Raw genomic sequence first — 72,089 nt, 5'->3', positions numbered from 1 at the left:
TGTGGGGACTCGTGGACAACTTTTGCTCACAGAGAATGGTGGATATTTGGAACCAGCTGCCAGAGGAGGCAGTTCAGGCTGGAGATAATAAACCTTAAAAATAGATTTGGACAGGTACATGGATAGGAAAGGTTTAAAGGGATATGGTATAAATGTGGACAAATAGGACTATTGAAGATGGGACATCTTGGTCGGCATGGACATGTTGGGCCGAAGGATTCCATGCTGTATGACTCTCTCCTTTAAACTCATCTCCACCCACCATAAAGCAATGCCCTCTGATATTTGATTTTTGCATCCGGGGGAAATATTCAGACTGTCTCCCCGATCTGTGCCCCTTACTATTATCTTATTTTATCAGGTCTCCTCGCAACCTTTGTTATTCCCGTGGAAACAATCAATATGTCCGATCTCTCCTTGTACCTAATAGACCTAAATCTAGTCATCATCCTCTCCAAGCTCTCCACGTGCGTCCTGTAATGGGGCAACAGGTACTGCACACTATACACCAAGCGCAGTCAAACCAAAATGAAGCTGCTGTGCTGCTCTAATGTACTGCTGGTGATGGGAGGATGAGGCTGTTAGATTAGTGCAATCAGAACTGGGAACATACATATCTGTAAACTAAAGTAAACGCCATTTTAACCCAAGAAAGAAGAGTAAGACAGTCATAATTGCAGAAGATTCTATAGATAGGGGTACATACTGGGATAGTGGTACCTGTAATTGAGGCTCCAGGGCATTTAGTTGGGTCCTTGGTGACAATGTCAAATACATAATTGATTGCTAATTGATTCTGAAAGTAAAGGCAAAACATAGGTGGGGTCAATACACTAAGAACGCCAGTAGAAAAAGGGAAGTTCTTGAAATAGACTTTAGGTTACCGGGAAATATTATATTAAAAAAAATAATGACCTCAAAGATTATAACCTTCAGATTACATCTAGGCAATACACTATTAAGTATATAGATTATAATATAAAGGACATGCATGAGTAAATGGATACATTGATCTATGAGTCTTTGGAGCCTTTAGTGGAATAGGTGGGAAAAACGCAATACTTTTGCAATGGGTTTATTAGTGCTACGGGGAGATGTTATACAAGCTCAGTAAGAAAATGGGAACAGTGAAGGGAATTCAGCATTGGGGAAAGGGAAACAGCAGGGAGTATGTGTAATAGTATTCAGCAAAATAACTGGGAAAGAAGGTAAAAAAGTGAAAGATTCAAAACAAAAATATCAAAACCATAACATTAAACATACTGCTTCTGAATTCACGATAAAGTATCTGAATGCCCAGAACATTCACAATGAAGTAAATGGATGTATGACTCATTTGGTGATCAAATTCACACATAGTGATTAGAATCCATCGTATTGTATTCGCAATTCTGCAGAGGAAACACAACAGTGCTTTCCTATCAGCATGCTTACTACGATTCTACCAGAGAGAGAGGGAGAGCGCGCTTTAATAAGCATGTGGGCGGAGCCACATTATGAGGGACACTAAACTACATCCTCCCGCTTGAAGAATGAAAAGCAAATGTAAAGCTAATGAGTACTACTAAGAATTAAATAGAACGTATAGAAACATAGAAACATTGAAAATAGGTGCAGGAGTATGTCATTCGGCCCTTCGAGCCTGCACCGTCGTTCAATATGATCATGGCAGATCATCCAACTCGTTATCCTGCCTTCTCTCCATACCTCCTGATCCCTTTAGCCACAAGGGCCAAATCTAACTCCCTCTTAAATATAACCAATGAACTGGCCTCAACTACCTACTGTGGCAGAAAGTTCCAGGAACTCACCACTCTCTGTGTGAAAAATGTTTATCTCATCTCGGTCCCAAAGGATTTAAAAACAAGGATTTCCCCTTTATTCTTAAACTGAGACCCCGTGTCCTGGATCTCTCCAACATCGGGAACAATCTTCCTGCATCTAGCCCTTAAGAATTGTGTAGGTTTCTATGAGATCCCCCCTCAAACTTCTAAATTCTAGCTAGTACAAGCCCAGTCTACCCACTCTTTCTTCATATGAAAGGCTTGACATCCCAGTAATCAGTCTGGTGAAACGTCTCTGCACTCCCTCTATGTCAAGAATGTCTTTCCTCAGATTTATACTACCGACTATATAAACACACATAGAATATGGCAATAAACTTGAGGAAGTTCAAACTTAGCTCGGGTACTTTACGGCCGGCAAACAAACTCGACCAGCACGTGTACGATATATTCCTTCCTTCACCGGACACACCGGTCGATGGTGAATAGGTGTCGGAGATTGAAACGGCATCCCTGGTGAAGAAACAGGAGACTTTGGCACATGTGGAGGACCGGCAAAGTAACCGTATCAGAAACAGGTTGACATGCTGGGCAGTCGGGCCGATGCCGCTGGACGTGGATGGAAGTACACGTGTACGGCCAGGATAGTACGGAGGTGGTGCTGGTTCACTCACAGACAGGATATGTTGCCTGTTACGCCTGTAGGTACCGCCATCGGCATTGACCAAGTATGAACGTGGCTCGGAGACAGTTCCAGAAATTACGCCGATGCTGTCGTGACCTTTATCGGTTTGCTGACCCGCCGATTGCCCTTCGGCAAGTGGTGGTAGTGGTCTGCTCGTTTTGTGATACCACCCTTTCCGAATGGCACACTTGTGTTGTCGTCTGGACTGGACCTCTGATGGTGGGAGCGCTTGCGGAACTAGTGCCTGATTCGCCGCAGGCAATGTGGCTCAGGTCTGCCGACATCAGACGCTGAGCGGTTGAAACCAAGATAGGATCGCGGGAGATTTTGCGCAGGTTAAGCCGGTTTTAGGACACGTTAGATTTTTCTCTGTGGGATTGTAACATTAACTGTTTGGCACAACTATTTGGCAGGTTCAGTCAGCCCATTCGACTGTGGGTATTCAGGGCTGCTGGTGAAGTGACGAAAACCCCAGTGTGCAGGAAAGTCCTTGAAGTACTGGCTGGTAAATTGACTGCCATATCAGATAGTAGTTTTCATGGAACTCCATGGTCTGAGAAATGGCGAGCCAGCTTTTGAACTACCCCATGCGAAGTGAGGGTAGTAAGAAGATCGATGTCAAACCAACCAGAATACGAGTCGACAAGAACCAGGTACTGTTGCCATGCCACTCAAATATGTCGCTTACCACTGTGGACCACGGAACGGCAGGAACCGTGAGTGAGAGAAATGGTTGCTTTTGTTGATGCGGTGCCAATTGTTGCACACTGCACACGATTTCACCTTCTCGTGAATGTAATCAGTAATGCCAGGCCAGTAAAACATGTTGTTTTGCTCGTAGGACAGCTGATTCGGCGCTTGGGTGTCCCACATTGACAGTCCAAATACTTTGCGGCCTTTTACGATAATGTCACCTTGTAGCACTAGTTAATCACGGACAGCAAAGATGGGCAGAACTGGAAGTGGTAGATTGTATTGTCAGGCCAATTGTGGAGGCATTGATAGTGATGTTCCACGTATCAATAGAGTCAGGAGTGGTTACAGATGATTACAAAATAGAGCATATGACCACACCTTACACAAAGGGAGCAAGATAGAATAGTGGGAACTATACGCGCTTAATGACGGAAGAAATCGAACGTAGGGTTGAAACAATCGTCAGCAGCAGTGTGGGTCACCAGGTCCTCCAAGTAGGGCGAGGTAATAAAGAAAACAGTCTTTACTACAAAACCGTCATCTGGTGAGGATGGACCTTCTCAGGTATTTCAAGTAGCACGCGGGAGCGTGTCAGCTAGGTGCATGTCCTTGCCTGGTACGTCGGTCAGAACAATGTCATACTTCGGAAACTGTAGTAACATCCGCTGAAGGCCTCATGGAGAGGCGTGTATTGGTTTGTTCAAGATGCTGATCAGGGATTGGTGGTCAGTTTCATCGTGACAGAATTCCCGCATATAAAGCATTAAACTTATTGCATGCGTAAATGAGCAATGGCAACACATTTTCAATTTGGGCGAAGCGCTGTTCCGTGTTTGTCATGGTGCGCGAAGCAGAGGAAACAGGCGTGTTGCCGTTACCATCGTCCTGGATGCAAGCTGCCTAAATCGTATTGTGAGGCGTCAAAATATTTGCTGTGTCGAGAGGCAGGAACTACAGCCTTGTGGCCAAAAAAAGAAGAAACATTTTAGGGGGGGGGGGGGGGGAGAGGTGACCGTGCCTGACAAGGGAAGTCAAGGACACTACAAACCTAAAAGAGAAGGCAAAAATTATTGGGAAGCCAGAGGACTGGATACATTGTAGAGAACAGCAAATGGTAACGATAAAGACAATACGGACAGAAAAGATGAAAGACGAAGGTAAACCAGGCAATAATCTAAAATAGGATAGCAAGAGTTTCTTCAGTTATCTAAAGAGCAAGAGGGGGGCAAGAGTGGACTTTGGACCACTGGAGAACGATGCAGGAGAAGTGATAGTGGGAATAACCGAATGCAGAGGAGTTGAATAATGTTTTGCATCAGTCTTCACAGTGGAACACACCAGCAATGTGCCTGAAATTCAGGAGAGTCACTGGGTGTAAATTACTGTAGTGGCTATTACCAGGGAGAATGTGCTTGGGAAGCTGAAAGTGGACATGTAACCTGGGCCAGATGGACTGCACCATCGGGTTATGAAATAGGTGGATCTGGAGATTGTGGAGGCATTGACAGTGATATGTCACGTATCACTAGAGTCAGGAGTGGTCCAGATGATCAGAAAATAGCCAATATCACTCACCTTACAAATAGGGAGCAAGGTGGAAATGTGGGAACTATAGGCCGGTTAGTTTAACCGGTGGTTGGTGAGAATATTGAGTCCATTATAAAGAAATAAATTACGGAGTACTTAGAAGTTCACGATAAAAGAGGTCGAAGTCAGCATGGATTTATTAAGTGAAGGTCTTGCTTGACAAAGTTGCTGGAGTTCCTTGCAAATAAGAGGACAGACAAAGGAGAGTCAGTAGATGTTGTTTACTTTGATTTTCAGAAAGCCTCTCATCAGGTGCCACGCGTGAGGGTGCTAAGGAACATGCGAGTCCACGGTATCAAACGGCAGATACTTGCATCGATAGCAGATTGGTTGGATTGCAGACGACAAAGATCAGGAATTAAGCGGGTTGGTTGCTAGTTACTGCTGGAGTTGCGCAAGAGTGCTCAGACCGCTACTCTTCACTTGTTTATTAATGATCTGGACGATGGATTGAAGGCTTATTGGCACCGTGTGTGGATGATACGATAATAGGTAGAAGGGCGGGTCGTTTAGAGAAAGCAGGGACTCTGCAAAAGGACTTGGACAGGTTGGGAGGGAGGGCACATAAGTGGCAGATGCAATAGAATGCAGCAAAGTGTGGAGTCGTGCGTTTTGATATAAGTCGGAATAAATGTGTAGATTATTTTCTAAATGGGATGATAATCTAGAAATTGAGGTTGCAAGGAGTGCTGGTGCATGATTCCCAAAAGGTTACTCTTCAAGTCCAATCGGTAGTAAAGAAAGCAAGCTCAAGTGAATATTTCAAGAGGACTTGAACAGGAATGTAATGTTGAGGTTCCATAAGGTGCTAGTGAGGCCGCATTTGGCATATTGTGAGCAATTTTGGGCATCATAACTGAAGCAGCAAGTGTTGGTTCCGGAGAGTGTCCGGAAGAGGATTATAAGAATAATGCCATAAATTAGTAAATTAACATATGATGGCCGTTTGTCAGCATTGGGCATGTACTCGCTGGAGTTTAGAAGTATAAGGGATGGCATCGTTTAAACATACAGAATAGTTAAATTATTGGATAGATTGGACGTGTAGAAGATGTTTCCACTAGCTTGAGAGTCTAGGACGAGAGGTGGCGATGTTACAAAACCTACCTTCAACGGCGCTGCTGATCTGACACTGCCTGTGTGTGCGACTCTGGCGCCTTTGAGGAGAGGAGGTGGGGGGGGGGGGGGGGGGGGGGGGGGGGGGGGTGTTTAAATGCAGGTTTGTATAGCTTGCCGGAGAGGGATTTCCTCGGGTTGCTAGTCGATGAAGAAAAATCGATCGGACTTCTGTTCTCGGTTTAAAAATCGCTGGACAATTTAATAGTTCGATTAAAGTAAAAAACGACGCCGAACGCCCTAAACGACTGAGCGCAATATCTGTTACAAAAAAAGGGCACGTCGTATATTTCACATATAATCTTGCTTCTTGGTGTGGCTTTAGTCCAATTTTGCATTACGAAAATGTCACTTAGTCCCCGAACGATTTGGCCATGACTTGTCTGCCGATATGGGGTTAAAATTCACGGCAACTGCAACAGTGCAATAGATCGCATTCCACAAACGACCACAGCAAGATGATTAAAATTCTCTTTTTTTCTGGACAATCATGTCATAAGTGGATCTAAATCGTCTATATGTGGTGTTATTGTCTATCCATAATCAATATTTTTATATTAAATATTATATTAAAATGTTATATTATTATATATCATACATTATATCATAATAAAATATATTATATTATATATTACATAAAAAGCTGTGTTGCCTTTGGTTTGGAAATTGTAAAGCAATGTTGCCTTTGATTTGGAAATGGTAAAGCTGTGTTGCCTAATTAAAGTTGCCTTGCCTAATTAAATTAGCCTTGATTAATTAAAGTTGCCTTGCATAATTAAAGTTGCCTTGCCTAAATAAGGTTGCCGTGCTTAAGTAAAGTTGCCTTGCCCATTTAAAGTTGCCGCCTTCTATTTAATTAAAAGTCTAATCTTGACCTCTTCCGGTTTGCGCTTTATATTGATTTTAGAATAAAACGCTACCACGTACGGCTGTGATTTTCGCCATTTTACTCAGAGTCCCCGTCCGCTCATCAGCTGAGGAGGATTTTTCCCATCGATGAAAAATGAAATAAATATTAGTGCTTATTAAATGTTGAGAGTTCTCTCCCCTGCAAATCACGCCAAAAAAGGCCACGCTCCATCTCGCGGGATGGCGGAGGAACTATAAAACCCAGAAGAGTGGGCTCAGTCTCTGCAAGATGGAGGAGGGAGATGTCACGACTCGCTGTCTTTAGTGTCCTAGCCCCCTGCTTGAAATGATATGAAACTGTTCTTGAATTTGGTGTCATTGCACCCTGCTTGAAATGGAATTTCAAGGAATAGCTGTGAGTCAACTGCCAGCTCACCTGCCGTGAGTGAGTGAGCTGCCAGCACAACATACTTGAGTGACGAAGCTGCCAGCCAACGAATCCATTCGGCCCACAATGTACATTATAGACCACTGGAACAGGGTCTGATTAGGAACAGTCAACATGGATTTGTGCCTGGAAGGTCATGTTTAACTAATCTTCTTGAATTTTTTGAAGATGTTACTCGGGAAATTGATGAGGGTAAAGCAGTGGATGTTGTGTATATGGACTTCAGTAAGGCCTTTGACAAGGTTCCTCATGGAAGGTTGGTTAAGAAGGTTCAATGGTTGGGTATTAATGGTGGAGTAGCAAGATGGATTCAACAGTGGCTGAATGGGAGATGCCAGAGAGTAATGGTGGATGGTTGTTTGTCAGGTTGGAGGCCAGTGACGAGTGGGGTTCCACAGGGATCTGTGTTGGGTCCACTGTTGTTTGTCATGTACATCAATGATCTGGATGATGGTGTGGTAAATTGGATTAGTAAGTATGCAGATGATACTAAGATAGGTGGGGTTGCGGGTAATGAAGTAGAGTTTCAAAGTCTACAGAGAGATTTATGCCAGTTGGAAGAGTGGGCTGAAAGATGGCAGATGGAGTTTAATGCTGATAAGTGTGAGGTGCTACATCTTGGCAGGACAAATTAAAATAGGACGTACATGGTAAATGGTAGGGAATTGAAGAATGTAGGTGAACAGAGGGATCTGGGAATAACTGTGCCCAGTTCCCTGAAAGTGGAATCACATGTAGATAGGGTGGTAAAGAAAGCTTTTGGTGTGCTGGCCTTTATAAATCAGAGCATTGAGTATAGAAGTTGGGATGTAATGTTAAAATTGTACAAGGCATTGGTGAGGCCAATTCTGGAGTATGGTGTACAATTTTGGTCGCCTAATTATAGGAAGAATATCAACAAAATAGAGAGAGTACAGAGGAGATTTACTAGAATGTTGCCTGGATTTCAGCAACTAAGTTACAGAGAAAGGTTGAACAAGTTAGGGCTTTATTCTTTGGAGCGCAGAAGGTTAAGGGGGGGACTTGATAGAGGTATTTTAAATGATGAGAGGGGTAGACAGAGTTGACATGGAAAAGCTTTTCCCACTGAGAGTAGGGAAGATTCAAACAAGGGGACATGACATGAGAATTAAGGGACTGAAGTTTAGGGGTAACATGAGGGGGAACGTCTTTACTCAGAGAGTGGTAGCTGTGTGGAATGAGCTTCCAGTGAAGGTGGTGGAGGCAGGTTCGTTTTTATCATTTAAAAATAAATTGAATAGTTATATGGATGGGAAGGGAATGGAGGGTTATGGTCTGAGCGCAAGTATATGGGACTAGGGGAGATTATGTGTTCGGCACGGACTAGAAGGGTCGAGATGGCCTGTTTCCGTGCTGTAATTGTTATATGGTTATATGGTTTTATGGAAATCAGTCCGTACAGCCCACAACACCCATACTAGCGCTCCAGAAAGACCCCCCCCCCCCCAACTGGCCACCAATATTTAAATTGATGGAGAGGTCGAACATTGCGTTAGGGGACCAGCCCTCCCGTTTGATTCTGTGACGCAACGGGTTTATTAGTGTCACTGTCGACCTGGCGAATATCCTCATTTTCCGCCTACTTACTCCCGGGTGAACGTCGGTGGGCATGACAACATGGCCCCCAGTAGCCTACTTTTGCGCGCTTTCCTATTCATTTACCTACCCACATGTATCAGCAGAACATATAACATTTAACTCAGAGCAGTGCAGCCCCGGAACAGGAACCTTATCTATGCTAAACATGATGGCAAATCCAACCCTTATCTGCCTGTAGGTAACTCAATTCTCAGCATTCTCTTCAAATCCATGTGCTTATTTTAGTTGCATTTCCTCTCAATCATCCTTTTACAAATGCCTTTCATATTATAAATACATCCTGTAATGCTGCAGGACAGTCATTCACGATATGTGGAATGGTCTGGTCTGGATGTCCGTAGTCACAAGCAGGACAGTCAGTCATCCCCCACTTATGCCGTTGATGCGCTGTTCTTGCATGGAGGGTGCGGGTTCTTTTCAGGGTTAGCCATTGTTGCGATGGAAGGCAAATCCCGGTGGTTTCACTGTGTGGTCTGTGATGACCTCTCCGTTGTTGGTGTTGGCATCCTTCCAGGCTCTGCACACTCAGTCTTGGAGACGAAGTTTCCCAGGGATTTGACTGAAGACCAGAAGTGTTTGCGGGACTTCAGGCGCATGTTGGGAAGAATGTTCAAGTCAGCATGGATCGGAAGGTCAGGGTTCCTGATGGTGCATAATCTTTCAACATCCTCTCCCGTGTGCGTATACTGGGAGGGACGATATGAGAGAGGATAGGGAGCCACTGCAAATATTTTGACTTAAGCGTTCCTGTGATAATGCGCATTGCAGAGTTAAGGACAACGTCAACTCGTTTGGTGCGGCAGCTATTAGTCCAAACTGTTGCGCAAACTCCTCAGGCTGACCAGTGTGTCATGGACGAGGTGAGCGGTATTGCCCATGATTTCTCGCAGTTTTGCGCAGCATACTACCCTCCAAGACTATCTCCCATGAACCAAACTCCGCCCTCACGCCTTCTTCATGAGTTTCATAAATCATTGGCGTCCGGGACCTTCACCCTGCTACCCCAGCACACGACAGGGAAGAGGATGGCATTGATTAATATGGTTAATCCAAGAGCACACTTAATGGGGGAGCATGATGGGAAGAATATGGCCAACATAGAATTATTTAAAAAAGCTAAAGCTGAAACATTCTGATTAAAAACACTGTTTTCATAGCTATTAGTGGGTGAATAGTCCGGCGTTGTTCTGTCTAGGTGCTTATCTTTTGTAATTTTGCGATGAAATCTTTTCTTTTCCATTGTGTTCAGCAGGCATGTTTTGCAAAATTAACGAAGGACCCTCTTTAACGAGGGGGCCCCGTTTATCAACACGAGTCAATTATCCCTACTGGGATATTGGCATCTATGGTATCTATGTGTTAGATATATGAGAGAGAGATTTTCAATACCACAGGAAAGGTAAGGTTAAGGTTAACCTCCGGTAAAGAGAAAGATGAAAGGTTCCAGAGGCGTTGATTAATGATAGTTTATTTCAATACCACGTGACCATTGTGTTATGATGATATAAAATGCTGTGGTTACTAAAGCTTACTGAGGCACTTTGAGTCTCTTCATGCTGTTTCCTGATATACCTCGATGAAATCCTTTAATTATTCGACATGTTCGATAAACTCACCACTGATTTACGAGCTGTTTTATATTTTTCTGTGCCTATCTTAAGCAAGGAGGGAGGGAGAAAACGGAAAATTCAAGACCAATTAGCGTCACATCGGTAGCGGGGAAGATGCTGGAGTCGATTTTAAAGAAGATATCGCAGCGCATTTGGAAAACAGTGACGAGATCAGCATGGATTTACGAAAGCAGAATCGTGCTTGACTAATATTTTGGAATTTTTTGATGATGTAACAAGTAGAATGGATAAGGAAATGCCAGTGGATGTGGTGCATGCGGTCTTTCAAAAAGTATTTGACAAGGTCCCAAACGAGATTAGTGCAAAATTATCGCACAATATATATTAACGATTTAGACGGGATGAGCTGTATTGGTAATAGGCAATAGACAATAGGTGCAGCAGTAGGCCATTTGGCCCTTCGAGCCAGCACCGCCATTCAACGTGATCATGGCTGATCACCCCCAATCAGTACCCCGTTCTCCCCATATCCCCTGACTCCGCTATTTTAAAGAGCCTTATCCAGCTCTCTCTCGAAAGCATCCTGAGAACCTTCGGAACTGAAACCAGGACATAACTAAAACAATGTTCTGGAAGAACTCAACGGGCCAGTAGCGACTGCTGAGGGGGATTAACACATACGCCATCTGTCCTGTTACCTCCAATGATAAACCCTAATGCGGACACGTTTAATTTGATCAAGAATTCAACGTCTGCATTATTTTGTGATCCGGAAATGTATCCAAATTTCTGATCGCATCTGGGGTTGAGAGATCAGTCAATTGCTACAGGAGGCAGTTTAGTTTTATATAGTGGTACTGCTTTGAAACAGGTCCACCTTTCCCCATCACACTGGTCTATTCTACCCCACGGCTTCGATCCTCTCTCCGCTACGCCCCTGCTTCTTTCCCCACAACAACAGCCCTCATTCCCCCACTCCATTCGGAACTCTCTTCCCATTGCTCCCACCCTTTTTTTCCCCATTTCTGCCCTTTCCATTGCCAGACATCCATCCCGATCCACCCGCTCCTGCGCCGCTCTCTACCAATGTCACCCGTCCATCGCTCTCCCAATATTCCTACTTTCACTCGGCCCACTAACCCCACTCCAGTGACCCTCTCTCTCGCCTGTGTCCCAGTCCTATCGCTCACTACCTCCGGCGCTCCCTTCCACTGCTCCAAATCTATTCTCCGCGCTCCGTAACTGTTTCCCTACAGTCCCCTCCGCTACTCTTCCCCTCTCTTCCCACTTCAGCAGCTCACCCTCCTACTACATCTTTTGAACGCTATTTGAACAATTACATATATGGGGAAGGTTTTCAGGAATATGGGAATATAGCGCAAATGGGGCATCTCGGTCGGCGTGAGAAAGTTGTGACAAATGGCCAGCTTTCATGATGCGTGGATCAATGACTGTGACACTCCTTTTTCCCTTTCGCTCCACATCCTCCGGCTCTTATTCGCTCCACTCCTCTATCCCTTTCTTCACACACAGACGCACACTGACACTCACCCGGCTTCTTAATCCCATTCTCCTGACTTCTATCCAGTCTTCTAGAATTATTTCTTTCCCGTCCACCTGCCCACCTTTCCATCACAGCGCCAGATTTACCTCCCCGCTCTCCATTTCTACCCATCACACCGTCCCGTTTCGTCGTTCCCTGTCGCACCACTTCCATATCTACCCTCCTTCTCACCCCTCATCGCCATCCTTCCCCTCTCTACCCGTAACAAAGTTCTCTCTTTGCCTTCGTCCCCTCTCCCCTCCCCCTCACTGTCCATCTCTCCCTCACAGGTGGGTGATATTCAATGACCAGGAAGTGTATGCTTGGGAGAAACCGCCGCAGTACGTCGGGTACATCCACTTCTGCCGTAGAGGTGGGCTGAGATAAATCATCATCATCATCCTATTAATTGTACAGACATAGTAGAAGCACTCGCGGCACGAGGGAGGTGTGAGATTGGGGGAGGAAGATGTGAGTGTTGCGCACTGTTAAACCTGATAAATAAACAGGTGAAACAAGAGGTGATGAAGTGTCGGTATCGGATGAATAAGGTCTAGATTAGGGCCTGGACTCAATGACGCCCGGCGTCGGGTAAGATTGTAAAAGTGAATTACCATCAGAACGGAGATCAGACAGTGGTCGCTGGGGGAAGGGCAAACCAGACGGACTACATCCAAGTGGGAGATTGAACAATAACTCCGGAGATTGTTACACAGGGCAGACCACGTTGAAGAGGAAGATCTAATCTGTGGACGGAGTTGACACGAGGGCTGAGTTTACCACAGACCTGTCCCCAGTCAGGTCGGAGATGGGACAGTTGGTCGCAGGGAATAGTTTACATCACACTGGTCCCCATTGCGGAAGGTGATGATAGGACTGGTCCCAGAGAAGGACTTACAACAACCCGATCCCCACTGCAGACGGAGATAGGACGATTGGGCCCGGGATGGAGTTTACCCCCGGACGACACCCCACAGCGGAGGGATGTGGGACGATTTCGAAAATGTGACAGAACACGCTGTGACGTGCTTGACTTCCTGGAGCGGAACGGTGGATCGGATGATCCTCCCAAGACTGAGAATTGAAAGATGCAGCGGTGAATAATAGGAGCCGGATCTCGGGCCGGAAAGACGGCGAACGCCATTGCGATGCGCTCAGGGTGCGGATTTATTAATGACCCGAAGCACTGATGTGATCGGATATTTCACCGCGCCCTTCACCTGCTCCCTAAACTTGGACTGTGTTACGGCGTAAATGAATGTGTTCGTGCAGCAGCTGATATTCCTCAGCAAAAGCCCAACATCATTAAATATCCATTCAGAAACATTCCGATCATTTCCAGTTCCTGAGATCTGATAATAGATGAATTCTACAACGTTCGCCAGCCACAGCATAATGAAGCTGCCGGAGATGGTGAAGAGTAAAACCATAGACCTCCTTCTGCTCTCCATCTCTGGGTCATTTTGGTTCTCTCCGTTGCTCTGACACCTTAGCCCCTTCCGTACCCGACTGGCTACTAAAATGTTCCGGATTGTCAATACGTTGAGTAGCAAGATTACAGCGAAAGGGAGCAGCGGAGTCAAAATTGTATCGAACCAGTCAAATGCCACCCAACCGGGTTCAGTGTAATAACTGTTCGTCAGTGAACAGCCCCACGGCACATTGTCAATGATGCTGCGCGGTTGCCGTGTGAAATAGCGGGGAACGTTTTTCAGACAGAACAGAACGCCTGTTGTTGCCAGAACCACAGCTGCAGTTTTCCCGGTGCAATATTTAATTTTTAACTTCTGGCAACAAATGACGACAAACCGATCAAAGGTGAAAGCGACGGTGAACCAGACAGAACAGTCTGTAGCTGCAAACTTTAGTACTACAATGATAGCACTGCACACCGGGGTGATGGACAAGAAACTCCAATAGAAATAATGAGCTCGGATCCGAAACAGAATTACCTCGGTGAGAAGGACCAGTAGATCCGCCGCTGCCATGGCCACCAGGTAGCGAGTGGTGCAGGTGGAGAGGCCGCACTTTCCCCGGGACAGGATCATAATCGCTACTAAATTCACTGCGGAAAGAGAAGGGAACGGACACTGGGCATTTCTGAACACGGACTTTCAACTAAAGATCGGTAGTTTTGGAGTCGATGCCTAGCGCCGCGTTTAACAATCACAATCAGGGCTTCGACTGTGCCCGACCAGTCTACTTTAGGAAAGAGATATGGCGTTGGGCGTGGATGGAACGACGACCTGCAATAGGCGGAATGGTCCTGTATATGGTTAAACCTGCTCATAGTTTCTGATGGGACCGGTTTCACAGACTTAACCGTGACCGGCCATGTTTAAGTAGGCTCCTGGTTCTCCACATGTGATGCGGTCATGGACGGCTGCAAAGAAAAGGTACAGACTACATAGAATCCGGCAGCAGAGTAGAATAACGGATTAATTCTATTGTGAGTTGAATTCGGTAACAACACACGCCGGTAGATCCGCGGCCATTGGTTCCAGTGTTGACTACACATATTGACCAATTAGCGGATGAAACTGACTGTGACAGACTCCATAGCGGCACCCGGTTTCACTCTGTTCAATGTCAGACACAAAGTAGTATCCTCCACTCACAGCATCCCATAGAAATGCCTGTCCCGAGCACTGGGACGACTGTTCAATGACCCCCTGGAAGGTAGAACAACGGTCTCGTGGGTCCCAGCGGTGAAAAAAAAACGGGTTAGTATCAGCTGTCTGAAAACAACAACATTCACAGCTTTACTTCAAACATACTTAAATGAGTGGGTGATACAACTGACTTCTTCTAGTGCAGGGATCGTCAGTTGGCAAACGTATACACTGGTCAGAATCAGAAGGACAGCGTTCAAAACAGGGAATTATAACATTTGGTTCGCTCGCTTACCAGGTGCTCCAACAGCAGCAATAATCATGTACAAGACTTTCTCCACGCGCAGATATTCCCCATGCATTGTATCTGCCCAGCGACGTAATCCTGCGTTCTATAGTTAATGCCTCGAAATGAAACGCTGGGGCAGCACATCCCCGTAGAATTTATACAATTTGCCATCTCCACTGGGACGGTGAAGTTTGAACAGAGTTAAAAATAGAGACTTTCGAAATTATGCACAAACAGTTTACATCGGCCTAGTGAAATCCCAGCGGTGACAGATTGTTCAGTGAATTCATTGAGAATCTCCAAAGACTGGGAATTCTGGCGATACTGAGGCATGAAAATTGAGCGCGACACGGTTCCAGCAAGGATGAGATTGTTTTGTGTCTAAGAGAAGAAGATATTGTTTCAATATCTATAAGACGCAACTCTCCATTTCGTGTTATTTGTTTGAGTTCCATCAATTTCCTTCATTCGGCGACTTAATCCCAAATCCTTGGCGAACTCTCGGCGTAGTTTGAAGCTAGACTAGGCGAGTTTTTTCCACAGGTTGAGGAATTAGTTCAACAGAACCCCTCAGACCACAATGCCCCCTCGCTCAGCCTCAAGAAGCAATCTTACCTGGACTCTTATCTTACTATAAGCTCAACCCAACACTCCAAGAGACCCCAGTCCTGAACAGAAATGTATTTGGCTACGCATTGGTTCATTACACATCTCTGCAATCAACACCTTTGATGACGAACGTACCAAAGACTGACGACTCTTCTAGAATAGAATCATCACTGCCACGGAATTGTCCTGACCGTACTGGGCGTGTCACTGTTAAGCGCTGGTTAAATGCCTCCATTAATAGTAAGATTAAACGAAAACTTACCAGTTGGAAGTTTGATCATTATTTTATGAGGAGTACGTTGAGGAAATATGTGAAGAACCCCGCCAGGACGCATGCGTGTATTCTTCAAAGCGGCCGTGTGAAATCACAGATAACTGTAAAGACTTAAACATAGTAAGATTAGAGAAAGAACATACCAGTTGAGTATATGATCATGGGTCCTGGCTCCACTTCCTCGGCGTAAGCGTAAACGTCGCCGGGGTACACGCGGCGGTCGGTTGGTGAGGCTGAAGGCTTGTCTGGCGAGTTTACCTGCGTCTTCCTGGACTGGGATTGGTCGTTCTCTTATTCTTCCTCGACGCTCGTTGGACCCTGATGGCTGCTGCCTGCTGCCTGCCGTTGGCCCGGAAGAACTGCTCCTCCCTTGTGGCCCCTCCTCTCCTCGACCCCGCAGGCGTGGTTTAAATCTCCTCAACTTGCGGCCCTTGTGCCGGGCTCCCCTGACATCGGACGCCGTGGACCAGCCTGTTCCTGTCAAGATTGCCCTGGTGAACGCTAGGTCGCTGGTGAACAAGACTTTTATTTTGAAAGATTTTTTTGAATCCAGAGGGTTAGATCTCCTCTGTGTGACTGAGACATGGCTGGGTGGGTGTTGGTGAGTCCAGCGCTTTTGCTGAGATGTTACCCCTTGATTGCTGCTATCTTAACTCCCCGCGGACGTCGGGCAGAGGTGGAGGACTAGCTACTGTCTTTAGGAGTCATTTTAAATGTAAACAGCTATTGCTTTCATCCTCTTTAGCAAGTTTTGAATTAAGTTTGTTTGAGCTGGTTGGCTCTAACACAGTGTTGTGTGCTCTGGTCTATCGGCCTCCAAAGTATAATAAGGACTTTTTAAATGACTTTTCTATTTTCCTGGCTGAAATCATGCCTAGATATGACCGTGTACTTATTGTAGGGGATTTTAATGTTCACGTGTGTTGTCCTGAAAAGCCTATGGCAAAGGACTTTTTGAATCTCATTGATTCATTTAGTCTTGTCCAATCTGTGTCCGGACCCACACAAGAGCACGGTCACACACTCGATCTTGTTCTATCATACGGTTTGCCCGTTTCTAATCTAGTGATTTGTGATGCCGTGTTTTCCGACCATATGCCTGTGTTATTTGAGGTTATTATTGCACCTACTGCAGTTCGACCTCGCGCTCCTGCTCGGCACTGTCGTGTTGTTAGCCCCTCCACTGCTGTTCAGTTCTCGGCTGCTTTTGCTCTGAACTCCATCGTTCCTGAGTCTGTGTGTGATACAGAGGAGCTTAGCTCATGGCTTCACTCCACCTGCCAGACTGTTTTGGACACTGTGGCTCCATTGAAGTTCAGGCAGCCTAAAACTAAATTTGAGCCCTGGATGAATGACACGACTCGTGCTGTCAGGCGCGAGTGTCGTAGAGCTGAGCGGAAGTGGAAGAAAGACAAACTGCAGGTGTCATTTCAAATGTTGAGGGAGAGTTGGTGTCATTATCAGAAAGTTGTGAAAGCTGCTAAGAGGAAACATTTCTCAGGTATTATCCTCTCTGACTGCCGCAGCCCTCGTGTTTTGTTTAACACCATTAACACAGTTCTTAATGCCCCGCAGGCAGTCTGTATGGAGGCATCCCCTGCTGTGTGTGAGAACTTCCTCCGCTTTTTTGTTGATAAGGTCGCTATGCTTAGAGCTTTAATCCCACCATCTGCTTATGACCCCTCGGTATCTGTTCCATGCACGGCTGTATTTGATCATTTTAAGCCGGTGTCTCTCTCCTTTTTGCATGAGATTGTTGGTCGTTCAAAGCCCTCAGGTTCTCCGAATGATGCTGTTCCTCCTCGGCTGTTTAAGGAGGTGTTGCCCACTGTAGGACCATCTGTCATCGCTGTCGTTAATAGCAGTTTGTCCTCGGGTGTTGTTCCTGCGCTTTTTAAACATGCAGTAGTACAACCCCTGATTAAGAAACCTGCTCTTGACCCTGCAGTTCTTGGGAATTTCAGGCCTATCTCCAAACTGCCTTTTTTATCAAAAGTCCTAGAGAGGATCGTGCACAGGCAATTGATGGCCTTTTTGGAGGAACATGACGTTTTGGAGGTTTTCCAGTCCGGTTTTAAGTCCCGGCACAGCACAGAATCGGCCCTTTTGAGGGTTTTTAATGATATTTTTTTTGGCTACTGATCAAGGTGACTGTGTTGTCCTCGTGCTTTTAGATTTGTCAGCTGCCTTTGACACAGTGGATCATGAAATTCGGATCTCCCGTTTGGAGCAGTGGGTGGGTATCAGGGGCATAGCACTGGGGTGGTTCAGGTCGTACTTGGCTGATCGAACTTTTTGTGTCAGCCTTGGGGACTCTGTATCCTCCTCAGCTCCTCTCTCGTGTGGGGGTCCCACAGGGCTCAGTTCTTGGCCCTATCCTCTTTTCACTCTACCTGCTCCCACTCGGTTCCATCCTTAGGAAGCACGGGATTTCATTCCACTTTTATGCTGATGACAGTCAGCTTTATGTGCCTCTGGGAAAAGGGGGTGTACACTCTGTCGGCCTCTTGCTTGAGTGTCTCAGTGACATAAAGGCCTGGATGTCACTGAACTTTTTAAAATTTAATGATGACAAGACAGAGGTAATGATCTTTGGTGGCACCTCTGGGGCCCCCCCTGTTGATCTAGGCTCTTTGTCTGCATATCTCAAACCTAACATCACGAACCTGGGGATTAAAGTGGACCCTGAGCTTAGATTTGACTGTCAGGTAAGGGCTGTTGTTAAATCTGGTTTTTTCCATCTGAGGCAGCTGGCAAAAATAAAGCCGATTTTGTCAAGGCAGCACTTTGAGACGGTAATCCACGCCTTTGTTACCACCCGGCTGGATTACTGCAATGCACTGTATCTGGGGGTTAGTCGGTCCTCCATCGCCCGTCTCCAGATGGTACATAATGCAGCTGTTCGTCTCTTGACTGGCACACGAAAGCATGATCATGTTCCTCACCTTTTGGCCTCTCTCCACTGGCTGCCTATTCAGTATAGGATTCGTTTTAAAATTATTTTATTTACTTTTAAATCCCTAAGTGGTCTTGCCCCGTCCTACCTATCTGAGCTTCTTCACCCTTATTCGCCCTCCCGCTCTCTCAGGTCAGATGATCAGCTGCTCCTGATTGAGCCAAAGACTAAGCGGAAGCTCAGAGGGGACCGTGCCTTTGCTGTGTCGGCTCCGAGATTGTGGAATGAATTGCCTCTGCACGTTAAACAGGCCCCTTCTCTAGCTGTTTTTAAATCACTCCTGAAGACATATCTATTCTCCATGGCCTTTGTAGACCAGTGAGGTGTTGAATTGTTTATTAACTTTATTTGCTTGGTTTTGCTGCGTTGTTCGTACTTGTGTTTTATGTTTTTTAATTTATTGTTTGGATTTTTGTATGTAATTTATGCGCCTCGTGTTAGTTGTATGTTCTGTTGTTCTGCCTGTTTTATGATGTCTTGCTTGTTTTCTTTTTTCTGTACAGCACTTTGGTCAGCTTTGGTTGTTTTTAAGATGCTTAACAAATAAAGTTATTATTATTATTATTATGGGTGGGAGCGGAGGGCACGTATTCCCTCAACGTACTCCTCATAAAATTATGATCAAACTTCCAACTGGTAAGTTGTCGTTTAACCTTAATATTTTACTTCGGAGTCACGTGAGTGACTACGTGAAGATATCAAAGCTCTGTGATTTCATGCCGTGGAAACGAGTCCATGCATCACATCTGCCTTAACGACTGTAGGAGGAATAGTGTCAACATAATTTAGAGATAAATCCGACAATGAAATCCATAAAATTTATTAATACAACATTATTTATGTGGTAAATTAAATTACAGAACTTAAAATTGTTTCTGCAAACGTTCCAGGTCTCATGACTGGTTTATGATAAAATAGTTGGAATGTTTTTTCCCCTAACCATCCTGCCGCCTTGAGGATTTGGTCCATTGGTACATCCAACTGCATAGCTGCCGATGTAGCTGCTGCCCTGGTGGAATGAGATTTAAAAATATTAGTATGCACCCCAGACTGTGTTAAAACCTGTTTCAGCCATCTTGAGATGGTCTTTTATGTGGTTGCTTGTGGCTGAATAAAAGTTCCTTCTCATTGCCTCTGATGATTTTCGTTTTCTCCATGTATAACGACAAATGTCTTACTATACAGAGACGATCATTTGTTGGGTAAGACGTAAATTCTATATTGAGGCTTGCTGATCCCTGTCTGTTCTGCTTTACTAATTCATAAATATGAAACGTAATATTTTCTGATGTAGAAGTCATGTTGTCCAGCCTTAATTTATGTAATTACTACCCTTTGTGCCGTGACCAATGCCATTAGCATGACTGTTTTAATGTCAGTCTATGTAGGGACAGAGTTGTTGCTGGAGACCAATTCCTGAGCACCTTCATGACAATACTCACATCCCATATTTGGGATTACCTGGTTCATGGAGGATTGGTATTAAAAAATCCCCTCATAAGATTTGTTACCAGTGGGTGAGTCCAAACAGAGTGACGCTCTGTTCCTTGCCATAGATAAATTTATAGGGCAATTCTGGCGCAGTTGATGGCACTATAACTGAGCCCCTCATCATAATGGAGGCCTGCCAGGTATTCCAGAACAGACGGGATATTCATAGCTCTGTAGGTGATGCTGTTTTTGTGACAATACACCTCCCACTTCCTGATATAGACCACATACTGTTTTTTGGTGGACTGTCTTTGGGCCACCGAAATCATGTTCACTGTTCGGTCCGTCAGTCCCAGCTGTAGTAGTGGTGTTTTTAAACTCTACAAATTAATAAATTCAAATAGGTATGGCATGGGTGGCTATCCCTTGTTACGGGATGAACCAATAAGTCTGGTCTATTCGGGATGGTGATACATGGTTCTAATGCCATGTTTTGTACTACTGGGAACCATGGTTGAGTAGGCCAATCGGGTACTACCAAAATACCAGACGCAGAGTCTTGCTGTATTTTCCTTAATACCCGACTGATGAGGCAGAAAGGAGGGCATGCATAAATAAATAATTTCCCCCAATGCAGCAAAAATGCATCTGTCGCCGCTGCCCCAGGGCCTGGTTCCCATTAAACATAATTTGATTACTGGTGATTAAGTCTGGATGCAAATAGATCGATATCTGGTGTTCCATATAGAAACATAGAAACATAGAAAATAGGGTGCAGGAGTAAGCCATTCGGCCCTTCGAGCCTGCACCGCCATTCATTATGATCATGGCTTATCATCCAACTTAGTATCCTGTTCCTGCCTCCTCTCCATACCCCCTGATCCCTTTAGCCACAAGGGCCACATCTAACTCCCTCTTAAATATAGCCAATGAACTGGCCTCAACCACCTTCTGCGGCAGAGAATTACAGAGATTCACCACTCTCTGTCTGAAAAAAGTGTTCCTCATCTCGGTCCTAAAATATTTTCCCCTTATCCTTAAACTGTGACCTCCCCAACATCGAGAACAATCTTCCTGCATCTAGCCTGTCCAACCCCTTAAGAATTTTGTAAGTTTCTATAAGATCCCCCCTCAATCTTCTTAATTCTAGCCAGTACAGACCGAGTTTATCCAGTCTTTCTTTATATGAAAATCCAGACATCCCAGGAATCAGTCAGGTGAACCTTCTCTGCAGTCCCTCTATGGCAAGAATGTCTTTCCTCAGATTAGGAGACCAAAACTGTACACAATACTCCAGGTGTGGTCTCACCAAGACCCTGTACAACTGCGGTAGAACATCCCTGCTCCTATACTCAAATCATTTTGCTATGAATACTAACATACCATTCGCCTTCTTCACTGCCTGCTGCACCTGCATTCCTACTTTCTATGACTGGTGTATCATGACACCCAGGTCTCGTTGCATCTCCTTTTCCTAATCGGCCACCATTCAGATAATAGTCTACGTTTCTGTTTTTGCCACCAAACTGGATAACCTCACATTTATACACATTATACTGCATCTGCAACGCATTTGCTCACTCACCCAGCCTATCCAAGTCACCTTGCAGCCTCCTAGCATCCTCCTCACAGCTAACACCGCCCCCCAGCTTCGGTCATCCGCAAACTTGGAGATGCTGGATTCAATTCCCACGTCCAAATCATTAATATATATCGTAAATAGCTGGGGTCCCAGAACTGAGCCTTGCGGTACCCCACTAGTCACTGCCTGTCATTGTGAAAAGGACCCGTTCACTCCTACTCTTTGCTTCCTGTCTGCCAACCAGTTCTCTATCCACGTCAATACTGAACCCCCAATACCGTGTGCTTTAAGTTTGTATACTAATCTCTTATGTGGGACCTTGTCGAATGCCTTCTGAAAGTCCAGGTATAACACATCCACTGGTTCTCCCTTATCCACTCTACTAGTTACATCCTCGAAAAATTCTATAAGATTCGTCAGACATGATTTACCTTTCATAAATCCATGCTGACTTTGTCCAATGATTTCACCACTTTCCAAATGTGCTGCTATCCCATCATTAATAACTGGTTCTAGCAGTTTCCCCACTACCGAAGTTAGACTAACTGGTCTGTAATTCCCCGTTTTCTCTCTCACTCCCTTCTTAAAAATTGTAGTTACATTAGCTACCCTCCAATCCTCAGGAACTACTCCAGTATCTAAAGAGTTTTGAAAAAATGATCACTAATGGATCCACTATTTCTGGGGCTACTTCCTTAAGTACTCTGGGATGCAGCCTATCTGGCCCTGGGGACCTATCGGCCTTTAATCCATTCAATTTACCCAACAACGCTTCCCGGCTAACCTGTATTTCACTCAGTTCCCCCATGTAATTTGACCCCCGGTCCCCTGGTATTTCCGGCAGATTATTTATGTCTTCCTTAGTGAAGACAGAACCAAAGTAGTTATTCAATTGGGCTGCCATGTCCTTGTTCCCTATGATCAATTCACCCGTTTCTGACTGCAAGGGGCCTACATTTGTTTTAACTAATCTTTTTCTCTTCACATATCGATAAAAGCTTTTACAGTCAGTTTTTATGTTGCCTGCCAGTTTTCTTTCATAATATATTTTCCCTTTCCTAATTAAGCCCTTTGTCCTCCTCTGCTGGTCTCTGAATTTCTCCCAGTCCTCTGGTATGCTGCCTTTTTTGGCTAATTTGTACGCTTCATCTTTAGTTTTGATACTATCCCTCATTTCCCTTGTTATCCACGGATGTACTACCTCTCTGATTTATTTTTTTGCCAAAATGGGATGAACAATTGTTGTAGTTCATCCGTGCAGTCTTTTAATGCCTTCCATTGCATATCCACCGTCAACCCATTAAGAATCAATCGCCAGTCTATCGTGGCCAATTCACGTCTCATATACTCAGTTACCTTTATTTATGTTCAGGACCGTTGTTTCTGAATTAACGATGTCACTGTCCATCCTAATGAAGAACTCAACCATATTATGGTCACTCTTGCCCAATGGGCCACGCAAATCAAGACTGCTAATAACCCTTCCTCATTACTCAATACCCAGTCTAGAATACCCTGCTCTCTCGTTGGTTCCTCTACATGTTTTTAGAAATTTATCCCGCATACATTCCATGAAATCGTCTTCCTCAGCAGCCTTGCCAATTTGATTCACCCAATCTATATGTAGATTTAATTCACCTATTATAACTGTTTTACCTTTGTTGCACGCATTTCTAATTTCCTGTTTGGTGCCATCCCCATCTCCACTACTACTGTTGTGGCCTGTACACAACTCCCACTATCGTTTTCTGCCCCTTAGTGTTTCGCAGCTCTACCCATATCGATTCCACATCCTCCAAGCTAATGTCCTTCCTTCGATTGCGTTAATCTGCTCTCTAACCCGCAACGCTACCCCACCTCCTTTCCCTTTCTGTCTATCCCTCCTGAATATTGAATATCCCTGGATGTTCAGCTCCCAGCCTTGGTTACCCTGGAGCCATGTCTCCGTGATCCCAACTATATCATAGTTATTAATAGCTATCTGCACATTCAACTCATCCATCTTATTACGAATGCTCCTTGCATTGAGACACAAAGCCTTCAGGCTTGTTTTTACAACACTCTTACCCCTTATACTATTATGCTGAAAAGTAGCCCTTTTTGTTTTTTGCCCTGGATTTGCCGGCCTGCCACTTTTACTTTTCACCTTGCTACCTATTGCTTCTACCCTCATTTCACACCCCTCTGTCTCTACGCTCACACATTTAAGAAACCTTTTCCCTTTAACTCCATCCTCCACTATCCCATTCGACACCCCACCCCCATTATTCAGTTTAAAACCACCCGTGTAGCAGTGGCAAACCTGCCTGCCAGAATGCTGGTCCCACACCTGTTAAGATGCAATCCGTTCCTTTTGTACTGTTTCCCCTTACCCTAAAACAGATCCCAGTGATCTAAGAATCTAAATCCCTGCCCCGTGCACTAGTTCCTCAGCCACACGTTCAGGTCCCGTATCTCCCTGTTCCTGCTCTCTCGTGCTGTAATATCAGCATACAACTTTTTTTTTCATTTTTTTTTTCAACATCCATGCGGTGTTTTCATTAATTTGCGTGACCTGGTGTCTGCCACTAAATTTAGTTTTCCTGGTAGGTAAGTAGCTGATATCCAAATATCTCTCTGGATACACCACTGCCAAATAGTATTCGCCAGATTGTCACACGATGTCGATTTGTTTTCCACCCATGTGGTTGATGTATGCTACCAGGGTGGTATTTTCTATCTGTAGTCTAACATGCTGGTGATTTGACTCAGTACAATATGACTTTAGGCCATAGAATGCACCCAACATTTCCAGGTAATTTATGCCCAGTGTGAGTAATAATGATGCCTCCTGAGCAGTCTATCCACCTCCACAGCTGGAGATAGAATTGGTGGCACCCCAACCAAGTGCACTGGAATCAGTTTGTAGTACCATGGAAGGGTTACTTATAATGATTGGATTGAAACAAAGCCAAATGTTATCTATACACCCTTTTAGTTCCATTTTAGCTTTGATTGGTAGCTTCTTAGGTCTGTCAAAATGACCTGCATTGATTTTGAGTGCTTGCATTTTTGCTCTCTGTAAATTTTGGTAATGCAAAGGTCCAAATTGTGTGGCTGGAAAAGCAGCCACCATTTTGCCAATTACTTTTGCTACCAATCTGATGGATGGTTTACTTATGTCAATGAGGTTATTGCAACCCTCTATTAAGTCTATAGCTTTTCTCTTAGGCAAAGTCACCGACATGTGAACTGAATCAATGGTGAACCCCAAATAATCCATAGTAGTGGAGGGCGTTAATTTAGATTTAACTGGATGGATAACAAACCCCAGTTTTTTCAAATAACTGTTTTGTGGCTGTCACAGTTTGTTTGGCCAATTACAAAGTTTTGCCCACAATAAGTATGTCATCTAGATATGCCATGACCATGTGTTTTCGTTTCCGTAGAAACGCTAGGGCTGGTTTCAAACTTTTTGTGAACAGCCTGGGGGCTGATGTTAATACATTTGGCAGCGCTTCATACTGCCATTCTGTCCCAACCAGTTGAATTTTAAGTAACATCTGTGGTCACCTCGGATAGGCACTGAAGAATAAGCATCTTTTAAATCGATGCTGGCCATGAAGTAACCTTTGGAAATCAATTGGTTAGCAGTAACAAAGGTTTCCATTTTTAAATGAATGTATTGTACAAATGTATTCAATTTGGTCAGATTTATGATGATGCGACAACCACCATCTTTTTTGATTTTGGTAAATATATTGGACACGAATTCTAGCGGTTCGTGTTGGGTTTTTTTCAATTACAACTTTTGCGTAAAGCCACTCCAGTTCAGCTTGCGCTTCTGATTTTTCGTTACCAGGAAATACGAACATTCGGTTCGGTATATGTTGAACTGGAGGGCTGTACTTGTGTATAAATTCTATTGTATATCCCTGGATACTGCTTAAAATATAAGTATCGGTTGTTAACATGCTCCATGCATCCAGAAGGGAGTGTAATCTCCCCCCAACCTCCATGCTCCCTGTATTTTGTACGGAACCAGACCCACCTACTCCATAGTTGCCAGTGGCAGGTTTATTTATGTTTGTAAGTCCTTCGTTGATGCTGATGCGTTGGTGTCTGGGTCTGTGGTTTGATTGATGTTGGAGATTCGCGTATCTTCCAAGAAGGCCGGCCTGGGCCATGGCCTAAAAAATACTCATGTTTTGTGTACCGGGCCTTCGAGCTTTCACCAGTCGGTCTTGGTCTACTGGTGGGTGCGCAGGGGTGCTGTCTATGGCTGTAGTGGGTTTTTGATGGAGTCCCTTTTATGAGTCCCAGGGTTTTTGCATCCTCATCGAGCTCCTTGACTTGCTTTGTTAGCTTCCCTCCAAATAAAAATATTGGTGGTTTTATGTTCCCAGGTTTGCACAGGCCCGCGAATGTCGGATTTAAAGTGGGTCCGATGGCACTCTTCCTGATGTTGTTTATCTCATATTGAGTGTTGCAAAGCAGTGCCAGTGCACCTTGTTGGTCCTGGGACATGTCCTTCTCATCCACTGTGCGGGCAAATGTTGTTATCCCTGCTGTTAGGAGTTTTAATACATTTTGTAGTTTGATATTCATGCTTCTAACTCCTATTCCAATATGTTTCCATATACAAGTATTTACTACTGGAACATTCGGGGATATATAGTTGCCTGGTGCCAGGTGTCTTGATGTGGTGTCCAATACAGCCTGTACTTGTAGCTGGTTAAAAGGCATATAGTCTATACTGGCAGCTAGCTTTTGCTCCAGGTTTTGGCCAGTCTGGTCTGGCTGTATGAAGTTGGACACCATGTCCAGTAGATTTTTTTCATTCCTGCACCCCCTGCACACTTGATTTTTCTTCTGCGAACCCCTCTTCCAGGTCAGCCCAGAACTGACCCGCAGTGCTCCCCTCTGATGAGGGAGAAGCACTGTGCAGCCCTACAAGAGGTGCTTCTGTGGGTTTTCCATAGAGCCCACAGTGACTCGACTCCATCTCCCGGAGCCTGTCACGTTGGAGCAAATGCTCCAAACACCGCTCGCGGCTGCTCAAAGTCGGACTCATCTCCACGTTTTCTGTCTTGCCTTACCGCCCGGCTGCGGAGTGGATCTGGCCGGTGCGGGGGCGACATCGGGCACAGCTGATCCCATTATCGGTGATTCATGTGCCGCTGGCCGCTGGCCGCTGCTGGCTGCCCGCTACTCCGCCGTCCTCCCCCACCAGCTTTGTCGCAGCCCTTTTTGTTTTCTTTGATTTGTCCATGTTCCCCACCTGTAAATTGGTATGGGAAACACAAAAGACCGCAGAGTAACTCTTACCTGCAAGTTCCGGCATTTAAACAGCCGTTGTTCCACCCCAGCCTGACGTTTCGCAGTGCGTGTAGCGATATGACACGCATGCGTCCTGGCGGGGTTCTTCATGTAGTCACTCACGTGACTCCGCAGTAAAATCTTTATTTTATGAGGAGTTACGATGAGGGATTACGTGAAGAACCCTCCAGCCCGCATGCGCTTCAATCTTCAAAGCGGTGGGGTGAAATCACAGATAACAGTTGATGAACTGAATATAGTAAGATTCGAAAAACTAGAACTACCAGCTGATCTTTATGAGAGATGGTTGGGAGCGGAGGGCGCGTAATCCCTCATCGTAACTCCTCATAAAATAAAGATCAAACTGGTAAATTTTCGTTTAATCTTACAATTTTACTTCGGAGTCACGAGAGTACGTGAAGATTTCAATACTCTGTGATGTCATGTCGTGGTAACGAGTCCATGCGTCACACACTGCATCAATTGACCAGTGATGAATGGAATTTAATAAACATGCTGGTGCTTTTTTATGATGATAATAGTAATCCCACTCAGCAAGGAGGTGCCCTGACTGGCCTGACAGCTTTACTTCCTCGTGCAGATGTCTTGCCTGTTTGGCTAGATCTTCTCCAAGAGGAAGTTTCGGCGGCTGGACATTGCAGGTCTCGCGATCCATAGTCTCCCTAGATAGCGCTGTTCACTGCCGGCACTTTGTTCCTGTAGAAACATAGAAACATGGAAACTTAGAAAATAGGCGCAGGAGTAGGCCATTCGTCCCTTCGAGCCTGCACCGCCATTCAATATGATCATGGTTGATCATCCAACTCAGTATCCTGTACCTGCCTTCTCTCCAGACCCCCATATGATGTGACGTGAGGTCACTGATGCTTATCAAGCTCCAGGTTTTTGCCATAGGCTGGAAGCCAACTCTTCCTTGCAGCGGCTCCTCCGTTTGCGTGGATATCGCAAACCTTGATGCCATGACAGGATTCTATACCTCACGCATGCACTCCAGTATGTTTCACGGACATACTTCCGAGTTTGTAGGAAGTCACACACTGACTGCCTACCCCCCCCCCCCCCCCCCCCCCCCCCACCTCATCAGAGAGGGAGATATAATGCAGCCCTGCAACAGGCGCTGCTCCAGGTCCCGGACAAGGCCTGCGCTGATATGGCCCCGTCCATGGACCATATCAGGATGGAGCATCTCCTCAGTGGGATGAACGCCCTGCGGTCGCATCCATGCACCACCTGGGTAAAAGTCCGAGGACGTACTCGTGGAGGGGAAACTTCAATTTTTCTTCACGCAACTGGCGTGTCGTGGAATGTTCCCTCCGACATAACAACAAACTGCGACTGCGTAGCTCCCCTCCTCAGAGAGGGAGATATAATACAAGGCGCTGCCGCGGGCTCCCGAGACCCGCGCTGATATTAGTCCCTTCCATTGAGTATCAGATGTAGCATCTTCCCCATCAAATGCTCAATCCGCAAAAGAAACGTCCGAAGACGCTCCCACTGCAGGAGGCGAACAATCCTGACCGGACCTGTCCGAAGTTAATCGGCCTGCCGACTCGGCATTTCCCACGGAGCCGGGATACCCCGCGGTCTCCGCAGCCGGGTTGTCCCCGAGCTGGGTTCCCCTTGCGGAGCTGGGATTTTCCGCGGTCTCGCAACCGAGTTACTCCGAGCTGGGTTCACCTCGCGGAGCCGGGATTTCCCGCGGTGTCCGCAGCCGGGTTGTCCTCGAGCTGGATTCCCCTCGCGCAGCCGGAATTTCCCGCGGTCTCCGCAGCCGGATTGTCCTCAACTGGGATTCCCTCGCTACGCGGGGATTTCACGCGGTCTCCGCAGCCGGGTTTCCCAGGGCTGGGTTCCCATCGCGGTGCCGGGGTTTCCCAAAGGTCTCCGCAACCGGGTTTCCCCCGCGTAGTCGGGATTCCCCGGACGACAACCACAGGAACTCTGTAGAGTGCTTCCTACAAGGCAAAATCGCACACTGAAAAATAAGTTCGAAATTTACCTTCAGGTTCGAAACTTACCGCTGGAGGAGCGACGCGCCTGCCAGCCAGTAGTGGCGCCATGCTCTAGACGTATTTGCCGCGCATGCGGGCTGGCGGGTTCTTCACGTAGCCACTCACGTGACTCCGAAGTAAAACATCGTTTTAACACAATGTGTCACCAATTGTGTTTTGACCTTCAGGTTTTACTGAAGGTATTCACGGATAATTTATTATAGCTGCTTGATATGGGTGCAATTACCATTTGCACTAATTGGATGTATTGGTGGATGGGAAACATTTAAACGGGTATAGGATTTAAACGGGTCAGGTCATTCAGGGATCCGGTCGCACGGGTTTCCTGTCTGGTTTGCAGGCAAGTCCCTCGTTCACAGTCACTCGCGTTATTTCGTATGTTTTTCACATCTCTCTCCCCCTTCCAAGGTCGGTTCTTGCAGTCTGTCTGTCTTTTTTTTTCTTTTTGTCCAGTTAGGTGTATGTTTTGGGTTTCGTTTTATTGTATTTTTAGCTGTGTATATGTGGGGGCGGAATTTTTAATCACTTCCCTGTACGGGGACCCGTCTTTTTCCTTGTCGAGTCTCCGTTGTCGTTTGGGCCTAACATCGTGCAGCCGGCGGCTTCCAACGGGAATCGGCCTGGGGCTCCAGTCGCAGAGCCTGCGGACTTACCATCGCGGAGGTGGCGGACTTCGGAGTGCAGAGCGCTGTGGTAGCGTGCGGCTGCGACCCGACTTCGGAGCTCCGGAGGATTCGGCTACAGGCCCTGTGGACGGTAACATCGGGAGCTCGCGGGTTCCTGGTGGGAGACCTCTTTTCGGAGCTCCCGCAACGGCATCCTCTCGCGCCCGAACCGATGGGAACGGCCGCGGGGCTTACCGTCGCCCGTCGAGGCTCTAAAAGCAAGACCCTTGATCAGCTCGATGCAACAGTTTGACTGCTCGACTGCGGGAGAAGAATAAAGAACAGGGACCAGGGAAGAGATAAGACTTTTACTTTCCATCACAATGATAGGTGTGTTTAGAGATTCACTGTGATGGATGTGTGTGTGAAATGTTGTTAATTGTGTGTTTTGGTTTTGTCGTTATTATGACTGCAGGAACTTAATTTCGTTTGAACCTATGTTTAAATGACAATAAACGGCATTATGATTCTGATTCTGATTCTGATTTATTACATCGTGGTCCATTTTAGCTTTTGAAAGATTCAGGCGGGTAACAAATGTTTTATAAGTGCTGATTCGGCCCATTCGTGGGGCTAAATATCGAGCGGATTGAGGCTCCCGACGTTCAAGCCCCCGCCGGCCTAACTCAAGCCCCAAGATTCGGGCGGACCAAGCTGCTGTTGCTGAAGATCGGAGTCGGTCACCAACCAGGTCACCTCCCGATTTTGTCGTTCACAAGGCCCAGGGCCGAACCCTCCGAAGCCTTGCGCTTGTGTGTGTGTGCGCGTGGTTACCAATAAATCGTGTCCCCCATGTTTAGACAGCGATTTCCGCCCGTGTACCAACTAATACATAGAAGTATATAGACACATATACAATTATAAAAGGACTGGACAAGCTAGATACAGGAAACATGTTCCCAATGTTGGACCATCCCAGAACCAGGGATCACAGTCTTTGAATAAAGGGGGCGCCATTTACGACTGAGGTGAGAACACCCTTTATTACCCAGAGAGTTGTGAAGTTGTGGAATTCCCTGCCACAGAGGGTAGTGGAGGCCAAATCACTTGATGGATTTTAGAGACAGTCAGATGGAGCTCCACGGGCTAGTGGAACCAAACAATACGGGGAGAAGGCACGCACGGGGGATTAATTGGGGACGGTCAGCCATGCTCACAATGAATGGCGGTGCTGGCTCGAAGGGCCGAATGGCATCCTCCTGCGCCTATTTTCTATTTATCTATGTTTCTAATACATCGATATGCATTCCTCTGTAAATATATTCGTGTGAACTAACCTTTCTTCAAGGACGACGCGTTCCTTTCAATAAAATTCACGGGAGAATAGCTTAAAACTGTTTGCTGCGTGTACAATTATCATTTGAACTATGGAGGTATAAAAATGCTGGGGGAATTCAACGGGTGAGGCGGAATCTATGTAAAGACGCAACAGGCGACGTTTCTGGTTGAGACCCTTATCCAGACCCTTTTTGTGCTTCGAAATGTCCAATGCGGAGATGTTTCAGGAGAAGGCATCCAGCCAATACTTCAACTCAAAAGGAGAGACAAAGAACACTACATTTATTTTCGGACGGATGCCACTTTCCAAAAGGTGTATTTTAAGTGCTGATCAACTACCTATATTTTCTCATTTTGTAATTATGCTCCTGAAGCTTACTCTGTAGTCTAATTCCGTAAAACACTGAGCCAAGCACTGGATCAACTAAACGTATGTATTCTCAATCACAAACGAACGTCCTATACGATCCCTAACCAACACCGCGCGACCGATCCTTGTCCCTACTCGTCCAAGCCCTTCCGGCATGTGCGAATTTACACCTGCAGATGGTCAGCACGGTTTCAATTGGGGGGGGGGGGTCCAAATCCTACAAGCCAATTACAATTGAAGATCATATAATACATTAATTGACAGCTCCCTAACCCAATCGCAAAATATCCCATTACATTATTTCCACAGAAGTTTCTAGTTTGAAGACAGTTCACCAAAATAAAGAAACATGTTCCCAGCTAACATAAACAATTCGAGCAGGGCTCCATGCTTTGACGAATCACAAGATAACAGTGCAAAGACCCTGCACCATAATTAACAATGCGTTTACAACACCCCATTCTCTAACCAATCCTGATCATGCATTTGCCACCAAGCTCAGCTCTTTCTGCAAAACCCTCATCCATATTAACAATTTATGGGACATCTGGACATCACCCTGTGCTCAGCTTCCGTCCAGGGTCCCGACACGCTGGAGCCATGAGCATCATAGCTTTGCAGCTTTTTGCAGAAAGATTACAAGCAGGCTTTGCAAAGGCAGAGATCCTCCATTTTGCCACACACTAAATTGGCCGATATTATCACTCCCCTCTTTTTTCATACTCTGATAACCCAAAACACAAAACGATAACACAATTCCGGCCATATATTCTAACATGATAATGCTGATGAAAGTTCTCAGAATTTCAAAGAGATTTATGACTTTTTATGGGCGTAATTCTATGATTCCTGTCTGATGAGTCTTCACCTCCCGAGTTTTCTTGGGCGTAAATCCCCTCCATCCATCCTGCCAGGTGCATCTATTCTTGATTCTTCGATGAGATTCTTAAATGAAGTTAGTTTGCAGCCTATTCTTCCGCTTGTAGTGGCGGAGATGCACCCATGCATTTCTACCTTCTACCCTCACTGTTGTTGGAGTCGTTAGGAGAACCAGGTAAAGGCTTCGCAGCGCACCTCCAACCCTGTCCTTGCCCAGTTCGTTATAAAGACATGGTCTCCAGGCTCCACCTTAGTAGAATAAGTTAAAAAAAAACGACAACTCACCATCCGCTGCTCCCAACAAAGCAAATCTCTCAAGGCTCGAGTCAAAACCATAATGTAGTCGGTAATCTCCGCAGTCATATGATGGAAATGTATAACTTTCATCGCATTATGATTGCAAGGTGTTCTTAGGGGTCTACTACAACCAATTTCATCTGCGCTGAGTCCAGATTTTCCTGCAGGCGTGACTCTCGTTTCAAATAAAGCTCTGGGGAGTAATTTAGTTCAACCAATTCCGGTTTCCGCCTAGAATTTAGCTTATTTAGTTTTCTGAGTCTGACTCTGCATTTCTACAAGTCCAGCACCCTGTGGTCGATGAGCAGAGTGTAATTGCTGCTGGATGCCCAGCTGTTCACTGCACTCTTCATTATCTTGCACAATGAATTGGGGACCGTTGTCTGAACTAAGTCAAATAAAAATGCCAGATCTAGGGACATTTTATTAACACCTTGACAACAGTAGCGCGTTGTTATCAAGTGTTGAATAAGCTTCGTCCCACCTGCTGATTACATCGACTATGACGAGCACATACCTGTATCCCTGGAACTTTTCTAATTCGACATAATCCATTTGTAATGACCCATGACCAAGGTGTATTTTCATCTCCACAACATACTTCTTATCCAGGGTTTACAACCAGGGAAATACTAGTGACTTTATGGGCCACAGTTTGTGATCTTGGATGCCACCAAGTAGCTAATATAATGTCACCAACTGCTCTTGCACCGCAACGAGTTTCCAAGTGCAAGTACTCTACAACCTACACTGCAAGAGGATGTGTCATACAAGTTTGCCCTGCCAGAATGGTCCATAATACTGTCATACAATCTACTGTACACCAAAGCGGCTTCCATCGATCTTTATCCCTTTCAGTAGCCTCCTCTTGCAACTGAATAATTCCCTGGTTGGCATCGGCTTTTCCGATGGGGACTTGCTACCTAAACCTTTAGTCTGCCTCAGCATTTTAGCTCCACCATCTTACATTTCCCGGATACTTCTTTTGCTGCCTGACCGGCTCCCCGATTGCCAATGTCTGTTGGGGTCTGTCCACTTGTGTGTGCGCACTAAATTCATGACTGAACTTTGACTGGTAGCATCAGGACCTTGAATATATCTGTCATGGTTTATTAGATGTTTGAGTTCCGAGCATAGAAATCCTCTATTTCTCCATAATTGTCCGAAGTCATGTACTACTTCAAATGCATATCTAGAATATGTACATACGTTCACCCTTAAAATGTTCCCAATAATGCAAGCCCTAATTAAACCAAATAATGCAGCTTAATGTGTTGAGTAAGATATGGGGTGGCAAGGGGAATACAGTGATGCAGACATATGCTGTTTTGGATCATGGAATTTCGGCCACCTTTTGCAGATAAAGCTTGATGAGAAGGCTGGATATTACGGGAGAAGAGACTACAATTCTTTTCCATATCATGAATGAAAGGAAATGCTGTGATAGTCATCATATTACTGGAATAGAAATATCTAGTCCGGACGAGGACAATTTTATACAATTATCGGATGTGTTTATACATGTTTCTCATGTATAAGCCTGAAGACTTAAAACACGGGGCTTACATGTAGGAGGTCAAGAAACCTAAAATAAATTCAGGTATCGACCTACATATCAGAACGAATGCTTTGAAGGCATTGGAACCCAAAGAGTTTGACAGCTGTCAAGGGGACGGACCGTTTGCCGTGGGAATCCTACTCAGATGGGTTATCTATGGCTCCTTGAGATGGAAGAACAAAAGCAGGAACCATAATAACCACCCTGTTGCTGATTTCAATGGAGTATCTACTGTTAAATTAAAAATAGCTATTGATCAACCAATTTAATCACGACTTCAATTAAAGTACCATTGGGGAATCACAAGAGATGTCCAGCCAAGAGTTAAAGTTTTTAGAGGTAGACAACAATGCTGGAGAAACTCAGCGGGTGAGTCCGCATCTATGGAACGAAGGAAATAGGCAACGTTTCGGGTCGAGAACCTTCATCAAACTGATGTGGGGGGGGGGGGGGGGGGGGGGGGGGGTGTTGGAGCCATTGGACTGGGGGGGGGGGGGGGCTGAGAAGGGGAGGAGAAAGTAGGGACTAACAGAAATTAGTAAAGTCAATGTTCATACCGCTGGGGTACAAACTGTCCAAGCGAAATATGAGGTGCTGCTCCTCCAATTTACGTTGGTACTCACTCTGGCCATGGAGGAGACCAAGGCCAGAAAGATCGGATTCGGAATGGGAGGGGGAGTTGAAGTGTTGAGCCAGTGGGAGATCAGGTTGGTTATTGCGAACAGAGCTGTTCGGCGAAGCAACGCCCAGCCCATGTTTAGTCTCACCGATGTAGAGCAGCTGACATCAAGAGCAGCGGATACAATAGATGAGGTTGGTGGAGGTGCAGATGAACCTCTGCCGCACCGAGATAGACTGATTGGGTCATTGAACGGAGTCAAGGGGTGAGGTAAAGCGACAAGTGTAGCATTTCCTGCGGTTGCAGGGGAAAGTGCTCGAAGAGGGTGGGAAGGGATGAATTGATCATGGAGTTACGGAGGGAGCGGTCTCTGCGGAAAGCAGACTGGGGAGGAGATGGGAAGATGTGGCAAGTGATGGGATCACGTTGAAGGTTCCGAAAATATCGGATAATTATTTGTTGTAGGTGTCGGCTGGTAGGGTGGAAGGTGAGGGCAAGGGGAACTCTGCCCTTGTTAAAATTGGGCGATGTGGAGTGAGTATCCTTGCCCTCACAGTATAGTATACAAACTTAAAGTACACGGCATTGGGGGTTCAGTATTGATGTGGATAGAGAACTGGCTGGCAAACAGGAAGCAAAGAGTAGTAGGAGTAAACGGGTCCTTTTCACAATGGCAGGCAGTGACTAGTGGGGTACCGCAAGGCTCAGTGCTGGGACCCCAGCTATTTACAATATATATTAATGATCTGGATGAGGGAATTGAAGGCAATATCTCCAAGTTTGCGGATGACACTAAGCTGGGGGGCAGTGTTAGCTGTGAGGAGGATGCTAGGAGACTGCATGGTGACTTGGATAGGCTGGGTGAGTGGGCAAATGTTTGGCAGATGCAGTATAAAGTGGATAAATGTGAGGTTATCCATTTTGGTGGCAAAAACGGGAAAGCAGACTATTATCTAAATGGTGGCCGATTGGGAAAGGGGGAGATGCAGCGAGACCTGGGTGTCATGGTACACCAGTCATTGAAGGTAGGCATGCAGATGCAGCAGGCAGTAAAGAAAGCGAATGATATGTTAGCTTTCATTGCAAAAGGATTTGAGTATAGGAGCAGGGAGGTTCTACTGCAGTTGTACATGGTCTTGGTGAGACCACACCTGGAGTATTGCGTACAGTTTTGGTCTCCAAATCTGAGGAAGGACATTATTCCCATAGAGGGAGTGCAGAGACGGTTCACCAGGCTGATCCCTGGGATGTCAGGACTGTCTTATGAAGAAAGACTGGATAGACTTGGTTTATACTCTCTAGAATTTAGGATATTGAGAGGGGATCTTATAGAAACTTACAAAATTCTTAAGAGGTTGGGCAGCCTAGATGCAGGAAGATTGCTCCCGATGTTGGGGAAGTCCAGGACAAGGGGTCACAGCTTAAGGATAAGGGGGAAATCCTTTAAAACCGAGATGAGAAGAACTTTTTTCACACAGAGAGTGGTGAATCTCTGGAACTCTCTGCCACAGAGGGTAGTTGAGGCCAGTTCATTGGCTATATTTAAGAGGGAGTTAGATGTGGCCCTTGTGGCTAAGGGGATCAAGGGGTATGGAGAGAAGGCAGGTTGGGGATACTGAGTTGGATGATCAGCCATGCTCATATTGAATGGCGGTGCAGGCTCGAAGGGCCGAATGGCCTACTCCTGCATCTAGTTTCTATGTTTCTATGTTTCTATGAGAGCAGAGTCACGGGGTATAGAAGAGACCCTGGTGATAGCTTCGTCTATAGTAGACGAGGTGAAGCCCCGTTCTCCGAAGAATGAGGAAATCTCAGATACCCTGGTGTGGAACACCTCATCCTGGGTTCAGATGCAGCGTAGATGGGGGAATTGGGTGTTGGTGATGGAGTCCTTACAGGAAACAGGGTGAGAAGATGTGTACTCCAGATAGCCATGGGAGTCAGTGGGTTTATAATGCTGGCCAGTAGTCTATCGCCTGCGATAGAGACATTGAGGTCAAAAAATCATAGGGAAATATCGGACATGGTCCAGGTGTCTTTGAGTCCCGGATGGAAGTTAGTGGTGAAATGCATGAAGTCAGTGCGTTGTGTGTGGGTGCAGGAGGTAGCACGAATGCAGTCGTCGATGGTAGAGGTAGAGTTCGGGGATGGGGCCACGGTACGCATCGACAAGGATTTTTCGACGTACCCGAAAAAGCGGCTGGCATAATTAGGGCTCTTGCGTGTACTCATAGCCACGCCTTGTATTTGGAGGAAATGGGAGGAGTCAATGGAAACGTTATTAATGGTAATGCCCAGCTCCACTAGGTGGAGGAGTGTATCAGTAGACGGGGATTGGTTGGTTCTTAGATGTTATGAACCACTCAATAAAGATGATAGAATGACATTCGTCTTCTTACCTTTCAAGCAATAAATGTTAGTCTGCCCAATAATCGTCGCATTGAAGAGCAGCGCACCCTGAACCTGAAACGAAAATTTGTCAAGAGTACGAAATTTCATGATGAATACAGCGGTGGACATGGACGGCCAGGGCAGCGGGGCGATGATGCCGGTGTTGTCCGAGGAGCGCTGACCTTCCTTCATCACCACCTCTTCTGCTCCTTCCCCTCTCTCTCCCTCTTGTTCGCCCCCCTCCACCCCCCCCCCCCCTTATCATGGGACCCTCCTCTCCATCCCACACATTGGCGCCTCTATTCAGCCTCACCATCTGACCTCCAACCACCGCCCCCCCATCTATCATCCAGCACTGATCTCCCTATCCAGCTCACATTGATTCTCCTGCCACCGCCCATCTATCGTACACTGGCACCACAATTCAACCTGCACTGACCCCCATTCCCATCCACCCTGCACTACTCTACTCATTCATCCTGTACTAACCCCCCCATTTATCCAACACCGATCCTCCCATCTATCCTGTCGTGATCTAGCAATTCATCCTGTACTGAATACCCCATTTATCCTGTACTGAACCCCCAATTTATCCTGTAGTGATCCCTCATGCATCCTGCACTAATCTTGCCCGCCCCCCCCCCCCCCCCCCCCCCATTCATCCTGTACTGATCCGCCCATTTGTCCTGTACTGAGCTCTCCATTCATCCTGTTGTGGTACCCATTCATCCTGCACAGACCCCCCGATCCACACTGTACTGACCCCCCAACATTCATCCTGTACTGATCCTCCCCATCCATCCCGTAGTGATCGACTACGGTCCAGTTGCAACATAATGGCTTCCTGACCCTACTGTGCTGGAAACGTCTTCAGAGCGAACATTGACTATGTTTGATAACGGAATGTAATCAAATGTGTTTTAATTCCCAATGTTATTATTTCTTTTAATCCATAAAGATGGATTAATTAAATTGTGAACAGGTGAAATATTAAAACCACAGTGTACAATTGTCACTGCTACTGTTGACACGTTATTACATAATTCATGTTAACGGCAAATCAGTGTTCCTTATACGGAGTATCAGTACTGTAGTTATTTAATGAGCAACATTCACAACTATTCGTTTGGGTTATCCATGTTTTACTTCTATGGTCGGTCATATACATCACAAATTTGGTCAGGAGATATTTCATTTGAAATTTTAACGTTAATTCTGATGTGGGAATGATGGAAACAGTGTTTATCAAATAATTTGTATTTAATCTGGTGCGAACAAACTTGGTATCTTCATTGCTGTTCACAACACAAACACCTAATCTGAATGTCTGGTAACGTGGCTTTTTGACACCTTTAAACATATTGCCAAAAGAACATTTGCTGCAGTTATGTCATGTTGCCACATCTTGCAGACAATAGACAATAAGTGTAGTAGGAGTAGACCATTCGGCCCTTCGAGTAAGCACCGCCAATCAATGTGATCATCCACAATAAGAACCCCGTTCCTGCCTTCTCCCAATATCCCCTCACTCTGCTATCTTGAAGAACCCTATTTCGCTCTCTCTTGAAAATATCCAGAGAACCGGCCTCCACCGCCCTCTGAAACAGTTCTTGTCAGTATCATCAGATGGGTATCATCGGTTTAACAGCTATTATCATAAAATGCCTTTAGAAATTTCCTTGCAACCTATCTATTCTGTTGTGGATAAATTATGTGGGAAGCAAGAGAGTATATGTACCAATAACGACCCATGCTATGGTCATGTCATGATAATTTTCGGTCCATTACAGAAAACATGCATTCATCAATCTGTAGTGTGCATGGTTAAGCATATATGTTATCATGGTCCAGGATTTATTGGCACAGATTGATGATACACTGAATAATCCAAACACATTTGTTTGGAACTGGAAAGAAATAATATAAATTGCATTCATTGCAACGTGTAAAAAGAGTTAAGATACTGTATTATAATTTTGCTGCATTCAATGTGGTATATGTCATGTCTTGATTGGTGAATATGTTTAGTTTGTGACTTTATTTGAAATAATATGTGAATGCTTCATTGAGCATAATTCCGACAGGTAATTGCACACTTCGTCCGAGCACATTACCGCACGCGCCATGCAAGCCGTCTTAAATGAGCAACTAAACTGTCATTTGGCAAATAAAAAGCTGCCTAGATTGCCCAGTTGGCAACAGAGAAAAATAGCCCTGATACAGTGCTGGTATAACTCAGCAGGGCAGGTTAAATCACTGAAGGTGATGAATAGGTGATTTTTTTTATTGGATGTAATAGGAAAGGCAAGAAAGCTGAAAAAAAAGTGGGAGGAGACAAAGCCTAGCAAGTTATAGGTGAATACAGGCGAACAGATTTTATTGTCGAATGGGCGGATTAACACTGGAAATGAAAAAAGAGACAAGGCTGTCAGATAATGAGAATAAATGAGTGAAATACATTGCAGAAGGAGGGAGATAATACGCTTATATTCACTGTAATTTAGACTAGGCTTATATTCACTGGAATTTCGAAGCATAAGATGGGATATTATAGAAACATAACATGTTTAAGGGATTGGGCAGGCTAGATGCAGGAAACATGTTTCCCATGTTTGGGGAGAAGAAGGGGTAGGCCATTTATGACTGAGACGAGGCAAAACCTTTTCACCCAGAGAGTTATGAATCTGTGGCATTCTCAGCCACAGGTGGCAATGTAGGGCAAATCAATGGATATATTCAATAAAGAGTTAGACATAGCACTTAAGGCTAATGAAATCCATGGATATGGGGAGAAAGCAGGAACATGGTTACGATTTTGGATGATCAGCTAAAATAATATCGAATGATGGATCTGGCTGCAAGGGCTGACTGACCTTATCATGCACATATTTTCTATGTTTCTATACAGATAGGATGGAGAGGGTTAAAGAAGAGGAGGATGGTGGGATAAATGAGAGTGCATCTGGAGGTGGGGGGGGGGGGGGGGGGGGAGAGAGAATGGGGGGACACAAAAAACAGATGCAGGCCTTTACGAGACAAGTGAAAATGTTTTGTGAAATGGCCGTCTCGTCTACACAACTCTTAACCTGCAAAAGATACATCAGAACCAGAGATGTTTCGAAGGCCTTCATTAAATAGACAATAGACAACAGGTGCATGAGTAGGCCATTGCGCCCTTCGAGCTAGCACCACCATTCAATGTGATCATGGCTGATTATTCCCAATCAGTACACCGTTCCTATCTTCACCACATATCCCCTGACTCCGCTAATTTTAAAAGAGCCCTACATAGCTCTCTCAGAGAATGCCACAGACTCACCACTCTCTGTGAGAAAATGTGTTTCCTCGTCTACGTTCTAAATGGCTTACCCCTTATTCTTAAACTGTGGCCCCTGGTTCTGGACTCCCCCAACATCGGGAACATGTTTCCCGCTTCTAGCGTTTCCAAACCATTAACAATCTTATATAGTTCAATAAGATACCCTCTCATCCTTCTCAACTCCAGAGTGTACAAGCCCAGCCGCTCCATTCTCTCAGCATATGACATTCCCGCCATAGAAACATAGAAACATAGAAAATATATGCAGGTCATTCGGCCCTTCGAGCTTGCACCGCCATTCAATATGATCATGGCTGATCATCCAACTCAGTATCCTGTACCTGCCTTCTCTCCATATCCCCTGATCCCTTTAGCCACAAGGGCCACATCTAGCTCCCTCTTAAATATAGCCAATGAACTGACCTTAACTACCTTCAGTGGCAGAGAATTCCAGAGATTCACCACTCTCTGTGTGAAAAATGTTGTCATCATCTCGGTCCTAAAAGATTACCCCCTGACCTTTAAACTGTGACACCCTTGTTCTGGACTTCCCGAACATCGGGAACAATCTTCCTGCATCTAGCCTGTCCAACCCCTTAAAATGTTGTAAGTTTCCATAAGATCCCCCTCAATCTTCTAAATTCTAGCGAGTATAAACCAAGTCTATCCAGTCTTTCTTCATATGAAAGTCCTGACATCCCAGGAATCAGTCTGGCGATCCTTCTCTGTACTCCCTCTATGGCAGGAATGTATTTCCTCAGATTAGGAGACCAAAACTGTACGCAATACTCTAGGTGTGGTCTCACCAAGACCCTGTACAACTGCAGTAGAACCTCCCTGCTCCTATACTCAAATCCTGTTGCTATGAATGCTAACATACCATTCGCTTTCTTCACTGCCTGCTGCACTTGCATGTCTACTTTTAATGGCTGGTGTACCATGACACCCAGGTCTCGTTGCATCTCCCATTTTCCTAATCGGCCACCATTCAGATAATAGTCTACTTTCCTGTTTTTCCCACCAAAGTGGATAACCTCACATTTATCCACATTATACTGCATCTGCCATGCATTAGCCCACTCACCCCGTGCCTATCCAAGTCACCTTACAGCCTCCTAGCATCCTCCTCACAGCTAACACTGCCTCCCAGCTTCGTGTCATCCGCAAACTTGGAGATGTTGCATTCAATTCCCTCGTCCAAATCATTAATATATATTGTAAATAGCTGGGGTCCCAGCAGCGAGCCTTGCGGTACCCCACTAGCCGCTGCCCGCCATTGTGAAAAGGGCCCGTTTACTCCTACACTTTGCTTCCTGTCTGCCAGCCAGTTCTCTATCCACATCAATACTGAACCTCCAATACCGTGTGCTTTAAGTGTGTATACTAATCTCTTATGCGGGACCTTGTCGAAAGCCTTCTGAAAGTCCAGAAATAACACATCCACTGGTTCTCCCTTATCCACTGTACTAGTTAGGTTCTCGAAAAATTCTATACGATTCGTCAGACATGATTTACATAGAAACATAGAAACATAGAAATTAGGTGCAGGAGTAGGCCATTCGGCCCTTCGAGCCTGCACCGACATTCAATATGATCATGGCTGATCATCCAACTCAGTATCCCGTACCTGCCTTCTCTCCATACCCCCTGATCCCCTTAGCCACAAGGGCCACATCTAACTCCCTCTTAAATATAGCCAATGAACTGGCCTCAACTACCCTCTGTGGCAGAGAGTTCCAGAGATTCACCACTCTCTGTGTGAAAAAAGTTCTTCTCATCTCGGTTTTAAAGGATTTCCCCTTGATCCTTAAGCTGTGACCCCTTGTCCTGGACTTCCCTAACATCGGGAACAATCTTCCTGCATCTAGCCTGTCCAACCCCTTAAGAATTTTGTAAGTTTCTATAAGATCCCCTCTCAATCTTCTAAATTCTAGAGAGTATAAACCAAGTCTATCCAGTCTTTCTTCATAAGACAGTCCTGACATCCCAGGAATCAGCCTGGTGAACCGTCTCTGCACTCCCTCTATGGCAATAATGTCCTTCCTCAGATTTGGAGACCAAAACTGTACGCAATACTCCAGGTGTGGTCTCACCAAGACCCTGTACAACTGCAGTAGAACCTCTCTGCTCCTACACTCAAATCCTTTAGCAATGAAAGCTAACATACCATTCGCTTTCTTTACTGCCTGCTGCACCTGCATGCCTACCTTCAATGACTGGTGTACCATGACACCCAGGTCTCGCTGCATCTCCCCCTTTCCCAATCGGCCACCATTTAGATAATAGTCTGCTTTCCCGTTTTTGCCACCAAAATGGATAACCTCACATTTATCCACATTATACTGCATCTGCCAAACATTTGCCCACTCACCCAGCCTATCCAAGTAACCCTGCAGCCTCCTAGCATCCTCCTCACAGCTAACACTGCCCCCCAGCTTAGTGTCATCCGCAAACTTGGAGATATTGCCTTCAATTCCCTCATCCAGATCATTAATATATATTGTAAATAGCTGGGGTCCCAGTACTGAGCCTTGGGGTACCCCACTAGTCACTGCCTGCCATTGTGAAAATTACCCGTTTACTCCTACTCTTTGCTTCCTGTTTGCCAGCCAGTTCTCTATCCACATCAATACAGAACCCCCAATGCCTTGTGCTTTAAGTTTGTATACTAATCTCTTATGTGGGACCTTGTCAAAAGCCTTCTGGAAGTCCAGATACACCACATCCACTGGTTCTCCCCTATCAACGCTACTAGTTACATCCTCGAAAAATTCTATAAGATTCGTCAGACATGATTTACCTTTCGTAAATCCATGCTGACTTTGTCCAATGATTTCACCACTTTCCAAATGTGCTGCTATCCCATCTTTAATAACTGACTCTAGCAGTTTCCCCACTACCGATGTTAGACTAACTGGTCTGTAATTCCCCATTTTCTCTCTCCCTCCCTTCTTAAAAAGTGGGGTAACATTTGCTACCCGCCAATCTTCAGGAACTACTCCAGAATCTAAAGAGTTTTGAAAGATTATTACTAATGCATCCACTATTTCTGGAGCTACTTCCTTAAGTACTCTGGGATACAGCCTATCTGGCCCTGGGGATTTATCGGCCTTTAATCCATTCAGTTTACCCAACACCACTTCCCGGCTAACCTGGATTTCACTCAATTCCTCCAACTCATTTGACCCGCGGTCCCCTGCTATTTCCGGCAAATTATGTATGTCTTCCTTAGTGAAGACGGAACCAAAGTAGTTATTCAATTGGTCCGCCATATCCTTGTTCCCCATGATCAACTCACCTGTTTCTGACTGCAAGGGACCTACATTTGTTTTAACTAATCTCTTTCTTTTCACATATCTATAAAACGTTTGCAGTCAGTTTTTATGTTCCCTGTCAGTTTTCTTTCATAATCTATTTTTCCTTTCCTAATTAAGCCCTTTGTCCTCCTCTGCTGGTCTTTGAATTTCTCCCAGTCCTCCGGTATGCTGCTTTTTCTGGCTAATTTGTACGCATCATCCTTCGCTTTGATACTATCCCTGATTTCCCTTGTTATCCATGGATGTACTACCTTCCCTGATTTATTCTTTTGCCAAACTGGGATGAACAATTTTTGTAGTTCATCCATGCAGTCTTTAAATGTCTTCCATTGCATATCCACCGTCAACCCTTTTAGAATTAATTGCCAGTCAATCTTGGCCAATTCACGTCTCATACTCTCAAAGTTACCTTTCTTTAAGTTCAGAACCATTGTTTCTGAAATAACAATGTCACTCTCCATCCTAATGAAGAACTCAACAATATTATGGTCACTCTTGCCCAAGGGGACACGTACAACAAGATTGCTAACTAACCGTTCCTCATTACTCAATACCCAGTCTAAAATAGCCTGCTCTCTCGTTGGTTCCTCTACATGTTGATTTAGATAACTATCCCGCATACATTCCAATAAATCCTCTTCCTCAGCACCCCTGCCAATTTGATTCACCCAATCTATATGTAGATTGAAGTCACCCATTATAACCGTTTTGCCTTTGTCGCACGCATTTCTAATTTCCTGTTTGATACCATCTCCAACTTCACTACTACTATTAGGTGGCCTGTACACAACACCCACCAGCGTTTTCTGCCCCTTAGTGTTTCGCAGCTCTACCCATACCGATTCCACATCCTCCAAACTAATGTCCTTCCTTTCCATTGCATTAATCCCCTCTCTAATCAGTAACACTACCCCACCTCCTTTTCCTTTCTGTCTATCCCTCCTGAATATTGAATATCCCTGGATGTTCAGCTCCCAGCCTTGGTCACCCTGGAGCCATGTCTCCGTGATCCCAACTATATCATAGTCATTAATAGCTATCTGCACATTCAACTCATCCACCTTATTCCGAATGCTCCTTGCATTGAGACACAAAGCCTTCAGGCTTGTTTTTACAACACTCTTACCCCTTATACAATTATGTTGAAAAGTGGCCCTTTTTGATTTTTGCCCTGGTTTTGTCTGCCTGCCACTTTTACTTTTCACCTTGCTACCTATTTCTTCTACCCTCATTTTACACCCTTCGGTCTCTACGCTCACACATTTAAGAAACCCTTTCCCTTTAACTCCATCCTCCACTGTCCCATTCAACCTTTCATAAATCCATGCTGACTTTGTCCAATGAATTCACCACTTTCTAAATGTGCTGCTATCCCATCTTTAATAGCTGAGTAAAGTGCCACAAAAAATCAAACACATTGAAAGGATCTAAGTAAAAGGATTGATGCTACGCAGTATCTTGTTTACTGCACTGGATGTTTCCAGGAATGGAATAATGGAGTAGAATTATGTTACAATGGATCATCATTGCTTTATTGTTTAGATATGTCAGTGATGATACTGTTGTGTAAGGAACTTAGCATGAGTCGCTGTCCTCGTCACTACTACACCGGGAACCTTAACGAGGGCCTCAGCCCTCTCCTGGCTCTCCACAGCAAATACGTGGTTAAAGTGACATATGGTTGGATCTGGAATAAGCCATGGTTGTCTGTAAGGTTTGGAAGTGGGTGAAATGGAGAACCCAAGTCCCTGTTGTTCCCAGCCAAATTAACTAATTGTTCAAAAGATGAGTAGTAATTACCAATTTTGGTATCACACCCGTTGATCACGTTTGTATCCTCTTGTATGTCACATGTATTTCCACATATGAAGCAGAATCAGAACTCAATAACTTTGAAATTTTAATTCCGCCTCTCCAGAAATAAATACTGACCCATGTTGTTTTGAGGACTAACTTCTTGACAACCATGATTAGGAGTGTAAGGTCCAGAGCCACTATGAGATATGTTTGATTGAAAATGTCTGGAATTGTTCAGTTTGTCTGGGTTAGGGGATATTAGCTACAGGGAGAGGTTAGTCAGAATTAAAATTGTTTTCTCTCGAACGTCAGAGGTTTCACCGAGACCTAATCGAAGTATATAAAATGAGTGGCATAGATCAGATACAGTCAGAGTCTTTTTAATCTGCAGAATGGAAAAATCAAATACTAGAGGGCATAATTTTAAGGTGTGGGCTGCAAAGTTCGAATGCAATGTGGAGGACAATTTTTATAGATCTATTTTTATTTTATTTTTTACACAGATTTTGTTGAGTGCCTAGAATGCGCTGCCAAGGTTGTGGATGAGATAGATCCGATAGTGGCATTTAAGAGGCTTTTTGATTGGCACACGAATGTGCAAGGAATGCAGGGATATGGATTAAATACACAGGTACGCAAGAGATGGTCTTGACATCATGTTCAACACAGACATTGTGGCCAAAAGGGTCTGTTCTTGTGCTGTAATGTTGTATAAACATGCTTAAAGCATGCAACAATCAGACTACAAAAACATAGATTTGCTGTTTAACCATATTCAGTTTCAGCTTGATTAATAAAAGCTGTTTTCTTCTCAGTGATCAATGGCAGTCGTTATTTAGACCAACGACGTTGAAAATCTCCCTGGAGATGAATTTGGACTTTGCCATTATTTTGCTGAGCTGGATGTTTGCTTAGCAAATCATTCACTAAAATATTGCACACAAAATGTGTGCAAAATTACATGATGTCACATTAATTCAATTTTTAACTTTGTAACACCTAATTTTCTGATGTGGGAACATTCTAGGCTAGCTATCTAAGAATCTAAAGGGAATAAAAGTAATTTGGACTTACAAATATACAAAAGAATCATGAAGTGGATTAAAAGGTCCAAGCAAAAAACAAACTAAACATATTTATAGGGGGACAAAACCAAAATTTCAAAAACGCAGTGTTGTGTTTTAAGAAAATATGGATACACTATAAGAATTGTAAAAATGATTTAGTATTGGTCGCAAAATGTGGAATTTTACTTCAGGAAACGACAAAAGATGGTGGGGAGGTTCAACTATGAGAGGCAAAGTGAATGTGAAGTGATAGCTCCAGTGCAGTAATCGACACAACGGCACACTAAATTATACTCATGTAATACGTTGAAATAAAAGCTAATTCCAATAATAAGCCTTCCCCTATTTTACCTCGGACATCTGGGCACGAGTGTCGAATTTCCTGCCAATGTTCTTTAAAGAGGCAATCTGTCTATACTCGACTGTGGAGAGAAAAGACTTTCTGGTATCATAAACAATAGCATTATTGCAACAAACACATTACTGGAGAAACGAATCGGGTATTTCCAGGTACTGTAGAAGCAAGGGAATAATCAATGTCTCTTGTCGAGACCCTGCACCAGGACTGATAGTGTAAAGAGGAGATAACAAGAGGAGAGGGTGGAGATTTTACAAACAATGTGCTTCGAAGTAGAGCTGCAACAGTTGAATTTCATTCGAGGACCCTCTGGAATTAATCCACTGCCTAGATATTTAGCGTCACTGAAAACTGCTGCCCAACTTATTAGGCAGTGAAATTGAGAGTCTTGCTGCTATTATAGAACTGTAATTATCAAATGGTGTTGCATCAAGCAGCAAGGGCAAGATTAAACAATTGAAATGCAGTACTTTGATTCGCTCCTTGCTGGTTAGGGGAGTGAGAAAAATAATTTAAGATGCTGAACTCGAAAATTAGTTATTTATTAGTTTGTTTGCAAGTTCTATGTCATTCTTCTAAATCCTTCTGGATATGCAGGGATGGAGTGGTATGGATCACGTGTAAGCAGAGTGGATCAGTTTATCTTGGCATCATGTTCGGCACAGACATTGTGGGCCATGGGGCCATAATGTTCTTTGTTCTATTCCTTTCATTTAGTCAGTCAACTTTAACTTTGAGGTTGATTTGGGAACATTGAAATCAGTACCGTTGGCAAAAGTGTGTAATGGTGTGTCGACCTTCTGAATCACTTCCAAAGACAACTTGTGCAAATTAATTTTAAACTGTGCATAACCAGGTTTTTAATCGTTTAAGTTATATGGGATACATAATCACATGGCACCTCTGAACCTACCTATGCAACATAACCGCAGCAGGGCTGCTGGTAAAGCATCCTCTTTGATCAGGAGATGGACAACCATAGGAGGGGCAGGAATCCGTAGCACAATTAGCCTATTGATATTACTCTACAGACTGTAGGAGGATGAAAAAATTTCGAATGAGCACATTTTTTAATGCAGCGATAGCGATTCAGCAGTGGAAGTCTCACTTTAGGTATGTTACAATACTTAACTTCAGCGGGGCTGCAATTCTGCCACTGGCCGTGTGTGCGATTTTGGCGCCTTTGAGTGGGGCGGGGTTAAAACACGGGTTTCTCCTACCTTGGCCTGGATTATATTTCGTTGAAGTGCAAGCTTTTGCTGAAGAATTATTCCGACGGGCGTTCTCTGCATTTTGTTTTAAGTGCTCGACAAGTTCAGCGCTGCAGTAATTTTTTTTGTTTTTTTGTTTATTTTATTAGAAGTTAATACAGCACAAAACAGTACAGTGGAACCTAATTTTAGGTGCCAACTATGTAATACCGTAATCCATTCTATGTACAACCTCTAGTTTTATGTTATGAGAAGGAAGTAAGCAAGACAAGAAAAAGAAAACAATAGAAAGAGGAAAAAGTGGAAAAATAGATGGTAGAGAGTAGAAAAACGTGAAGTGTGTATATAAAAAATAAAAAAGGAAGAGAGAAAGTGGAAAGTAGAAATAGAAGAGAAGGCTCCTTAAAAGAGAATTTTTCAAATCTGTATTCGGAGATGTAGATCTATCCGCGTCATGAACTGAAATCAGCAATCTTTACGGTACCGCTGCCTCACATGATTCCAAAAAGTCGATGAAAGGAGACCAACTCCTTAAGAATTGGTCATATTTATCTATTAGTCGGAGTCTCATTTCTTCAAGGCGTGCTATGTCCATCATATTCCTAATCCACATTTTAACAGTTGGTGTCGTTGTATTTCTCCAAACTTTAAGTATCAATTTCTTTCCAATTATTAACCCATAATTAAAAAAAACATTTTGATCTTTATTTAAATTGGTATCTTCTCCTATTATTCCAAATATAATCCATTCCGTTTTGGGTTCTATTCTTGACTTGAAAAGCTTTGTAAATATATCAAATATATCACTCCAAAATGTATTCAACTTTGCACATCCTACAAATAAATGTGTTATATTAGCGTTTTGAAACAAACATTTATCGCATCTGGGAGAGACGTTTGGATAAAATTTATTCAACATCGTTTTTGAATAATATAGTCTATGTAATAATTTGAATTGAATTAAATTATGTCTTGCATTAATAGAACAGTTATGTGTATTCATCAAATGCTTTTCCCATCTATCCTTCGAGATCTTTATCATTAGCTCATGTTCCCAACCTTCCCTTAATGCTTCTGTTGAGGGTGATTCTCTATTTAATATATTATAAAAGTATGATATTAATTTTTGTGAATCAGCCTTAATATTCATTGCTTCTTCTAAAGGATCTAAAATATAGTTTGAAATCTATGTGTATATTTCTTCATAAAGTCACATACCTGTATATATTTAAAATATTGATTATCCTTCAATTTAAATTTTAATTTTAATTGTTGAAATGATAACAGTTTGCCCACTTCATACATATCCCCTACTTTCCTAATCCCCAGTCTATCCCATTGTTGATATGTGTTGTCGATGAGAGAAGGTTTGAATGCGGGGTTGTTCAATAGTGGGTTTAGTACTGATAAATTATTTAATTTCAAGGATACTTTTATTTGTTTCCAAATTCTTATTATATTGTGAATAATTGGGTTCTTCTTATATATTATACTATTCAATTTTATCGGTGAGAGCAGGATCGTTCTTATATCGTGCGGATAGCACTCCTCTTTCTCCATTCTTATCCACTCCAACTGCTGAGTGGAACTATCCAGCCAGTACATAATGTTCTTAATATGCACTGCCCAGTAGTAATATATAAAGTTAGGTAATGATAAACCCCCAACTTCTTTAGATTTGCACAAATGCTTTCGTTGAATTCTATGTGTTCTGTAGTCCCATATAAAATTAGTGAAAGTGGAATCTAATTTTTTGAAAAAATATTTTGGAATATATATTGGGATCGCTTGAAACAAATATATTGATTGTGGTAAGAAAGTCATTTTATAGCGTTAATTCTACCTATCAATGAGAGCGGAAGCGTTTTCCAAAATTTAATCGTATCATTCAGTTTATGTAATAGTGGTATAAAATTGGCACTAAATAATGATTTGTGTCTTCTCGTAATTTGAATACCCAGGTACTTGAATTTTTCTGTTGCAATTTTGAAGGGGAATTTTAGTAAGTGTCTCGAATCCTGTGGTTTTAAAGACATAATTTCGCTTTTATTCCAATTTATTCTATATCCTGAAAAAGAGCCGAATTCCTCAATTAGTGTTAATAAGGTGGGTATACTCGTTTGTGTATTAGTAATATATAAAAGGATATCATCAGCATATAATGAAATTTTATTCCTTGAGTCCTTGCTGTTATATCCGTGAATATTCGGGTGATTTCTAATCTTTTCGGCCAGCGGTTCTATCATAAGGGCAAATAGCAATGGTGATAAGGCACACCCTTGCTTATTACCCCTTGATAAGTAAAATTTTGGAGATAGCGTATTGTTAGTTAATATTCTTGCCGTAGGTCTATCGTAAAGTAGTTTAATCCATCTAATAAAATTCTCTCCCGTATTAATTTTTTGGAGTACCTTGTATAAATACTGCCATTCTACTTGATCAAATGCCTTCTCTGCATCCAACGTGACAACTGAAATATCTTCATTGTCCTCATTATGAGAGTACATTATATTAAAAAGCCTTCTCAAATTATTAAACGATTGTCTTTTGGGTATAAATCCCGTTTGATCCGTATTGATTAAATTGTTAATATAATTATTTAGCCTTCTAGCTAGAATATTTGCTAATATTTTCTGATCCGTTTTTAGAAGTGAAATAGCTCTATAAGAACCCGGTTCATCTAAATCTTTATCTTTTTTTTGGTATAAGCGTTATTGTTGCTTCTGCTAGGGTTTCTGGTAGTTTATTTTCAGTATAAGCCTGCATGTATAAATTGAATAATCTTGGTACAATTGACTCCTGAAATCTTTTATAAAATTCATTACTAAAGCCATCTGGTCCTGTGGTCTTCCCATTTTTCAGTGAGTTTATTATTTGATTTATTTCTTCACTAGTAATCCGTGCTCCTAATTGCTCTTGTTCTAAACTATCCAATTTTGGGAGCTTGCAATTATCTAAAACATTTGTAATTTTACTTACATCTAACTTTATTTTAGATGTGTATAAATTATGATAAAATTGGGCAAACCTCTTATTAATGTCCTTAGGCAATGTTAGAAACTCACCATTATCCGATTTAATTTTTGTAATAGTTTTTTCCCTTTCTCAGTTGCCTCGCATGTAGTTTATGTGGCTTATCCCCAAATTCGAAGTGTGCTTGTTTTGTAATTTGGAATAATCTTATTACTCTAGCCGATAGTATTCTATTGACTTTATATTTCAATAAAGTTATCTTATTATGTTTATTTATGGTTGGGTCAGTTGCATTGTACAGTTCTAGTAATTTTATTTTCTGTTCTATCCGCTGAAGTTCTCTTTTATTTTACGCGCTGCAGTAATTTTAATATCAGCTTCTAAAGCCGTCAACGCCGACAACGGGGATGGATTTCACGTACGGGACAGGTAAATGAAAGCCGATTATTTTAAGTATAAAAGTGCTCCTTAAGATGCCTTTAATTCACAGTTTACATTGCGAAACGGTGATTTTTTTCCCCATACCAACCGGCAGTATTTTTCCTGCCGATATGGAGTTAAATGCGTCAAATTAAACTACTTCTTATGCTTTATCTGATGGGATAAATTACAGACTTGATTTTTAAAATCTCAAAATTATGAAACATTGCTACGTACTTCACTATTACTACCATCTTTTGTACACGGCAAAGAGATGTGTACACTAATTCTCCATGACTCACGGAATTCTGATCCTGCCGTCTTTGCGGTGTAGGAGTAAACCGGAGTCCACAGAGCAAAAGATATCGTGTACAAATTAGCCAGAAAAAGCAGCCTACCAGAGGACTGGGAGAAAGTCAGAGTCCAGCAGAGGAAGACAAAGGGTTAATTGGGAAAGGGGAAATAGATTATGAACGAAAACTGGCTGGGGACATAAAAACTGACTGCAAAAGCTTTTATAGATGTGTGAAGAGAAATAGATTAGTTTAAACAAATGTAAGTCCCTTGCAGTCAGAAACAGGTGAATTGATCATGGGGAACAAGGACATGGCAGACCAATTGAATAGCTACTTTGGTTCCGTCTTCACTAAGTTTTATTATTTATTTATTATTATTATTTATTTTTTAATGATTTTTTTTATGATACTGCCTGTAAGGGAAATTGATTTCGTTGTCTCAAATTGAGACAATGACAATACATTTGAATACAATACAATACAATGTACATGACAAACAACAGTGGACCCAACACAGATCCATGTGGCACCCCACTAGTCACTGGCCTCCAACCTGACAAACAACCATCCACAATAACTCTCTGGTATCTCCCATTCAGCCACTGGTGATTCAATCTTGCTACCCCACCATTAATACCCAACCATTGAACCTTCTTAACCAACCTTCCACGAGGTACCTTGTCAAAGGCCTTCCTGACGTCCATAGATACAACATCCACTGCTTTACCCTCATCAATTCCCCGTGTAACCTCTTCGGAAAATTCGAGAAGATTAGTCAAACATGAACTTCCGGGCGCAATTCCATGTTGACTGTTCCTAATCAGACCATCTTTATCCAGATGCTTATATATATTATCTCTAAGTATCCTTTCCATTAATTTGCCCACCACTGACGACAATCTAACAGGTCTATAATTGATAGGTTTACTCTTAGACCCCTGTTTAAACAATGGAACAACATGCGCAGTACTCCAATCTTCCAGCATTATTCCCGTTTCTAATGACATTTGAAATGTTTCTGTCATGGACCCTGCTATTTCTATACTAACTTCCCTCAATGTCCTAGGGAATATCCTGTCAGAACCAGGAGACTTAGCCACTTTTATATTTTTCAAAAGTGTCAGTACTTCCTCTTCTTTGAATCTCATAGTTTCCATAGCTACTCTACTTGTTCCCCTTTCCTCACATAATTCAATATCCTTCTCCTTGGTGAATACCGAATAAAGTAAATTGTTCAATATCTCCCCCATCTCTTTTTGCTCTGCAGATAGCAGTCCACCCTGACGCTCTAATGGACCAATGTTATCCCTCGTTAATATCGTTGCTATTAATATAGCTGTAGAAACCCTTTGGATTTACCTTCACCTTACTTGCCAAAGCAACCTCATATCTTCTTTTAACTTTTCTAATTTATTTCTTAAGGTTATGTTTACATTCATTATACTCCTCAAGCACCTCATTTACTCCATGCTGCCTATAATTATTGTAGATCACTCTATTTTTGCGAACCGTGTCCAATTTCCCTTGAAAACCATGGCTCTTTCCAATTTTTACTATTTCCTTTCAACCAAAAAGGGACACAAATATTCTGTACTCTTAAACATAGAAACATAGAAACATAGAAATTAGGTGCAGGAGTAGGCCATTCGGCCCTTCGAGCCTGCACCGCCATTCAATATGATCATGGCTGATCATCCAACTCAGTATCCCGTACCTGCCTTCTCTCCATACCCCCTGATACCCTTAGCCACAAGGGCCACATCTAACTCCCTCTTAAATATAGCCAATGAACTGGCCTCAACTACCCTCTGTGGCAGAGAGTTCCAGAGATTCACCACTCTCTGTGTGAAAAAAGTTCTTCTCATCTCGGTTTTAAAGGATTTCCCCCTTATCCTTAAGCTGTGACCCCTTGTCCTGGAGCTGTGACCCCTTGTCCTGGAAGCTGTGACCCCTTGCCTGGATTTAAAATTTCACCTTTAAATGTCCTCCACATCTCTTCCACATCTTTCCCATAAAACAAACTGTCCCAATTTACTCATTTTAAATCATTTCGCAGCTCCTCAAAGTCAGCCTTTCTCCTATCAAAAATCTCAACCCTAGGTCCAGTTCTGACCCTCTCCATAGTTATATTGAAACTAATGGTATTGTGATCACTGGTCCCGAACTGATCCCCAACGCATACCTCTGCCACCTGTCCCGTCTCATTTCCTAACAGAAGTTCCAGCACCGCCCCTTCTCTAGTAGATACTTCTATGTATTGCTGCAAAAACTATCCTGCACACATTTTACAAACTCCAACCCATCCAGCCCATTTACAGAATGTGTTTCCCAGTCTATGTGTGGAAAATTGAAACCTCCCACAATCGATACCTTGTGCTTACTACTAATATGTGCAATTTCCTTACATATTTGCTTTCTAATTCTCGCTCCCCATTTGGCGGTCTATAAGACACCCCTAGAAGTGTTGCTACCAATTTCCCATTTCTCAGTTCCACCCAAATAGCCTCCCTAGACGAGCCCTCTAATCTATCCTGCCAAAGCACTGCTGTAAAGAAAGCGAATGGTATGTTAGCTTTCATTGCAAAAGGATTTGAGTATAGGAGCAGGGAGGTTCTACTGCAGTTGTACAGGGTCTTGGTGAGATCACACCTGGAGTATTGCGTACAGTTTTGGTCTCCAAATCTGAGGAAGGACATTATTGCCATAGAGGGAGTGCAGAGACGGTTCACCAGACTGATTCCTGGGATGTCAGGACTGTCTTATGAAGAAAGACTGGGTAGACTTGGTTTATACTCTCTAGAATTTAAGAGATTGAGAGGGGATCTTATAGAAACTTACAAAATTCTTAAGGGGTTGGACAGGCTAGATGCAGGAAGATTGTTCCCGATGTTAGGGAAGTCCAGGACAAGGGGTCACAGCTTAAGGATAAGGGGGAAATCCTTTAAAACCGAGATGAGAAGAACTTTTTTCACAGAGAGAGTGGTGAATCTCTGGAACTCTCTGCCACAGAGGGTAGTTGAGGTCAGTTCATTGGCTATATTTAAGAGGGAGTTAGATGTGGCCCTTGTGGCTAAGGGGATTAGGGGGTATGGAGAGAGGCAGGTATGGGATACTGAGTTGGATGATCAGCCATGATCATATTGAATGGCGATGCAGGCTCGAAGGGCCGAATGGCCTACTCCTGCACCTAATTTCTATGTTTCTATGTTTCTATGTAATATCTTCCGTGATAAGCAATGCAACACCTCCACCTCTTGCCCCTCCAATTCTATCACACCTGAAGCAACGAAATCCTGGAAAATCAGTTTCCAATCACAGCCCTCCTGCAATAATGTTTCACTGATCGCCACAACATCATACTTCCAGGTGTCAATCCAGGTTCTACGTTCATCCACCTTTCTTACAATGTTCCTAGCATTAAAATATACACGTTTAAGAAAACCGCCCTCTCTTATTCTCTGATTAATTGTCTTTTTCTTCTCTCTCCCCTAAATTTTGGGTCAGAGTGCTACCATTCTCTGCCTCCTGCCTCAAACACTGACTGCTAGCTTTCCCAATTTGAATCCCTCCCCCCAACCATACTAGTTTAAAGTCTCCCCAGTAGCCTTTGCAAATCTCCCCGCCAGGATATTGGTCCCCCACGAGTTGAAGTGCAACCCGTTGTCAGGTCTCGGGTTTGATCTAGTTTCTGGTTCTTATTGTTTTTTAGTATTAGAGTGTGCATTCTTGTTTTATTTTGGTGTTTCACATCTCCTCTTGTTTCAGGTCCCATTTCCTATCAGGTCGTTTACCCTCATGTGATTATTGGCCCCGCCCTGATGTGTTTCACCTGTGTCTCGTTATCCCCTGCTAGTCTGTATTTAAGCCCTTGGTGTTTTAGTGCTCATTGCCAGTTCGTTGTGTATGATACTTGATTGTACTGTTGCCTCTGTTTTGCTTACCCATGTACTGACTTGGACCGATTAAACTTTGAAGACTGATCTGCCCTGTGTCTGAGCCTGCATTTGTGTCCTCCTCCTTGTTCAGTTCTGATATTACGAACTGGCCAACAATGGACGCAGCGGGCTCTGATCCTTTTCGTGCAGCGCTCCAGAAGCAAGAGGAGCGCATCTCGCATTATGAGGGTCAACTCACTTCGATCGTCGCCGGGTTCCGGGACCTCGGTGAGCGTCAGCAGGGGTTCCAGGCGGACATCGGTTCACAGGTGAACACTTTAAGTTCTCGGTTTGAACACCTGGTTACTCGGCTGAATTCTTTGTTTCCTGCTGCGGCTCCTGTGCCTGCCGAGTCTGTTTCCTTGTCTGGGTCTCCAGGAGCTCCGAGGGCCACGGCTGCTGCAGCATCTCCATTCGTCCACCTGGCAAGAACGGAACACTTCTTAGGGGAATCGGAGAAGTGTAGACCTTTTTTGATTCAGTGTGGACTGCATTTCGAACTTCAAGCGGCTTCCTTTCCATCAGAACGCTCAAGGGTAGCCTTTATCATCACGCACCTGTCGGGTAGGGCGGAGGCTTGGGCCACGGCGGAGTGGTCTCGGAATTCTCCTGTTTGCCAGACGTCGGTCCTGTTCATGGAAGCTCTGTCTCGCACGTTTGATCTCTCCAATCCTGGCCGAGAGGCTTCACAGAACCTGGTCTCCATGAAACAAGGTAATCGCTCAGTTATGGATTTTGCTATTGACTTTCGAACTGTTGCTGCTAAGAGTGGATGGAATGAGGCTGCTTTGTTGGATGCTTTTCGCAATGGATTGTCTGAAGCTATCAAAGATCAATTGGCTCCACTAACCCTGCCTTCCGACTTCGAGTCTATGATTTCCCTGGCTGTCCAGATTGACGCTAGGCTCAGAGAAAGAGAGCGAGAGAGGAGATCGGCAGCAGTTCGCTGCTCCTCCCAGCAGTGGCGGCAGCGTCGCCCTTCGCCTTCCGGTCGGGACTTGTTCCCTCTCGGCCGGTCCAGTCAGCCTACAGTTCTACCTGTCTCTTCGGTGGAGCCCATGCAGGTGGGACGTGCCAAACTAAGCCCGGAGGAACGGCAGCGCCGCCTAAGGGAGGGGAGGTGTTTTTACTGTGGTAAACTGGGACATTTGTTGAACAGCTGTTCAGTAAAAGAAGGCTCACCAATGAAAGAGAGGACATTGGTGAGTTGTACCACTCCTATGAGCCATTCCTCTCGTCAATTGTCGACGGTACAATTGTTGGTGCATTCCCAGTGGCACTCCCTGCAGGCTTTGGTTGATTCTGGGGCAGATGATAACTTCATGGACATTCGCTTGGCTGATGAATTGGAACTGGAACGTGAACAGCTTCAAAGTCCTCTGGAGGCTAGTGCACTGGATGGGCGCCTACTGTACAGGGTAACTCACCGAACTCAACCTGTTCAACTCATCATGGCAGGTAATCACCTTGAGACCATCAGTTTTCATCTCCTCGACTGTCCTCTTCATCCTCTGGTTTTGGGGCTCCCTTGGCTGTCTTACCATAATCCTCACATGAACTGGGGTACCGGGGAAGTAATTTCTTGGGGGAATAACTGTAAACTCATCTATCTGCATGATTCTTCTCCTGAGTCTATGAAGGATCCATCAAGGAGCAGTTTGCTGGGATCTTCCAGGACCACCCTCCAGCAGCCTCCCCGTTCAAGGGAGGAGGATTTTCCAGATATCTCCAAGGTTCCCTCATGTTATTTAGACCTTAAGGAGGTGTTCAACAAGGCCAAGGCCACATCTCTTCCGCCGCATAGACCGTACGATTGCTGCATCGACCTTCTGCCAGGTACAGCGCCTCCTAAGGGTCATCTCTACTCCTTGTCTTCACCTGAGCGGCTCGCCATGGAAAAATACATTGACGACGCCCTGTGCTGCTGGGATCATCACACCTTCCTCTTCACCTGCAGGAGCTGGATTCTTCTTTGTGGTGGGAAGGAATAAGGATGGCCACACTTCGGCCCTGCAGTGCAGAGGACATTCACCAACTGATACCCTCTTCCTCAGGACTCCTCTTGAACTGAAGAAAGACTGCTAAGATATTCACTTGGTTTATACTCTCTAGAATGCTTTGGTGAGGAGATTTGAGAGGGGATCTTATGGAAAACTTTAACAAAATTCTCAAAGGGGTTGGACAGGCTAGATGCAGGAAGATTGTTAATGTTAGTTGGTGTCCCAGATGACAGGGGTCACAGCTTAAGATAAAGGGGAAATCCTTTAAAACCGATATGAGAAGAACTTTTTTTCACGCAGAGAGTGGTGAATCTCTGGAACTCTCTGCCACAGAGGTTAGTTGAGGCCAGTTCATTGGCTATATTTAAGAGGGAGTTAGATGTGGCCCTTGTGGCTAAGGGGATCAGGGGGTATGGAGAGAAGGCAGGTAAGGGATACTGAGTTGGATGATCAGCCATGATCATATTGAATGGCGGTGCAGGCTCGAAGGGCCGAATGGGCCTACTCCTGCACCTAATTTCTATATTTCTATGTTTCTATGTTATCTAGACCTAAAGGAGGTGAGGGGCCAAGGCCACATCTCTTCCGCCACATAGACTGTACGACTGCTGCATCGACCTTCTGCCAGGTACAGCGCCTCCTAAGGGTCATCTCTACTCCTTGTCTTCACCTGAGCTCCCCGGCCATGGAAAAATACATTGACGACGCCCTTGCTGCTGGGATCATCAGACCTTCCTCTTCACCTGCAGGAGCTGGATTCTTCTTTGTGGATAAGAAGGATGGTACACTTCGGCCCTGCATTGACTACAGAGGACTCAATGACATTACTGTTAAAAACAGATACCCTCTTCCTCTTATCTCCTCTGCATTTGAACTGTTAAAAGACGCTAAGATATTCACCAAGTTAGATCTTAGAAATGCTTATCATCTGGTGAGGATAAGGGAGGGGGATGAATGGAAAACTGCGTTTAACACACCCAGTGGTCATTATGAATATCTGGTCATGCCGTTTGTTTCTTACTAATGCTCCAGCAGTTTTTTCAAGGAATGGTTAATGATGTATTACGGGACATGCTGAACAGTTTTTTTGTGTTTGTGTACCTTGATGACATTTTGATCTTTTCTCCAGACGAGACTTCCCATGTGCAGCATGTACATCAGGTGCTGGAACGTTTGCTCCTGAATGATCTGTTTGTGAAAGCTGAGAAATGTGAATTTCATGTTAACACAGTTCAATTCCTTGGTTATATTGTATCACCTGCTGGTATCCAGATGGACCCGAGCAAGGTCAGTGCTGTGGCCGCCTGGCCTACACCCTCCAGTCGTAAGCGACTTCAGGGGTTCCTTGGGTTTGCTAATTTTTATAGGAAGTTTATCCGGAACTTTAGTGTCACTGCTGCACCACTCCATGCTCTTACCTCGCCCCACGTGCCTTTCTCTTGGTCCCCTCAAGCAGAAGCTGCTTTTATGAAACTCAAGAGGAGCTTCTCCTCAGCCCCCATCCTGGTTCACCCTGACCCATCACTCCAGTTCGTGGTTGAGGTGGACGCCTCGGGTGTGGGCATCGGGGCCGTACTCTCCCAGAAATCCTCCACAGATGGTCGATTACATCCCTGCGCTTTCCTCTCAAAGAAACTTTCTCCTGCTGAGAGAAATTACGATGTGGGTAACCGTGAACTGTTAGCGGTTAAAACAGCCTTGGAGGAATGGAGACACTGGTTGGAGGGCACAGAGCAGCCGTTTCTAGTTTGGACAGACCACAAGAACCTGGAATACATCAAGTCAGCCAAACGCCTCAACTCACGCCAAGCAAGGTGGGCTCTCTTCTTTAATCGATTTGATTTTGTACTGTCTTACCGCCCTGGTGCCAAGAATGGCAAACCTGACGCTCTCTCCAGACAGTTTGATCCTGACCCGTCCCCTAAGGTTTCAACTCCCATTCTGCCTGCTTCCTGTTTTGTTGGGGCAGTTACTTGGGAGATTGAGAAGAGAGTTTCCGAGGCAACTGCTGGGGTTCAGTCACCGCTAGGGTGTCCTTCTAATCGTCTGTTTGTTCCCGAGTCTCTTCGTTCACAGGTGATTCACTGGGCTCATACGTCTCGGATCTCCTGTCATCCCGGTGTCCGCCGAACCCTGTTTGTGGCCAAACAGCGGTTTTGGTGGCCTTCCATGGAGAGGGGGATTAAGGAGTACGTCGCCGCCTGCAGTATTTGTGCTCGGAACAAGACCTCACGTCAGGCCGCCTTTGGCCTCCTGAATCCGCTGCCTGTCCCCTCACGCCCCTGGTCAGACATCTCCATGGACTTTGTCACGGGCCTGCCCTCTTCTGAAGGTAACACCTCAGTCATGACTGTGGTGGACAGATTTTCTAAAATGGTCCATTTCATTCCGTTGCACAAGCTTCCCTCCGCCAAGAAAACGGCAGAGGTCATGCTGTCTCATGTTTTTCGTCTTCATGGATTTCCCAGAGACATTGTGTCTGACCGGGGGCCTCAGTTCGTGTCCAGGTTTTGGAAGGTTTTTTGTTCTCTGTTGGACGCCACGCCACGGTCAGCCTTACATCTGGTTATCACCCGGAATCCAATGGACAGACTGAACGACTTAACCAGGAACTGGAGACAGGACTACGGTGCTTGGTGGCACAGAACCCTTCAACTTGGAGCAAACACCTTATTTGGGTGGAGTATGTACACAACACACTTCCTTGCTCCTCCTCTGGTCTCTCTCCATTCCAGTGTGCCTATGGTTATCAACCGCCATTGTTCCCTGCTGTGGAGAAGGAGTCCAGTGTGCCCTCCGCTCAGGCTCTCATCCGTCGCTGTCGCAAGGTTTGGAATGGGGCTCGTCAGATGCTGTTGCGCAGTTCTGCGCGTTACAAGAGGATGGCTGATCGTGGAAGAACGCCGGCTCCGGTATACTCGCCTGGCCAAAAGGTGTGGCTCTCCACTCGAGACTTACCTCTGAGGGTGGAATCCCGGAAGCTGGCTCCTCGTTTTGTTGGTCCTTTCCCCATATCGAAGGTCATCAATCCTGTGGCGGTTCGTCTCAAACTCCCCCGTGCCATGAGGGTCCACCCTACTTTCCATGTCTCCCGACTAAAGCCATTTAAGGAAAGTCCTCTGGTCCCTGCCTCTATACCCCCTCCGCCCCCCCGGTTCCTTGATGGGGGTCCGGTGTTTACGGTCAGCCGGTTGCTGGGTATGCGCCGGCGTGGTCGTGGTTGTCAGTATCTCGTGGACTGGGAGGGTTATGGACCTGAGGAGCGGTCTTGGGTGCCGGCTCGCAACATATGCGACCCGGAACTTATCAGGGAATATCGGCGTCAACATCCTGAAGATCCTGGGCCGTCGGGAGCCGGCCGTGGGGGGGGGGGCACTGTCAGGTCTCGGGTTTGATCTAGTTTCTGGTTCTTATTGTTTTTTAGTATTAGAGTGTGCATTCTTGTTTTATTTTGGTGTTTCACATCTCCTCTTGTTTCAGGTCCCATTTCCTATCAGGTCGTTTACCCTCATGTGATTATTGGCCCCGCCCTGATGTGTTTCACCTGTGTCTCGTTATCCCCTGCTAGTCTGTATTTAAGCCCTTGGTGTTTTAGTGCTCATTGCCAGTTCGTTGTGTATGATACTTGATTGTACTGTTGCCTCTGTTTTGCTTACCCATGTACTGACTTGGACCGATTAAACTTTGAAGACTGATCTGCCCTGTGTCTGAGCCTGCATTTGTGTCCTCCTCCTTGTTCAGTTCTGATACCGTCCTTTCTGTACAGGTCGCACCTTCCCCAAAAGAGGTACCAATGATCCAGAAATTGAATCCATACCCACTGCACCATATAACCATATAACCATATAACAATTACAGCACGGAAACAGGCCATCTCGGCCCTACAAGTCCATGCCGAACAAAAATGTTGTCCCCTTAGTCCCACCTGCCTGCACTGGTACCATAACCCTCCATTCCCTTCTCATCCATATGCCTAACCAATTTATTTTTAAATGATACCAATGAACCTGCCTCCACCACTTCCACTGGGAGCTCATTCCACACCGCCACCACTCTCTGCGTAAAGAAGTTCCCCCTCATATTACCCCTAAACTTCTGTCCCTTAATTCTGAAGTCATGTCCTCTTGTTTGAATCTTCCCTATTCTAAAGGGAAAAGCTTGTCCACATCAACTCTGCTCTCATCATTTTACCACCCTATCTATATGAGATTCTGCGCTCCAGAGAATAATCCACGGTTATACCCAGATCCCTCTGTTCAACTGTATTCTTCAATTCCCTTCCATTTACCATGTACGTCCTATTTTGATTTGTCCTGCCAAGGTGTAGCACCTCACATTTATCAGCATTAAACTCCATCTGCCATCTTTCAGCCCATTTTTCCAAATGGCCTAAATCACTCTGTAGACTTTGGAAATCCTCTTCATTATCCACAACACCCCCTATCTTGGTATCATCTGCATACTTACTATCCAATTTACCACACCTTCATCCAGATCATTGATGTACATGACAAACAACAAAGGACCCAACACAGATCCCTGAGGCACCCCACTAGTCACCTGGCTCCAACCCGATAAACAGCCATCCACCATTACCCTCTGGCTTATCCCATTCAGCCAATGTTGAATCCATCTTGCTATTCCTGCATTTATACCCAACAGTTGAACCTTCTTAACCAACCTTCCATGAGGAACCTTGTCAAAGGCCTTACTAAAGTCCATATAGACAACATCCACTGCTTTATCCTCGTCAATTTTCCTAGTAACCTCTTCAAAAAATTCAAGATGATTAGTCAAACATGACCTTCCAGGCACAAATCCATGTTGACTGTTCCTAATCAGACCCTGTTTATCTAGATGCTTATATATATTGTCTCTAAGTATATTTTCCATTAATTTGCCCACCACTGAAGTCAAACTAACAGGTCTATAATTGCTAGGTTTACTCTTAGAACCCTTTTTAAACAATGGAACAACATGCGCAGTACGCCAATCCTCGGGGACTATTCCCGTTTCTAATGACATTTGAAATATTTCTGTCATAGCCCCGGCTATTTCTACACTAACTTCCCTCAATGTCCTAGGGAATATCCTGTCAGGACCTGGAGACTTATCCACTTTTATATTTTTCAAAAGTGTCAGTACTTCTTTTACTTTGAACCTCATAGTATCCATAGCTACTCTACTAGTTTCCCTTACCTCACATAATTCAATATCCTTCTCCTTGGTGAATACCGAAGAAAAAAAATTGTTCAATATCTCCCCCATCTCTTTTGGCTCTGCAGATAGCTGTCCACTCTGTCTCTCCAATGGACCAATTTTATCCCTCGTTATCCTTTTGCTATTAATATAGCTGTAGAAACCCTTTGGATTGACTTTCACCTTACTTGCAAAAGCAACCTCATATCTTCTTTTAGCTTCTCTAATTTCTTTCTTAAGATTCTTTTTACATTCCTTATACTCCTCAAGCACCTCATTTACTTCATGCTGCCTATAATTATTGTAGATCTCCCTCTTTTTCCGAACAAGATGTCCAATTTCCCTTGAAAACCAGGGCTATTTCCAATTTTTACTGTTTCCTTTCAACCGAACAGGAACATAAAGATTCTGTACTCTTAAAATTTCCCCTTTAAATGTCCGCCATTTCTCTTCTACATCTTTCCCATAAAACAAAATGTCCCAGTTCACTCCTTTTAAATCATCTCGCATCGCATCAAAGTTAGCCTTTCTCCAATCAAAAATCTCAACCCTAGGTCCAGTTCTGACACTCTCCATAATTATCTTGAAACTAATGGTATTGTGATCACTGGACCCGAAGTGCTCCCCAACGCATACCTCCGCCACCTGTCCCATCTCATTTCCTAACAGGAGGTCCAGCACTGCCCCTCCTCTAGTAGGTACCTCTATGTATTGCTGCAAAAAACTATCCTGCACACATTTTACAAACTCCAACCCATCCAGCCCATTTACAGAATGTGTTTCCCAGTCTATGTGTGGAAAGTTGAAATCTCCCACAATCACTACCTTGTGCTTACTACTAATATCTGCTATCTCCTTACATATTTGCTCTTCCAATTCTCGTTCCCCGTTTGGCGGTCTATAATACACCCCTATAAGAGTTGCTACACCTTTCCCACTTCTCAATTCCACCCAAATAGCCTCCCTAGATGAGCCCTCCAATCTATCCTGCCAAAGCACTGCTGTAATATCTTCCCTGACTAGCAATGCAAAACCTCCACCTCTTGCCCCTCCAATTCTATCACACCTGAAGCAGCGAAATCCTGGAATATTTAGTTTCCAATCACAGCCCTCCTGCAACCACGTTTCACTGATCGCCACAACATCATACTTCCAGGTGTCTATCCAGACTCTAAGCTCATCAACCTTTCTTACAATGCTCCTAGCATTAAAATATGCACATTTAAGAAAACCCCCGTCACTTATTCTCTGAAAACCCCCGTCACTTATTCTCTGTTTATTTCCTTTTTTTTCTTTCTCCTCTTGTGTCCGAGTGCTTCCCATTTCTGCTTCCTGCCTCCCATTCTGTCTACTACCTTTCGCTATTTGAGTCCCTCGCCCCAACCATTCTAGTTTAAAGTCTCCCCAGCTGCCTTTGCAAATTTCCCCGCTAGGATATTGGTCCCCCTCGGGTTCAAGTGCAACCCATCCTTTCTGTACAGGTCCCACCTTCCCCAAAAGAAGTCCCAATGATCCAGGAAATTGAATCCCTGCCCTCTGCACCAGTCTTTCAGCCACGCATTTATCCTCCACCTCGCTCCATTCCTACTCTCACTGTCGCGTGGCACAGGCAGTAATCCTGATATGGTTACCTTTTTGGTCCTTTTTCTTAACTCTCCTCCCAACTCCCTAAATCCTCCCTTCAGGACCTCTTCCCTTTTTTTCCCTATGTCATTGGTACCTATATGTACCACGACCTCAGGCTCCTCTCCCTCTGATTTAATGATATCTTGGATGCGTTGAGACACGTCCGAGACCTTGGCACCAGGGAGGCAGACCACCATCCTGGTCTCCCGACTGCGTCCACAGAATCGCCTATCCGACCCCCTAACAATAGAGTCCCCAATTACTATGGCCCTCTTTTTTTCCCTAGCTTTTGGAGCAACAGGGCCGGTCTCTGTGCTGGAGGCCCGTCCGCTGTCACTACCCCCGGGTAGGCTGTCACCCCCATCCGTACTCAAACAGGAGTACTTATTTGCGAGGTGTACCGACATTGGAGTACTCACTCGTTCCTGCCTCTGCCCCTTGCCCTTCCTTAACGTGACCCACATGTCTCTCTCCCGTGGTTTTGGAGTGACCACCTCTCTATAACTCCCCTCTATGACCTCCTCACTCTCCCTGATCAGAGCGAGGTCATCGAGCTGCTGCTCCAGGATCCTAATACGGTCCCTTAGGAGCCCCATCTCGCTGCACCTGGTGCAGATGTGGATGTCTGGAGGGCCATCCGACACCATGACCTCCCACATCTGACATCCAGAACAGTATACTGCTCTGACTGTCATTCTCCCGCCTTACCCTGGATCTGATACCAGTATAACACAATAGAAACTGCTGGGAGAAATCAGCAGGTATCTGACTCACAACAGCTGCTCCCTCTTGACCTTTAAACTGCACCTTTATTATATAAACAAAAAGCACTGTACCTTTAGCCCACTGTACCCTTGGCTCACTGTACCTTTACTAAAGAACTGCACCTTTAACCCACTGTACCTTATCTAAAGCACTGCCCCTTTAACCCACTGTACCTTAACTAAAGCACTGCCCCTTTAACCAGAAAGCACAAATGCTAACCTGATGTTGCACCCAATCAGCTGCTTCCTCTAGTCTGCTTCCACCAATCAGCGGCTTCCACCAGAATCCTCACTATGGAGTGTGGAACGTTACGGATTTCGGTAAAAAAGCCCTGACCCTCCTCCACTGCACCAACGGTCCTGGGCCTCTGTGAAAACAAGCCCCGCGCCCGATTTATATACTCACCGCCCTGACCCTCCTCCACTGCACCAACGGTCCTGGGCATCTGTCTCACTAGTCCCTCATCCACTCATTTATCCTCCACCTCGCTCCATTCTTACTCTCATTGTTGCGTGGCACAGGCAGCAATCCTGAGATTGTTATCTTTGCAGTGCTTCTCCTTAACTCTCTACCAAACTCCCTAAATTCTTCTTTCTGGACCTCTTCTCTTTTTTTACCTATGCCGTTGGTACCTATATGTACTGTGAGGGATAAGATGATTAAACCACCATCATTGTGAGGGTCTAGTGATTGTAGCCACCGACCTTGTGATGGGCCGAGTAGTTGGAATCACCAACCTTGTGATTCGAACAAACTGTTACTGTGCTTCAGAGCTGTTGATAATATTGTAGAATAACAAGATGAGGTGAGGAACGTAGCTGACAACACAGAAGCTAGTCTTTAGGTCAAAGGCAATTAAGTAGGTTAGGGCAACAGCGACTGAGCATGCTTAATGAAATAAATGAATATTAACTTTACGCCCCTCATGACAAAGAACCTAATTTAAATGTACATACGATGTATGATGTGGGAGACGAGGGAATGATTGATGACGCACGGAGGGGAGGGTTGGAAGATTGTGAACCTCGGTACCCTGATTGGAAGGGGTCAGAAGGGGAGACGTCCGATCAATAAAGACTGTATACTGAATTGTAGAAAAATAGACGTTTTTCCTTTGCTCGGTGTGTCTCAACTTGGAGAGGCACCCGATTCTGCAGACTCGCAAATAAAGCATTTCTTGTTTCTATGATTTAGTCTCTGAGTAGTGATTGTGAGCACAAACTATATCTCACAAGTTGGGGGCTCGTCCGCGATCGCCACTCCGGCCGCTTGACGGAGGCACGAAAGGAAGGGACGGTGCACCCTGCTGATTTCAGCAGTCTCTGAACTGCTTGCTTGCCGTCAGCGGTTTGAGCGAGTGATATTCGGACAAGAGACTCTGGAAACAAGAGGGAATCCGGTGAAAGGGATCAATCAATCGAGCAATTCCTGTGCACAGGACCCGGGTAAGATTATTGACTATTAGGTTCTGTTGGACGGGAAAAGGTCTGACAGGGATGGGTAACCGGAACGGGCAAAGTAAGGGACCGGGGGAAAAGGCTCAAACTGGTGAAGGGCCGCACATTCTGCCTGATAGTCCATTGGGGCGGATGTTGCACGGATGGTGTGAAGAGGAGACTCGGGGTAAAAGTAAGAAAGTCATGATAAAGTATTGTTACTTTGAATGGCCAAAGGAACCTATAAAAGGGAGTTCGGTGTGGTGGCTAAGGTTGGGATCCAATGAGGATTGGTTAAAACAGGCCTTGAAAATATTCGTAAATAAGAAAGAACCGTTCAATCAGATAGAAATAGATGACGCCCAGTGTTGGATACCCTACAATGGGATGTACCCACTAAAAACAAAATAACAACAAAGGTGACAGAAGGCTGGGGAGTTATGGTGACCAAGAACGAGGTAGAGGTAGAGAACGAGGCAGAGGAAGTGGTGAATGGAGGGACCAAGGTTGGGGTCCCCCGGGAAATAAAGAACAAGGATCAGGGGGATGGCGCACCGGGCCATCCGGTGTTATCATTGCCACAAAGAAGGACACTTTAAAAGAGAATGTCCAAAGATAAGGCATGCAGTACAATCGTACACACTGATGGAGGAATAGGGGGGTCGGGGGTTCCCCTCCTTGGGGTGTGTAGGACGTACACGGGAACCCTTGGTAAACGCGAGTCTTGGAGCAGCCAGGAGCGGCCAGTTTTACGGAGCTGGAAAGCCGGTACGAGTGGCTGGAGGATGATCAGCCGCCAGCGACAGGTGCCCGTGAATACCGGGACCGTGAGGAGCGGCATGATTATATCGGGCGGCCGGGAGCGACCAGTGCCCGTAGGCATGGGGACCGGCTGCAGGAGAAACCGCGTGCGACTAGTGTCCGAGAGCACCAAGGTCGGCAGGAGCGGTCGTATAATTTAAAGCACCCACGATCGAATAGTGCCCGGGAGCATGAAAGTCGGCTGGAGCGGTTGCTGGAGGAAATTCTCCAGAGTGGCAGGACCCGGGACATGGAGGATAGCCACAGTGGGCATAATATAAGTCCCACAGCAGATTCCCATAAAGGGCTGCATGAAATATCATACTCCCCTGAGGAGGGTATTGAAGGTCTGACTGGGTCAGAATCTGAGCAGGAGATGGAGCCACCTTCCCCTATTGAAGGGGAGAAAAACAACCTGCTGGACATGGTGGGCCAGTACTTCCAGCAGGTACAAACTGGGAAGGATCTCGAGGCCAGCATGGCTGCCAGTATTGTAATATATGTCCACCCATCAACTTCAAGCCAATATTTTTGCTGAAGTGTTGGCAAGGCATTTACCCCCGGGCAATTGTGGTGCTCTTAATGTAGCCAGTGTCAACCGGTGCATTTGGAGACATGTTGGGCAAGCCATTAGGAGTCAGGATATTAAAATCCAAAATGCCCTGAAAGGTCTCACGGCGGGCATAACAGCCTTGGCTCGCACGTTAGAAAAGGTGGACATGACTTGTCCAAACAGGTTAAAGATTTGGATGAGGAGGCCAAGACTTTGGGGCTGATTAGAGCATCCAAAGGATATCTGGGGAAAATATATCAACCTTATGGGCCTCCTAAGAAAGGTAGTTTTTATACTAATAGTGCAAGGAATTGGAGAGAGACCAGAGGTACCCAGCAGCAGCGTCCCTTTTTAGGGTTTGGCCCGGACGAACACTGTGGAAGATGCGAAAGCCTCTACTTCAGCATCTACCCCAACCTCAACCTCAAGGCCCTCCACAACCACGAATGAAAACAAGAAAATAACTCAGTTACCACCGATAACCATCGAGGTAGGTGAATCTGGAGCTCCAGAATTAATAGGGAGCACGGAAGTTGGGGGGACATTGCAACTTCATTTGGAAGCATGGTGTAATATAACTATGGACAGATATATCCTTAGCAGTATTAAGGGATATCTGATAGAGCTTATACACAAACAAAACCCTCCAGTACAACATACACCGGACAGAATATACATGCTTGCTAAATTGGAACAAGCTAAAGCTCACATAGAACTACAAAGATTATTCACTAAAGGAGTAATTGAACAAACCAAACATGAACAACATGAATTTGTCTCAAACATATTTATTAGAAATAAGAAAGATGGGGGTTGCCGTATTATTATTGATTTATCAACGCTTAACAATTTTGTGCAATATGTTCATTTTAAAATGGATACATTTAGCACTGCTAAAGAGTTAGTTTCAGCAGGCTACTTTATGGCAAGTATTGATCTTAAAGATGCTTACTATACAATACCCATCAGAGGTAAACACAGGCGGTTTTTGAAATTTAACTGGATGGGACAGCTTTGGAAATACAAGGCGCTACCAAACATTATTTACAAAAATTCTTAAACCAGCTTTGGCATTGCTGCGACAACAAAAACATAGAGTAATGGCATATTTGGATGATATACTTATTGTGGGAAAAACTTATGAATTGACATGTCAGGCAGTGGTTGCCACAAAACAATTGTTTGAAAAGCTGGGATTCATTATCCATCCAATTAAGTCAAAATTAACACCATCAACTAATATCGATTACTTGGGGTTCACCATTAACACAATTAATATGTTAGTAACCTTACCAATAGGGAAAGCCACAGAGTTACAAAAGGATTGCAGAGAGCTTATTAATACCTTTAAACCATCCATTAGACGGGTAGCCAGGATGATTGGGAAAATTGTGGCCACATTTCCTGCCATACAATTTGGGCCATTACATTACCAAAATTTACAGAGAGAGAAAATTAGAGCACTCAAAATTAATAGAGGCCATTTTGATCGGCCAATGGAGCTAACAATTGAAGCCATAAAATAATTACAATGGTGGGAACACAATGTATTGCTCCAACCCAATAGTTATTGACAACCCGTCTGTGGTATTACAAACAGATGCCAGTGCAATTGGTTGGGGTGCAACTGATACCATCTCGAGCTGTGGAGGGAGATGGAATATACAAGAAGCTAACCTACTTAACACTAAGGGTATAAATTACTTAGAAATGTTAAGTGCGTTTTATGGGCTAAAATCTTATTGCTCAGGAATGAAACAGCAGCATGTTAGATTCCAGATAGATAATACCACGGTGGTGGCATATATAAATCATACGGGTGGAAATATATCAATATCTTGTGATGAATTGGCAAACTCAATTTGGCAATGGTGCGTCCAAAGGAATATTTGGTTATCGGCTACGTATCTACCAGGGATACTAAAGTCAGTGGCAGACGCCAGGTCACGAAACTTTAATGAAAATACTGAATGATGTTGGATAGAACGGTACTTCTTGTACTTCCGGTGGCGCTGGTGCCAGCAGCCTCCACCTACAGCCCGGTATCTTTTTGTTTTTTTTGTTTATTTTGTTATGTTAAAAGTGTATTTTTTGGTGTTTTTATGTGGGGGAAGAGGGCACGGTGCGGGGGCAACCGTACTTCAGCCGCTTCCTGGTGAGGGCGCGACTATTATTCGAGTCGCGTCCTCCCCCCCTCCACCCTCCCCCCCACAGCGGCCTACCTACCTGGATTGGCGCGGCCTTTCCTGCCGGGATCGACCGGAGCTCCAGCAGCGGCGGGACAGCGCTGGAACATCGCGGGGCTGCCGATGCCTTACCGGGGGTCGCCGTCTGGAGCCCGGAGTGCTGGACCTGCTGCACCAACATCCTGGAGCTGCGGTTTGCGGAGCTCCCAACGCGGGCGGCGCTGACTACAACGCGGGGTCCTGTGACCCTGCCCGGCTACACCTGCGGACTCAGGAGCTGCAGACTCCGGCAGCGGGAGGCGGCTGATCAGGAGATCCGGGCCGCTGAGGAGGAAGATGCTCACCGTCGGGGTTCGGCGTCAGCGTTCCACCAGCCCGGCGTGAGGGCCTGAACATCAGGCCACCCGGGGCGGCGACTGCGGGTGCTCGGAAGGCCCCGTCCACGGATGGACACAGAGGGGAGGCTGGCTGGACTATGGTGCCGTCCTCACCTGGGTGCCATTTATGTTATGTTGTGTTGTGGACTTTTTGTGTTTGTGCTTTTGTTAAATTTTTAATTAAATTTCAATTTTATTTTTTAATATGTTTTATTATTTATTTATTATTTATTTTTATTATTTTTCTTGTGATTTTTTTTTTAACGATACTGCTGTACGGGAAATTCATTTCGTTGTCTCAAAGTGAGGCAACGACAATAAAATTTGAATACAAGAATACAAGAATACAAGAATTTGCTGAAATCACAGTAAAGTATGGAAGGCCGGATATTGATTTTTTTGCACCCATGTTAAATCACCAGTTATCGAGGTATGTATCATGGGAACCAGACCCTGGGGCAGAAGCTACATATGCATTCTCACTGCACTAGGGGAAATGGTTCATTTATGCATTTCCTCCTTTCTGCCTCATCAATCGGGTACTAAGGAAAATTCAACATGATTCCGCATCTGGGATTCTCATAGTACCTGATTGGCCTACCCAAGCATGGTTCCCGGTGATACAGGACATGGTGCTGGAACCATGTATAACTTTAAGACATAGTCCTAAGTTGCTGGTGCATCCAGTAACTCAGGATAGCCACCCATGCCATTATAATATTGATTTATTGGGTTGTAGACTCTAAAAGACCCGCTACGGGACATGGGGCTATCAAAAAGAAATGTGGACATGATCACAGCAGCACAAAGAAGGTCTACACAAACACAGTACTTAGGTCATATTAGAAAATGGACTAATTACTGCCATAATAACCATCTGGACCACAGAAAGAAGGATGTTCCGGCGGTGCTAGAGTTTCTCACCAGCCTGCACTATGAATGACTTAGTTACAGCACTGTGAATAGTGCCAGAAGTGCATTGTCAAGTTATTTGTGGCAAGGAACAGAAAGACAGTCTGTGGGATCACATCCTCTGGTGATTAAACTTTTAAGAGGCATTTTTAACACCAAGCCACCCAAAACAAGATACAACCATATCTGGGATGTAAGTGTGGTGCTGACCATGCTAAGGAATTGGTCGCCGGCTACAGCATTAACTCTGGACAAACTAACTAAGAAAATGGTAATGCTGATGGCGCTGTTCGCTGAGCAAAGGGTCCAGTCGTTGCAAAAATTAAGACTGGATGGCTTGACTATGGCGGCAGGAAGTTTGGTTTTTGTGATCCAGGATCTTATTAAACAAAATAGACCAGGATCAGCGGGGCAGGTCATAGAATTTATGGCCTACCCGGAGGACGAACGCCTCTGTATAGTGAAACATATTTTGTTATACATTGAAAGGACAAAGGCTAT

The sequence above is a fragment of the Leucoraja erinacea genome, unplaced genomic scaffold, assembly GCF_028641065.1.
Source record: "Leucoraja erinacea ecotype New England unplaced genomic scaffold, Leri_hhj_1 Leri_373S, whole genome shotgun sequence".
NCBI lineage: Eukaryota > Metazoa > Chordata > Chondrichthyes > Rajiformes > Rajidae > Leucoraja > Leucoraja erinaceus.
This window is presented reverse-complemented; position numbering follows the sequence as displayed.